Here is a 66,909-nt window from a genome sequence, read left to right on the forward strand (position 1 = left end):
TTTTATATTAGAGTACTGCCATTACTACAAGATTTTTTTTTTTTTTTTTTTTTTTTTTTAATTTACCTTATATCTATCATTTTTATTTAATTGTGTTTTCTTTTATCATTCTATGGTTTCTATGCTTTTGATCCAGTGTGGTGATGCACTTCTCAATGTCAAACTTAATCACATGTCATGTTACATTATCCTTAATATAGAATTGTAATCAATGTTATCATTTTGTAATAATTGTTCATGCCCCCTGTGGGCCCTTGATTGGTGAATAAACATAATATATAATGTCACACTAATTACCAATTAAAATCTCTCTCTCTTGAGAAAATTGTCTATCTGTAAGGATGTCATTTGTGATGATCTTTAACATGTTTAAAATTCACACAGCTATTTTGTTTTCATTTTATGTTTTTTTTTTTTGGGGGGGGGGGGGGGTCTAATTCTCTAAAGAAAATATAATTTTCTGACAATTAATTAACAGACCATTACATTTACAGATTCTCACAAATTCAAAAGATTTGCAAGAATCAAATGATATATTAACCTCTACTCCAGCTATAATAATTCTCTTTCCGCCATCTACATGTAGTTATGTTATAAGACTGCAAAATAACATCATCCAAGATTAACCCTAAAATTTGAAATACCAGCAAGGACATAAAAAAGTATATTAAAAAAAGGGGGTCTGGGTTCCTCTCCTAACAGGGAATTGAGGGGGAATACCAGAGTAATGCGGGAAATCAAATTACCAAGTCCCCTGCATATATATCATAACACAATAACTGAGTGATTTTGTCATTATTATTATAAGGTGGGGATAATCCCCAGCCCCCAGTCTTGAGGGACAATCCTGAATTCATCGTTCAGAATATATAAAAGTTTCAATAATTCTGAAAGAAAACTTGAAAATCTAAATATTTAAGGAATCACTGTCTCAAGTTAGTAAAGTGTGCCAGCTTGCATCAACAATAGTGGGAAACATGGGATAATTTGCATAACGGGCAAAGCCCGTTTTGAATAAATTATCCCATGTTTCCCACTATTGTTGATGCCCCTGGCATACTATATTAACTAGACAGTAATTCCTTATATTTCCATTTCATTGTGAAATAAAATTGTACATTTAGGCTTTAAAAATGTATAGACATAGATTTAAATTACACGAGGATTCCCATCTCAATTTCAATAGTCCTCGCCCACTGACGTCATGCAAACACAATGGCAGTCGCACAAAATTTTCATGCATATTTGGTCTCCTTAGCCTCATTGCAGACTCAGAACACAGAAGTGCACGAGATTTGCATGCATATTAGGTCTCCTTAGCTTCTGACCTATTGACCTGCCTAATTTACATTCCGGTAAAATTATCAAGAAATTAACTCCGCTAACTTTCAAAGAGTTATCACAGAGAGAAAAATTAGAAATGGAAAAATATACATATACATGATATATTTGCATGGATCTAGAAAACACATATATGGATTAGTGAATTTATTTATAACCCTGATCTTTATCTTCATATTAGAACTTATTTGCAGGTGTTAACTGATTCCAAAGTTTACAAGCTTTACTATCTCGATGTAGAGAAACATTTAAATAACAGTCTTTATAATAACACTGATCGCGTCATTCTCTGACATTTTAACACCAGACACAAATGGGGTTTCGCTAATTAGAGGAAAAAGTATCTGAAAATTCCCACCCATCATCATTATCTGTAAACATGATAAACTTTAAAAATACTCTTGTTAGTTGTTAGAAACGCAAAATTTACATCATAGAAAATTCAGGTTTATTACTGCAGTTAATGCTTCCCACTGTTGCCATCAGAATATCAATATTCCAATCGATATATTGTGATTTATTGACCAAAAATAGCGTATTGCCGTACATTTCCTCAGTGCTGATTTACCAGCAAAATGCTTGGGTTTGGGATTTCTAAAGTAAAATTTTAAGATGCCGAAATGTTTTCAATTGTGCCATTACTAAAAGACAGTTGCATTTTGTTACAATGTACAATACTGTACAGTGGTGAAATCAAAAAGATTTTTTTTTTCATTTCAACTTAAGTTAAATTAGTTTACAATAGTTAGACACTTAACTGCTTATAAATGGAGGCTTATTGAAAAATAAGAATCGCCGGATGTTAATGGAAATATCATATATTTAAATACAATTATAATATATCGCCGCAATACAGTTAAAGATATTGCAGTACATCACAATTTGAAATTCCTTTCTTAATATACCAAGTCCTAATTTAAATGTTTATTGAATTGTTTTTCTGGGCCATGTTTCTACTTATTTTTTTTTTAATGTGCATACTTCTGCTCCAAAATTAAAAGCATGTTTACTTGTTTATATAGAACATAATTACTTTAAATGTCATCAACGATAAAAACGTGTTCGCTCTTTTCAGTCAAAAATCAATGCCAATGTGATGTGATTAATTTAATGTGTAGAATTAAATACTGGTATAAATATCTTAAACCAGGCTGGCTCATGTTACAATTTTAAGAGTAAGTCAGTTAATATATGATAAAATAATTTTTAAAAAAAACTTAATTTTTTTCCCCATGATTATAGATAACCACATGAACTCTTTAATCGTGAATTAAGCTTTTTGGAGGGGATCAAATAAAAATTGCTCAATAAAAACAATTTTTATCAATCGATCGTTAATCATTATAAACATCAAGCTTTGAGAGACTGTGTGGGACTTATTATTTTTACTTATTACTGACAAAACAATGTTGTAAATCAAAGACTAACATAGACCTTGGCCTGGGGTGTGTTGGGTCTACCCTTAATGCACTCTTCTCAGTCTGTCTGTACCATTGTCTCGCCGTGAGAATTTTTTGGCAGTGTTTTTAGGGCACTCCCTATCAGTCTATGGTATTGATTGTCTAGTCTGGTAGATTTTTTTGTCAGTGTTTTGGGGGGGTCCTGATCCGGTTTTTTAACGTCCTGCCCGAGACTGGTACGAATTGTTCTAAATCACAGGCTATATCCTACTGATAACATGCATAGCATGAGAGGGATTATTTCTGTTTAAGGTATTGCTATAGTATCAATCCAGGGACAATTCGTAAGTTTACGACTAAACATTCTAAATGAAATACATCCTTGATTTCAAGGCCAGTGATCGAACAGAAGGCAAAAACAAGTCGACTACGACAAAATGAAGGTTGCATGCTGGGTCAAATAAACATCACAGATGCACTTGTTTGTGCATTAATAAACAACATTCTTGACCGTAATTCAGTCATGCAGAACCGTCTCATAAAATATTTGACAAATGGGAAAACAAGCTAAAAATAAAATCCTTAATAATTTGTTTATGCTTAATAAATGTAAATTTCCTCCACAGAAGCAAACAATGTGTTATTTATAAATGCACAAGGCTTTTACTTCTGTTTACACACATAATTATGATAATATAATAAATATTGTGTGTATATAGTTAGCAAAATAGGAAGTTTTTTTTTCTCTTAACCTTCCTCAAGCTAAAAGAACTTTTGTCTGTGTGTTACTATTAGTACAATAAGTTTTTAAGACTTAACACAATACTAGTACGTAATACTCTCTCATTGGTTAATTTTTTTTTTATTTCACCAAAATTTGTCCTTAAATAGTTACAAGAGGAGAAATTAGGTGCGTTGTTTTCTGAAAATCTAGACAACAAAGCCTATTTAATCTTTTCAATGAACATGTCGATGAATCACTTGTATCACCTAGACTTTAATAAGATTAGTTGAATGTTTCAACGTATCTTCTCAATCACTAATTAAGAATTTAAGCTGTATTGATATAGATCTAAAAACAGCTGATCTTAAAATATTTTGCCTCCAAGGAATAAGATGAGAATTTTCTTGACAAAAAATTTACATCTCTTTCTTTTTAATTCTATAAAGATAACTAGATCTTCCTCCAAAGTAGTTTCTAATTTTGTCCTAACTTAATAATCATAAAAGTGTTGACTCTTAGAGCTGGGTATCGCGGCTGAAAAATCGTATCGCGATATATTGCAATATTATATTTTGTATTGCAATATATCACAATATAAAATTTTTAATAAATTTTGCTTTTTATCAATGTTAAAAGAAAACAAAAACTCAAATTCCATGTATTCTCGAGTTGATATTACAACTGCCTGATCGCGTTGTGTGTACGCAAGTGGCAAGCTAAGTTTTTGTGGCACAACTTTAAGAATCAAAATGCAATATTCAGATTCTGCTTTAACATGAAGGGCTTTCATGTAACAGTTGTCGTCTTTTCATTTCTGATAGACATGTCTCTGGTTTCCGGTCAAACTTCTCACGTTGCTTGCCGCAATATTTTACCTTGAAAGGGGCAAATAACTCTTTTTGTAACAATTTATAGGATATCGAACCCGAACCGGTATTCACAAAATAATATCGCGATACGTATTGTGAAGAACAAAATCGGGATACACTGGTTAACCGGTAATATCGCACAGCACTATTGACTCTACTTAACTATACCCCATCTTTACTTTATCTGTGGAACTGTAGCTCTCTGGTCTGTCTATCCAAATTATTTCACCCATGCAGAGAGCTAAAGCTCTGCAGCAACCCATATCCTTCCTAGGTTGTGCATAATTTTCCTGATCGCATGAACAAGCACAAACAAACAGACAGGCAATGAAAAGAAAACACCTCTGTTAGGCTTGGGATGGAGGTACATGTAAATAATCAAACTTTCGCATGGCAATTCTAAATACCGATAAATAATATATTTACCGTACATGCTGAATGAAGAAAATTAATACGCTGTATTTTTTTTCTACATTAAATATGATGATCTAAGTGTGAAAAAGCAATAAAGGACAAAAGCTTTCATTTATTCTATATCGTATGCATATATTATGAAGCCTCTCAAGACGCATGTACATTTTTCCGTAATTCGAACGACTCAAATTTTTCTGTCTTTTTTGTTCTCCTTATTGTATGAAATACAAAAGAACTCCACACCTGTCACCGAATTTAAATTTTTAAAATGAAATCCCGACTACTGTTAATTATCTGCTACACACTTACTGGGTGTCCAAGTAATTTAAAACTTTTTCCCCCTTCTCCTTTGTATAATTTTCTACATATTAAGCCAAAACTCATGAATATCAAAGAATTGCAGTCTGGCTAACATTTTGAAATATCAGGGGCCCGTTTTACAAAGGAACTTATGCAACTAAAGACTAAAATATAATTTTGTTCATAACTTTCAAATTAACATTTTATAGAAAATAGATTAATTTTTTTTTTTAAATGAGTGTCGCAAGATATTTTCACTCTGACAAATTAACAGAATAATTGATTTTTTCAAAATTTTATAATCATATATAGTTTTTTGCTTGTAGTCGTACTATTTCTTTTGTAAAACAGGTCTTAGGACACAATATATTGCTGTATCTTTTCTGCAACGTATCTCGAACCAAAAACAAGACGGAAAATCGAGAGAATTCCTCCATAAACAAATCGACTTTCCTCGTGTTTGACGGCCATTAAGGATGTTAACCAACAGAAACCTATTGCTTTAAGATGAAGGGCCGGGAACCAATCATACAGATGACACGTCTATTACGAAAACGGACCACAGATAACACAGTGTGCAATGTACTGAGTCTGCAGCTTCGTTAAGGGCTTTCAAGTAATTAATAGATATTTTAATGTAACATTCACCTGAGAAATCAATCATGGACCTTCAGCGGGAGAGATGGATCTCGTTAGAAATTACGCTGATCAATTAAATAAATGGAGACTGTCACCTGCCTATCAGGGATACACAAAACAAACAACAACAGCACAGTTCCCCTGGGGTGGCGGGAACTGTTCCCCAGGATGGCAGTAACCTAACCCATACCGAAAAAAGTTATAACTTAGTTATAACTTTTGTAACTAAAAAAAGTTACAAAAAAGTTATAACTAAGTTATCGGAGTTTGGAATGGCATGTTTTAAGTGAGGTATAATTTAGTTATAACTTAGTTACAAAAAAGTTATAACTTTTCACCTTTTATTGAACATAAATACAGCAAGTACATAAAAGTTATAAAAAAGTTATAACTACAAAAAGTTATACTTATTAAAAGTTACACAAAAAGTTATAAAATAGTTACAAAGTTATACTTTAGTTATACCCAAATAAACAGTGGAAAAGTTACAAAAAAGTTATACCCAAAAAAAGTTATGAAAAAGTTACAAAAAAGTTATACCCAGGAAAAGTTATAACTAAAAAAAGTTATACCTATTATAAAGTTATGAAAAAGTTACAAAAAAGTTATACCCCAAGAAAGTTATGAAAAAGTTATAGAAAAGTTATACCTAAAAAAAGTTATAACTGCAAAAAGTTATAACTATAAAAAGTTATACCTATTAATAAAAACTTTCGTAAAAGTTCCAGTGAAATTATACACTGTTAACCTGTTGTGGATTTACTCAGTTATAAGCTTTTAAAAAGCTACTCATTAAAATTTAAAAAAATAAAAAGGTTTTTGAAATTTAAACAAAAAAGATTATTTAAAACATATTAAAGGCAATAACAATTTTACCTAACAAACACGATAAAGATAGCTTGGTTTATTGTCAAATACAACTAAATGAATGCACATGCAATTGTTTTAAAAATTCAAGTGTACCTTATTTTACATCATGTCATCTACAACAGATTGAAATTTCTCTGGTTGTTTTAAAGAATACATTTTTAGCATATAGCAATTAGGGTCTTTGTAAAATTACCTAGCAAACTGCATTCTACTCTTGCTAATTGTATAAACAGACATCACTAATTTTTAAATATTAACACCCTATTTATTTTTGATCTAGCTGTATTTCAAAAAAAAAAGAAAGTTTCTATAAACAGTGATTTCAGTCACAGTTTCTAGCTGCATACCACCCTCCTTGCACAGGTATCCTTGCAGGTGTACAGTTGTTTATCTTTATTATTTGAAGATAAGCTGCACTGAAAGTTGGCTGAGTTAGCTGACAGACTTAGCCATCGTTTGACAGGCCGCACTGGTAGTAGACCAAGTTAGTTGAAGGACTTGGCCATCGTTTGACAGGCCGCACTGGTAGTATACCAAGTTAGCTGACAGACTTAGCCATCGTTTGACAGGCCACACTGGTAGTAGGCCAAGTTAGTTGAAGGACTTGGCCATCGTTTGACAGGCCGCACTGGTAGTTGGTCAAGATAGTTGACGGACTTGGCCATCCCTTGACAGGTCGCATCTGTAGTTGGTCAAGTTAGTTGACGGACTTAAACGTCCCTTGACAAGCCGCACTGGTAGACGGCCAAGTTAGTCAATGGTCTTAACCGTCCCTATATTGACAGGCCGTACTGGTAGTAAGCCGAGACGAACTTGGCCATCTCTTGACATGCGGCACTGGTAGTAGGTTAAGTTAGTTGACGGACTTGACCATCCCTTGAAAAGCAGCTCTGATAGTAAGCCAATCTAGTTGATGGACTTAGTTGTTCAATGACAGGCCGCACTGGTAATAGGCCAAGTTAGTTGAAGGACTTGACAGGCTGCACTGGTAGTCAGCCGAGCTAGTTGATGGACTTGGTCATCCCTTGACAGGCCGCACTGGGTCAGCCGAGCTGGCCGAGGGACTTGGCTGGTGGACTGCATCCCTCATTTTAGCTGGTCAGACGTCTTGGCTGGTGGGCAGTGTGACTGGTAGTCGGCTAAGTTTTCGTTGAAATATGCTTGCAATTTTAACCTTTTCTTCAATTCTGCAAAAAATTGTAAAGGTTCAAAATTTAGATTAAAGATATTTAGATAGTATTTTTCCAGCACTCATTTGCACATCAAATTGAAAACACTCTTCCATATCAATTAATTCAAATTCATTAATTCATCCAAAACATGGAAAATACAAGACTAATTTAAGATTTATACTTACAGGAATCAGTTTTAGATTGAAAGATTTATTGAATTTTGAAATGAAAAAAAATTTACTTTACCTTAAACAAGTAATATTGTGAAGAATTTCATGTACTCCAGGGCAGGACAGATTCAGCTCATGGAAACATCATGTACCAATATTCTGCTTTATAAAAAAAAAAGAAAATTAATGTTAAATTACTCATTTCATTGCATTATTTAACATTGCAGCTATAGATCATGTTATGATCATGCTGATGCGTATAAGGCTTCACAATATTTTAACAGTTCAGGGAATCTATAAACAATTGTGGGAATAAATATGACAAAGAACATATTTGATTAATATACTAAATGCTGAAAAATATTATGCGTTTCAAATACTTTCAATTTGTTTACTTCAGTCTTTGTCATTCGACATACCAATCAAAACAAACAAGAAATCTAAGATTCACACGCCTAGAATTGTGTTCATTCCCAATATTTCTTCTTTTTGGAATGTTATTCCAGAGGTACTAAGTCTACTTTACCAAAATCAATAAAATGTTAGCATAAATATCGCCTTACCAACTGGTTTTATCTCCTTTTTTTCTATCAACACTTTCAACATCCAGACATTCAAATCGTCCATGGAAAAATCCGCGCTCTGTTATTGACCAATCATAGAACTCAAAAACGTCACGTGATCGAAAAAAATAAATAAATAATTCATTATTAATTTATTTTAAATGCAAATAAACCTAATTGTGTAATTTCAACCTTAAATTAAAAATATAAATACCAGTTGGTGTTAAAATTTTGAATTTATCTTAGTATCAACAAAACGGACATCGGAGGCCGGCGGCCGCCATATTTGCCGCCATTTTGAATTTAATATTTGTTTATTTGTGAAAATAACTATTATAACTGGGTTATTTAATTATGCAAACAATAAAATCTACATGTACTAGTCATCTGCTTAAATCTTAATATAAGTGGCAGTCTTTATTCACAACATCGTAATATCTGTTCAACATGAACATGCACATACTCTATGCTGCTGTTTATCTTTTTAGCCACCCATATTACGACTGATTTTCTGCAGATTTCAAACAACCTGTGTAGAATTTACCATTCAGAGATTGTGTAATACCCAAGCTGAAAAATTTACGATGTGTTGGCCACAAAGGTCACCTAGTACAAACACCTGTCTCACAGAAAACAATAGGGAAATTTACACTGTTTTGCACACGAAGACTTCATGAGATTACATTTCATACTGTTTATATCTCTTGCAGTACATTTATATTTCCCAAAATTATGAAATATATTCATTCCCAACTTCAGATGTAAGTGCATTATTATAATTTACAAGACAAATATTATGTCTCATCAGGGTCTCAATAAATACGTATTTTCTAAGAGAGAGAGAGAGAGAAGGAGAGAGAGAGAAATTAATTATTCTCAACTTTAGTTGAAACTTACATGACAAATATCAATTTAAATAGACAATAATATTTATTACACACACATGACATGTACTGTGTACACACCCTCAAACACCACAGAGAGAGAGAGAGAGAGAGAGAGAGAGAGAGTTTCTCATTTATAGATGTAATTCACAAGATTTTATTTCACATCCCTTCTGTTGAACTTGACATGGCTGTGGACAGCATATTTACCGGTATTATGAATGAGAAGTCGATCACTGGTAGTAAACAATATTATTGTTCAGGAATTGACAAAGTTTTCTGCTGCAGTGTTTGAAAAAAAAAAAAAAACACATTTTGAACACGATCAAAATTCATTCAAATTAACACTTAGTTTATATAGTATTTTTGAAAAAAAAAGTTGGTGTCAAGTAGTATCCATTAAATAACCCCCAAAACTTGTAAATTTATACTGGTAATGCTTGAAAATGGCTAAGTTCAGAAAAGTTATGTTTTAGTTATACATGAAAATGACAAAGTCCAGAAAAGTTATGTTTTAGTTATACATGAAAATGGCTAAGTCCAAAAAGTTACATTTTAGTTATACATGAAAATGACAAAGTCCAGAAAAGTTATATTTTAGTTACACATGAAAATGGCTAAGTCCAAAAAGTTACATTTTAGTTATACATGAAAATGACAAAGTCCAAAAAAGTTACATTTTAGTTATAACTTTTTTGTACCTCACAGGCTAGGTATAACTAAGTTATACTTTAGTTATAACTTAGTTATAACTTTTTTCGGTATGGGAAAACCCTTGGCTAGCAAAGATGAGGTCACCTGTGGTTATAAGTTAACATCATGCAGTATCTCAAATGTAACTCGCCAATAAAATTATTTATAATTTGTGAATTACTTTATCTTTCACATTGATAATTTTATTTTAACTACATGACAATGTTGATACTTGCAAAAGTTTTATTCTCACACATCAGCTAGTGTCATGACTTAATATTCAGTTAGTAAAACTTTATGAAAATTGTCTGGTCCTTAATATGTACATTGTACAATGATGTGGTATAGATCACAACATGAAACAAAACAGGAATGGGTCAACATGATCAATGTGGTAACCTCTGTGTGAAAAGGAACATTCAGCAGTCACAATTAAAGATGATAGAGAGATCTGGCTTACACACTCTGGCCTAAATTATGGACAATTTAGAACTCTGCCTTCAACTCTCTACATGTACATCATGTACATGCATCTTCTGAGTAGCCTCAATTACAGACATTGATTTAGAGTCATGGGCTGACAAATAGATTTTTAAGGCACTTGTCAACGGGCAAGTACATGGTCAAAATTCACTTGCCCTACTTGAATTTTTGCTTGCCCTACCATAAACTAAATAATACTGTATTTATAAATATTTTTAAAAAAAAGACTGAGTAGATCATGCAAGCCTCTATACCCAGCTTTAAATCTATGGCTAACATATTGATTTATTTTTTATGGCACTTGCCCACGGGCAAGTGGTTGATAAAATTTCACTTGCCCACTCCTAAAATTCACTAGCCCCGGGTGTCGGGCAATGGGATTTGTCATCCCCTGAGAGTTCTGCTTTTAAACTGTCTACATGAATCTTTAATGTCCTAAATCAAGGACAATTTAGCACTCTGCTTTAAACTCTAGATACATGTATCATATTTATCTCTTAAGGTCACAGTACTAAGATTAGAATATACACAAACAGAACTGAACTTGGAGCAAAGGTATATTGACCTGAAAGCCCAGTGAAAGAATTCAAATACTGATTGACGTATCTGTTAACATACAAACAGTTTAAGAGTTTAAGCCTGGGGGACATAAGACTTAGAAGAGTCTCACTTTCCCACTATTCCTTTGGAAAAAGTGAGACTGAGATCAAAAGTGAGCTCTTTTAAGTCTTATGTCCCCCAGACCTGCTCCCCCAACCCCAATCTAACCACCCTCCCTCAGATTGGTCAAATGAGCTGGTGTCTGTGGTCACAAAGTTTCGCCAATCTTTTTCATGGTCTTACAATACATGTACCGGTACACTTTTCCCTCATTTTTGTCAGCTTAATGTGACATGGTTGCATGTGGATATCAAAATTAATATAACCCACTCAGTTAGGAAAAACTGACAGAAAGTCACCAGAAATTTCATCTGGTCCAGTCACCTCCTGACAGGTGCTCTATACAACCACTGACCCTTTTGAACTCTGCAGTATACATAAACTCATCAACCCAGACTTGTCTGTGGCATATGAATTGGACTGACATAAATTAAAAGTTTAACATCTTTTAATTAGACTCTCTCTCTCTCTCTCTCTCGTCTTCTAGTTTAAAAGTCCCTTGCTTTATTTTTCAACAAACTGTTGTGGTTAATATTCTGTTTTTCTCCACTGACTTTTTATTTAGGTCAGACAAATGATGTACATAGAGTTGACCTCAATTCATATGCTAAACAGTTAAAGTGCTGAATGTTTGTAATACTTGAGATCTGTGCCTTTAAAAATCAAAAATGAAATTTTCTAATTAAAGGCAAAAATCTCTTCAGATTTGATGAGAATGAAAGCTTTAAATGCCAAACTTTCACCATGATTACCTCCTAAATACAAAAAAGTTTTGACTTCTAATTATAAATTTCTTAATAAATTCTTAACAAAGCTCTGGTATCTGTTTTGAAAGGGATTGGGTGGAGGGGGCATCCACGATGCAACATTTGTCACTATGAGTATGAATTACACAATAAACATGATAAATAACATTACTTTTGGTCATGCAGCTGTTGGTCTCTTCATTTTACAAATATCCATATATACCGTCTACGAATTTGGTCATTTTTGTGGTTGTGGCTTTATTGATAAATCAAAGAATTTAAATAGAATGGCTATAATAAATACAAACTCCCAGGCTAACAAATCACTGCTTATCAATGAAATAAATTTGACACAATCACACATGGTCGATCAGATGTGAATATCATTCGCCTCATCACGATTTTCTAAACATCCCAACTCGAATTACAATAATGTAAAACAAAGAAATGGCTCTTTTACCTTCTTTTTGATGACGAGCTCATCTGGAAAGATTAAATCCTCTTTGTTGTGTTGAAATATTCACAAAAATGTCTGAAAAATATTTACCAGTTTCTATTTTATGCACTTCCTGTGGATGAAACCGGATATAGCTCAAGCGCCACAACTCGTGTTTTCTCAATGGTTCGAGACATCGTGACCTTAACCTTGTTAGCCTTGTGTACGAGCAACGGATTTTAACAGAAGGCTGAGAACCTAATTAATTAATCATAATTCTGTAATTTTTTTTTTGATTATTGAATGATACCAACACATGCATGAAAAACGCGGTTGCACTTAGGTCTAAGGCATAACACTGAGAGAAAAGAAAAACGATTGGTTCACACAAAACTGTTCACCGTCCCATTTACTTAACCCTAGAGTTCACGTGAGGTCAAATTTCATTGATAGAGCGCAAGGTGATGAAAGGAAAATTTGATTTATGTTGTGATACCCCTGTTTTTGAAAATAAAATGAGTCGTAGCAAGATTTCTATTAGGCCTACCCTAAAATGAGGAATTCGAAATTTTTTATCAGTTGGTTTAAATTAATTAACAATAAAGAGGTTATACATTCTAATATAAAATGAAAAAAAATTATATTCAACACTTTAAATAGGCTATTCATCGGCTAATCATATGTACAAGTCATAATACTGAATGAAAAAAAGAAATCAGACAATTTTTAATTGTACAACTTCTCTTTCTTGTATATGCGACATTTATTATATTATTTTTTTAGCCTGGATAAACGAAACAAATAATTTTTAAAAAGAATAAATTTAAGTTTTTGGGTTAAGGTTACGTTCAAGTTTCAACACTAAATATCATAACAAAATATGCTGTTTTAATGCATATGACATTATGTATCTTTAAATTTATACGTAATTAATTATTTGGGGAATGTTAAAGATTGAAATGGTAAATTTGCCTATGACTTTTTGTATAATTTTCTGCTTAATATACATGTATTATTAATAAACATCTATGTTTTTAATGTACAGTATATATGGTATATAATATATCCACACTCATGGTATTGTTACGTCTTGCCCATTATGACGTCACAATTACAAAGAGGTGTTGTGTCACGGGCACCTGACGTTACTTATATTTCTTGTAAAAATATACCCCCTGCCGAATATTATTATAATATTATTATTAGGTGGGGGTATATTTTTTCATTACAAGAAAAATAAGTAACATCATGTACGTGTCTGCGGTTGGTGTGTCTGCTTTTAGACAGTCCACGTCTGTCCGAGTTTTTTCAAGTTTATACAAAGAAAGTCCAGGTCTTCCCACATTTATATACTTTGATCACAGGTACTTGTATTGAAGATAAATTTTTAAGTCATAGTATAATAATTATTATACTAATGGGTTGAAAATTTATTCCCGAAAGAAGTGCTTGTTACTTTGACACGTGATGCCACATGAACCAATGGCAAATCTCATTAAAATGTATGAAAATAATAGTAGGGTTTATCTATAGATGGGCGAGAAATCAAAAGAATATAACACATTTTTTTAAAAACGCATATTAGTGTACACAAGCACAACCAAAACCATCAGAGGTGAGATCAGATGCTAATGAGGATTGAAGATCCCATGTCGACCAATCTGCCCTGTACTCCTTGTCACGATTGCGAGAACAACAAAGAAATCCATAGACACTGAATTCATTGACCACAGAATGTACTGAATAATGACCTAACATGGTATAAAAAAATCACTCAGCATTTTACCCAATAATATAGGTTTATTTGATGACAAGGTCATTGTAATGACCATAAAGCTTGCCAAACGATATCTTTAAACGAGACTGTTTATATTCTTGTATCATCAACTTGTTTGTCAATAGCTGCCCCGTTTTAGACATTGCTCATAAGCTTAAAAAAGACGCTGCTCTTCACTCGAAAAATTTGTAATCGCGACTTAATGTGTACCGGACAAGATATAAAGTTGATGTTTGACGACAAACCAGAAAGTTATCATGGCTTGAAAAGATAGTTATCTTGACTTGACGCGATTTCTTATGTTGGTTAAAAATAATGTGGATGGCATAAATATGCCACCATAACACTCGAAAAATTTGAGTCTTTCTTTTTTTCGGTAGCATTTTTAAATGCAATAATTTGCATACTAGAGTTCTACCATGCTGCAACAAAATTTGCGAGGCTAAGCTGCCTATAAGTTAAAAAAAATGTATATATTTAAAATTATATTAAAACTACAGTAAAAAATAAAAAAACTATTCTATCGAAAAATGAGATGATGGTGTTTGAAAAGGCGATGTAGCTACAAAATAATTAAATAAATGGCTTTCCATCGCAAAGTGAAAAGGATTTTTAATCTATTTAAAATCACAAATTAATTTATTAATGGCGTAATTGAAGCCTTTTTAATTCATGCAATTTGTAAATTTGTACTTAATATACTCTCGCACATCTAACATGCACTGAATAATATTGTTGCATGAGATATTATTTAGAGCAACCAGCAAACACAGCATGATCAGGGCTTTTTTGATGTGCATATATTAAAAAATATATTTTCACAATGTCATATGAATTTTTTTCTCTTGGAAAAAAGTATAAGCAATGCAAACTCTTTGTTATGGACATGACAGTCCTTTAGATGACTTTCATCCGACTTTCAACAACACTAGGATGATATTTAAATAATTTTTATACACCCCACATTTGTATGGTTATTTTGATATTATTTCAGTAAAATAATTTTACAAGCATACTTGTGTAGCTCCCAAAAAGAAAATGCTAATTAAAAATGCTAATTAAAAAAGCGACATTGTAGGTGATTATAATTATCTGCTATAAATAAAAATGCCACTACATTATCATCGCGTAAAGGTTAAAAGAATTAGAGGACGACGACGAAAAATTACGATTTACCGGTACTTGAAGGTCATTGACAGCCTTCCCACCTGTAATTTTTGTTCTCATTACCATAAGCACTCCCCATCTTAATTGTTAAAAAAATATATATCTACTATACTACAGTATAGTAGATATATATATTTTTTAACAATTAAGATGGGGAGTGCCTATGCTCATTACACTAGTGTACTAAATGCGATCATTTACCTCCAGTGTTTTATTATAAAATCTGTTAATTTTAATATCTACAAATTACTAAGTTAATTTAACAGCTAATATCTTTTTTTGAACACACGCATTGAAATAAATGGGTACCTTATGATTGATAAAAAATTAATGAGAAAGATCGACCGAATTTCTTTTTTAAAAAAGTGCGGAATGATTTAACAACGCGGAAGTTAAAAACAAAGACTGCAGATCTATCGACTATCCTCTCCTGCCTGTTTACAACAAGTCACGTTCAAATGCGCACTTACCACGGGTCTCACGAAAAGTGCAAGAGTATAATTACAACATTAATCTGAAGCATTTCTTCACTTTTTAAAATTTGTATAATATATTTTTTTTTAATTTAGTGCAGCAACTGGGGACATCATTATTAGTGACACTTTGTAAAATATCTTGTTTCCTCTCTCTTTCTCTATCTTACTTATATAGAATATATACAATTTGAAACAAGTTTGAATTAAAACAAAGCAATTTGCAAATGATATGCACTCTTTTACAATGAGAATCGGCGGGGATCTAAATTTCGTATTTATAACAAGTAACAGCTTTTCAAAAAGCTTGCCTGACTAATGCCATCAATATCTATAGAACCTATTGGTCTCATCCGAATGACGATCTCCACGTTCCGCTGTGGATTCGAACCCGAGACTACGCGAGTCTAAAAATGGTTGAAGAGGATGAAGTCAATAAGGGAAATAAAGTAATTGTGTTAACTATAAGAAACTGGGAATCGTAACGGTTATGACTGACAGGCAGAATATCTTTACTAGTTTCTTGGGTAGGCAGGGTATCAACGATTGTTGGAACTGTACGATAAATAAAGCCCGTTATGCATAATGACTAAATAAACTTAACGGTAATATATGAATGGCGAAAGGCGTGGATTCAGGAAGTTTTTCCCAGAGATGGGGGTGGGGGGGTGGGGTGGGTCCAGGTCCACATAAGAAATAATTGTAAGGGCAAAAAATTAATAAACTCCCTCAATCCTAAAATGTGAGAGGGCACTTTCTTAAATCTATATTCTGTTTTTGTAGAAGGAACCCCTGTAGGAGGGGGAGGGGTATGATCAGATCTATATTTGGCCAGTTCATCCTCTTAAGAAGTTTTTGTTCGTTTCGTTTTTATTACTTTTAATGATGTAACTTCTAACTCACTTCACAATATCACCGAAATGTTTTTTTTTCCAAAGCTCGATTAATCCGACAAAAAAAAAACAAACTTCATATAATTCATGCGTTTTCATTTGCATTCAACAGAACAGTCCAGCTGGAAAAAGGCGCCAAAAGGACTTACACGTGACCTTTTGGCGCAAAATGACTGTGTCATCCCTTACCTCGAAGACAAATGGACTAATCCAGAAGTATAGAAACGCAGAAAAAAGGTCAAACGGACAACTCGCATGAAATAAATAGCTGCATGCAAAAAACTAACGGAAATAAAAGCATCAATATATTGTATCAGTAATATGTTTTTTTTCCTTCAAACTGTTGTAGTTGAAATGCAGGAAACAAAATCCGATGATATTCAGCATGCACAAAATTTTGCTGGCTAACTGTGACCTCTTAAATTAGCTTCGCACCTAGGAAATATTGATCCTTAGTACTGCCGGAGCCTTGACGTCAGGCAATAATATCTTCAGCGTCGAGTGTCTTGAATTTTCTTTATTGAAGTTTATGAAACAAGAATATCAGCAGTCTCGTTTGAACTCAAAATTTCGTAAGTTCTATGGTCGATACAATGACTTTGTCAGCAAATACAATTTATCATTTAGTCAAATGCTGACTGACGGTTTTTCATACTTAATGAATATATTGTAAGTCCATTATTTATACACTGAATTGTCCACGGATTTTCTAGTTATATACCGGTCATGAAAAGGAGCACACGGCGAGTGTGACCGGTCGGCAGTGGATGCTCACTCCTCCATGGCTCCTGATCCCAACTCTGATGATTTGAAGGTCCGTGTTTGCTCTGCTCTTGTTTGTTATTGTATCTGCAAAATTATTCCCCCACCTCGTTTCTTAATTACAGCATATTTCACATCATCGTCCTAAATCCGAGGTTGGTCTCGCTTTTGCTGTAAAGGAGGCAACTTGAAGACTGACTGTGGGGATTTCATATCTCTTTTTTTTTATTTTAAACTAGTTTGTTCCACAGGTACTTGTGGACAGGACCTTCCCCACTTTATTTAACTCTGGGGCTTGTTGGACTTTTTTTTTCACAAATTATATTTATTACTCTTATTCACCATATGTACAATATGAACAAATCGTCAAAACTCCAAAACAAAATATAGTTTCTTAAAGAAATGTCCAATAAGCCCCGGGGTTGAATATCGAGGGGGGTCCTGTCCACAAGTACCTGTGGTTTGTGCATTTGTACGTCCATGAAAGACTTAATTATTATGTCATATTAAATTATATTATACTTCAATACTATCTAATTGTAATATTGTAACAATTGTACCATATGTATATGCCCAATGAGAGTCCTTGATTGATGAATAAACAATATTATATACGCATATAGGACAGATCTCGAGTTCCTTGGCTTATTTTTGTAATCCCTGTATAAATCCTTGGATTCATCTGATAAGATACGAGTTTATGTTCTCAGTATAATGTATGCTGATCCCAGTCTTTGCGAATCATTTTACTTTTTTAACTATCTAAAAAATCAATTTATATTGTAAAATTTGTTTAAACTGTGTATTTATGTAAGTTGAAATGCCTTTCGGGACCCTTGATTGGTAATAAAATATCTGTTATCTTGTGCACGTACTTTTGATTCAATGGTAAATAAAATATCCTCAGATTTTGTACACGTATTTTTGATTGGCAAAAATATCATGCAATTTGTATATGCATTTTTGATTGGTAAATAAAATTGTATTAAATATATGGAGATAACGAATGGTGTTCAAGCTCAGAACTCTATTAAACATTAATAAAAAATAGAAGCAGATCAAACACTGACCTTCTAAACATCATAAGTGGGGTCAGGTGCCATGGAGGAGTGAGCATCCCCTGCTGACCGGTTACACCCGTTGTGTGCTCCTTGTCATGATCGGGAAATAAAGGGAAAATCCGTCGTCAATTCAGTGTATAAATAATGCACAAACAAATAGTATGAAAAACGTCAGTCAGCATGTGACTCCATGATAAATCGTAATTGCTGAAGTCATTGTTTCGACCATAGAACTTACGAAATGATGACTTTAAACGAGACTGCTGGTATTCTTGTTTCATCAGCTTCTTTGTCAATAATTTACCTCGTTTTAGAAATTGTTCATACGTAGAGCATGTTTTTGTGTTTTGAATCAACTTAGATATATACACTCTTGGAAATCCCTTGGTTACCAATTGCGCTCCGTTATTAGCAGACCTATTTTGTGTTTATATGAAGCAGAGTTTGTGCAAAATTGTATACATGAAAAGAAGAAAACACTTGCTGTGGTCTTCCACGCGACATTTAGATATATCGGCGACGTATGTCAATTAACAATGTTAATTTCAATTCTTATGTCGATACAATATATCCTGGTGAGCTTGAGATAAAAAGATACCATAGAGTCTGACACAGCTGTTTCATTTTTAAATATTTCACTTGAATAATACGTAAATATTAATCTAACAACCAAGCTCTATGATTAACGTGATGACTTTTCTATCGTCAACTTCCCTTACTTATGCAGCAATATATCTTCATCGCCTGCATACGGAGTTAATATAATTGCATATCAGTTGATTCGATACGCAAAAGCAAGACAAAATTCATATAATTTTCATACTACAACTAAAAACAAGACGGTTAATGGCAAATAATATTAAAGATTTGAATAAAAAACACAAAAGAGCACATTTTTAACGATATGATTGTGGTTGAACCTAAAAATTAACGTCATTACGACATCGGCAACATTCTTGCCGGGCAGCGGTAGACAAATTTTCTAACAGTACAGCACAAAGTCTACAGATATCTATATGTACTTATCTGTATCTATATGTACTTGGCTTCCAGATGAGGATAAATAATCATAACTTCATATATAGCTAACAAAGATATACCTGTAAATCACCAGATCACAGTATACATTCGGCTGCCATTACTGAAAACAAGGTAAATGGTTTGATTTTTAAAGAAATCTGATATAAAGTAGATTTTTTCATTTTTTTTAAACGTATTCACAATTTAAACTGCTATTATCATTGTTATATATCAATAGTCGGAATGCTCCATATTTTTGCACAGCTGTATCTGTATTTTTCATCTGTCGCTTTGTAAAGTCCAACAGGGTCATTTGAGGCTCCTGTGACGTTTCATATCGTCGATCTGACTGTCGGCGACAGTTTGAGAGGGAAGGGACAATCTCCTGAAAAACTCTAACAAGGAAAAATATAAAGAGTCTACAAAATTAAATTCCTTAATTCTTGGGGGCGTGTAGGGGGTATTAGGTGCAGTACTGTAGCTCCCCGAAATAAAAAATCTTGACAAATATATTTTTTTCGGAGAGCTACAGTTCAGCAGCTAAGGGGGAATTAATATGACCCTACTTTTGATAATCTTTAAATAAGCAATGGAACTTATATTGCCATAGCTAGCAACAACTAGAAGGACACAAGCTGCATCGACATGCAAATTTACAATGTTCAAGTTTTTAAAAATCTCTCTCTCTCTCTCTCTCTCTCTCTCTCTCGTACCCTTTGAGTTCTTTAACTTTTTAAATGAAATATCTTAGATATTTTCATTGACACATTTTAAACAAAATATATAGTAAATAACGTTTTATTTGTGAGAACTTCATTTTTGCCTAATTATGCGAGGCAATGTGCGCACGAAGATTTCATTCTCCTATTTAGTATTCCGTCGAGCAATACCCTCAATTCGAGAAAATCTATCTCTACAACAGAGTTTATGATTATCTCGCGAAAAGAAGATGTCGCTAAAATTCCGTAATCCACAGTAATTAAATATCTAAAATATAACTTAAATCAAACATTTTATTAAAAAAAAATCGCACTCATTGATAGTAGTGTCTCTGAGTAGACTTATCTGGAATGCAACATAGAAGTTGTATTTAAAAGAACACGTTTTTTTTTGTTCTAAAAAATACAAATTTTAATTCACTGTAAACTGGTGTATTAACTTTACTTCAGGGTAACATTTACAAGCGATGGACCCCCGTACCAGTGCCCAGGACGTTATGCGATGTGACCTGTGTGAGACCGCTATGGTACAGATGCACTGTGATACATGTCTTGTCAACCTTTGCACAGCTTGCGTAGGGAAACATATGATTTCTGATAAATTCAAGGATCACAAAGTCGTCGAATTTCAGGACAGGAAATCTACTCTCCTCTATCCTAGATGTAAAATTCACGAGGATAACAGTTGTGAGTTGCAATGTAAGGAATGCAATATTCCAGTTTGTTCCGCTTGTATTGCCTCCAGAAAACACAAAGAACATAAGGTCTACTTGCTAAAAGACATTATTGACAAAAAGAAGGCAGCGATCCAGACAGAAATTAATGAACTAGTGGGATCCATCTATCCAACTTACTTGAACATAGCTGCAGATTTACAAAACACATTGAGTCATTTTGATATGGAATACATGTATGAAGAACCTCCAATAACCATAACGATGCATGGAGGAAAAACATGCACAGAAATTGAAAAACCTGTCCAGAAACTTAAAACTGAAGATGATGAAATGAAAAACAAACATAAGGAAACTCTGAAAAAACATTTATTAGATATGAGTATTTGCATCTCTAACATAAATCATTATGTTGAATATTTGCACAATTTACTGGATTCTAATGATGTATTCAAAGTATTAAACTTCCAAATAGGCTCTGCGAAATATAGAATATTACCATCTAATCCTAATCTAAGCACAGCACAATTCTCACCACATGTTTTACAAGGACAGATCTCTAAGATGTTTGGAAAAATGAAACCAACATCAATAACAGGTGAAGAACATGGTTATAGTTTGGAAAATGGCCAGGAATCATTAGAAGCTGTATCCTCCCCCATAAAAGAGAACTTACCAGAAAATGGATCTTCTACCCCAGTCAGACGAGTGCTTGATGATCCAAAAATTCTCAAAAACTTTGGAACAGGGTACACAAGAGAGCAAATGGGCACGAAGTAAAAAGAACAAACCGGCACTGATTATAAACAAAAGGAATGTGACACTGATTATAAAAGAAAGGAGTGTGACACTGATAATGGAAGAAAGAAGTGTGACACTAAGTATATAGAAAAGGACTGGAAGTGGGGCACGTATTATGGAAGAAAGGAGTGTGACACTGATTATGAAAAGAAGGAGTGTGACAATGATTATGGAAGAAAGGAGTGTGACACTGATTATGGAAGAAAGGAGTGTGACACTAAGTATGAAGAAAAGGACTGGCAGTGGGGCACGGATTATGGAAGAAAAAAGTGTGACACTGATTATGGAAGAAAGGAGTGTGACACTGATTACGAAAAGAAGGAGTGTGACAATGATTATGGAAGAAAGGAGTGTGACACTAAGCATATGAAAAAGGACTGGCAATGGGGCAGTGATTATGGAAGAAAGGAGTGTGACACTGATTACGAAAAGAAGGAGTGTGACAATGATTATGGAAAGAAGGAGTGTAACACTGATTATGAAAAGAGGGACTGTGACACTGATTATGGAAGAAAGGAGTGTGACACTGATTATGGAAGAAAGGAGTGTGACACTGATTATGAAAAGAAAGAGTGTGACAATGATTATGAAAAGAAGGAGTGTGACACTAAGTTTATAGAAAAGGACTGGAAGTGGGGCACTGATTATGGAAGAAAGGAGAGTGACACGGGTTATGGAAGAAAGGAGTGTGACACTGATTATGGAAGAAAGGAGTGTGACACTAAGTATGTAGAAAAGGACTGGCAGTGGGGCAGTGATTATGGAAGAAAGGAGTGTGACACTAAGTATGTAGAAAAGGACTGGAAGTGGGGCACTGATTATGGAAGAAAGGAGAGTGACACGGGTTATGGAAGAAAAGAGTGTGACACTGATTATGGAAGAAAGGAATGTTACACTGATTACGAAAAGAAGGAGTGTGACACTGATTATGGAAGAAAGGAGTGTTACACTAAGTATATAGAAAAGGACTGGCAGTGGGGCACTGATTATGGAAGAAAGGAGTGTGACACTAATTATGGAAGAAAGGAGTGTGACACTGATTACGAAAAGAAGGAGTGTGACAATGATTATGGAAGAAAGGAGTGTGACAATGAAAATGGAAGAAAGGAGTGTGACACTAAGTATATAGAAAAGGACTGGCAGTGGGGCACTGATTATGGAGGAAAGGAGTGTGACACTGATTATGAAAAGGAGTGTCAAACGGATTATGAAAAGAAGGAGTGTAACACTGATTATGAAAAGAAGGAGTGTGACACTAAGTATATAGAAAAGGACTGGCATTGGGGCACTGATTATGGAAGAAAGGAATGTTACACTGATTATGAAAAGGAGTGTGATACGGATTATGAAAAGAAGGAGTGTAACACTGATTACGAAAAGAAGGAGTGTGACAATGATTATGGAAGAAAGGAGTGTGACACTGAGTATATAGAAAAGGACTGGAAGTGGGGCACTGATTATGGAAGAAAAGAATGTGACACTGATTATGAAAAGAAGGAGTGTGACACTGATTATGGAAGAAAGGAGTGTGACACTGATTATGAAAAGAAGGAGTGTGATACTGATTATGAAAAGAAGGAGTGTGACACTAAGTATATAGAAAAGGACTGGAAGTGGGGCACTGATTATAGAAGAAAGGAGAGTGACACGGGTTATGGAAGAAAGGAGTGTGACACTGATTATGGAAGAAAAGAGTGTGACACTAAGTATGTAGAAAAGGACTGGCAGTGGGGCAGTGATTATGGAAGAAAGGAGTGTGACACTAAGTATGTAGAAAAGGACTGGCAGTGGGGCAGTGATTATGGAAGAAAGGAGTGTGACACTGATTTTGGAAGAAAGGAGTGTGACACTAAGTATATAGAAAAGGACTGGCAGTGGGGCAGTGATTATAGAAGAAAGGAGTGTGACAATGATTATGGAAGAAAGGAGTGTGACACTAAGTATGTAGAAAAGGACTGGCAGTGGGGCAGTGATAATGGAAGAAAGGAGTGTGACACTGATTATGGAAGAAAGGAGTGTGACACTAAGTATATAGAAAAGGACTGGAAGTGGGGTAGTGATTATGGAAGAAAGGAGTGTGACACTAAGTATATAGAAAAGGACTGGAATTGGGGCACTGATTATGGAAGAAAGGAGTGTTGCACTAATTACGAAAAGAAGGAGTGTGACAATGATTATGGAAGAAAGGAGTGTGACACTAAGTATGTAGAAAAGGACTGGCAGTGGGGCAGTGATTATTTAAGAAAGGAGCGTGACACTGATTACGAAAAGAAGGAGTTTAACACTGATTATGGAAGAAAGGAGAGTGACACTGATTATGAAAGAAAGGAGTGTGACACTGATTATAAAAGGAAGGACTGTGACCCCGATTACGAAAAGAAGGACTGTGACACTGATTATGGAAGAAAGGAGTGTGACACTGATTATGGAAGAAAGGAGTGTGACACTGATTACGAAAAGAAGGAGTGTGACAATGATTATGGAAGAAAGGAGTGTGACACTGATTATGGAAGAAAGGAGTGTGACACTAAGTATATAGAAAAGGACTGGCAGTGGGGCACTAATTATGGAAGAAAGGAGTGTGACACTGATTATGAAAAGGAGTGTGACACTGATTATGGAAGAAAGGAGTGTGACACTGATTATGAAAAGAAGGAGTGTGGCACTAAGTATATAGAAAAGGACTGGCAGTGTTGCACTGATTATGGAAGAAAGGAGTTTAACACTGATTATGAAAGAAAGGAGTGTGACACTGATTATAAAAGGAAGGACTGTGACACCGATTACGAAAAGAAGGACTGTGACACTGATTACGAAAAGAAGGAGTGTGACAATGATTATGGAAGAAAGGAGTGTGGCACTGATTATGGAAGAAAGGAGTGTGACACTAAGTATATAGAAAAGGACTGGCAGTGGGGCACTAATTATGGAAGAAAGGAGTGTGACACTGATTATGAAAAGAAGGAGTGTGACACTGATTATGAAAAGAAGGAGTGTGACACTAAGTATATAGAAAAGGACTGGCAGTGTTGCACTGATTATGGAAGAAAGGAGTTTAACACTGATTATGAAAGAAAGTAGTATGACACCGATTATGAAAAGAAGGAATGTGACACTGATTATGAAAAGAAGGAGCATGACACTGATTACGAAAGAAAGGAATGTGACACTGATTATGGAAGAAAGGAGTGTGACACTGATTATTGAAAAAAGGAGTGCGACACTGATTATGAAAAGAAGGTGTGTGACACTGATTATGAAAAGAAGGAGTGTGACACTAAATATGTAGAAAAGGACTGGAAGTTGATCACTGATTCTAGACGAAAGAACTGTGACGCTGATGTCATTTGAAACAGACTACTAATATTAGTGAAGCATTTGAGTAAACAAATAATGAATTTAGAAATATTACAAAGATACTGACCAAATGTTTGCCGTGCGATATTTTTTGTTTACTGATTAATTTTTATACATTTATTGATTTGGTTCGAGAGGAACATGCGTTTTGTTGGACCCAAGAACCAAACTGTTGCCTGAGGTAGTTAGGCCGAAGGCAACAGTTTTGTTCGAGGGTCCAACAAAACGCATTTTGCAGGAGAAACCAGACAATAAATGTTTTTTTAATACCTTTCACTTTTTATTATAACATTTTATAAATGAAAACAATTTATTTGCGACAAAACTTTATTTGAAACAGGTGCATGAGAAAAAAGAATTATGGATATACTATAAAACTAAGTCAGTTTGTATGTTTGTTAAAGACAATGGTGCACTGGTTGAAGCTGCACGAATTAAAGTCTTGATTTTGAGCATTTTTTTTCTTTTGGAGAATATCGAGGTTTGTTGGCAGCATTGGTATTTGTAATAAATCTAGGTCAGTCAAATTCAATACAGATTCGGACGAAGTTGCCTGCTCGGTGGTTCTTATTTTCACAGAGATGCGAAGAATAATGCTTTAGACTCGTCTCTGATTTATGTTTTGATATTCCGATGATATGTCTACCCTCATAGCCGCCCTCGTCAAGTAAGGTAATACATGTGGCCCTGATGCAGTGATTAGCATAAACAAACGATACGTTTGCATCTATACTTATTGTAGCCATCATACCAAACTCCTGCTTGATCCGCCACATCTATTTTAGGTCTCTGCCAGAGAAACTCGAACGCTCGATACAGCTTTGATACAAGTATGTATTTCTCAAACTCTTGACGGGGCGTGCTGGATTACCTATATAATTAAAGGAGTACCAATAAACTTATTTTCTATTCAAAATAACCATACTGTATGAGTATATAAAGTCGCAGACACCTGTTTTTTATATTAGTAAAACCGTCTCTAATTAACATGCATGAAATTCTAGCCCAAGTAGAAATAAACTTATCGGGGTTTTCGTACATTCTACATTCTAGCGGCCCTCTTATCCTGGTCTCCTACAGCTTCACGATGATTTTTAGTAAGCCTTGAGACATTGGTTCCGACATATCGTCTCCCCTCTGTGTCCATACGAATTTGGTAATCCGTGGGTTTCATGTTTCGTAGATTTTCCCTTCCTCGGTTACAGAAAAACATCATTATTTCAAAAGAAACTTTTTGTTGTAATGTTCTTGGTGTAGACGTATCAAATACATTTGATTCGTACAGTTTTTTAATATCATCGTCAGAAATGGGAGTTTTTTGTTCTGTTTGCATACCTTCCTTTTTTATTTTCACCAAACAAACACCTGAACATGTCTTTAGCGCTTTTAAAATCATTGTCATTTATAATTATATTTATAATGTCCCACTTGTACAATTTAAGAAACACTCTCTGCAATCCAAATCTCATAGTAGATCTCACATAATTTGTGCCGCCTTTTTTCGAACTTCACAATAAAACTTTTTCAGAAATTCGGCAGCTTCATTCTTGCTGTTTCCATTAAAAAGTTATCAAAGTTGGATTCGAACTTGTGGACTAGGAATTCCGACAATATTCTTTCAGCAACTTTCACCATATTTTTCGTATTGCTGCTGTCCCGATTCTCCATTATGTTTTCAATTTCTTCGTCATTGTATGAAGCAAACCTAGCACTTCCTTCCATGATTGCGATGCAGATGGCAGATGATAACACTTGAATGTTAATTTCAATTTCCCGCAATGCAGATTTGCGATGCAGGTGACAATATTTGAATGTTAATTTCAATTTGTCGCAATGCGGATTTAACTCGGTCAATTTCGTTTCTGTCGAATGCTAACCGAGTACTGTCGTACAAATTCTCCGAAACTACGGATTAAAACGAATGCAAGTTAAGATACAGTTAACCCCGCCCATACTGTGACGTAAGCGGTCCAACATCTCACTCAGCGGTCCAACAAAACATTAGAAATGTTATACTTTTTTCGTATAGATTTGTATAGGAACAAATATTCAAAGGTATAACAAAAGTAAATATTTGTTGTAGTCTGGAATGTTTCCACTGTAATGCCAATATTCATGCATCTTTTTTTCTGCACAAATTTGATTATTAAACATACACGATTTTACATCTTGTCAATTGTTTCTATACTTTAAATTCTTTTTTCTTATTTTTTTCCTTTTCTTGTTCTGCAATGTCTGTGTTTTAGATTTAACAGAGTGAATAAGAGATGAAATGCTGTCTGAATCTGGCTTCCCTGATTTCCCAGAGTGTCCAATATTGTCACTCTCTGATTTCCGTTTTTGTCCGCTGACAATTTTCTGGGTCTCTCCTGACGTCCTTCTCTTAAGTTTCTGTCAAATACTTGTATACAAATTCTTTAATAATATCTCTTATTTTTTTTCCTCTTCTTGTTCTGAAATGTCTGTGTTTTAGATTTAAGAGAGTGAATAAGTGATGATATGCTGTCTGAATCTGGCTTCCAAGATTTCCCCGAGTGGCCAGTGTTAATATTGTCACTCGATCTCTGATTTCCGTTTTTGTACGCTGACAGTTTTCTGGGTTTTTCCTGACGTTCTTCTCTTCATTTTTAGCTCACCTGAGCCGAAGGCTCAAGTGAGCTTTTCTGATCAAAATTTGTCCGTTGTCTGTCGTCGTCGTCGTTGTTGTCGTTGTTGTCGTCGTTGTTGTCGTTAACTTTTCACATTTTCGACTTTTTCTTAAGAACCACTTGGCCAATTTCATTCAAACTTGGCACAAAGTATCCTTAAGATTCAAGTCTGTTCAAATGAAGGGCCATGCCCTTTTTCAAGGGGAGATAATTAAGAAATAGTGAAAATTTGATGGTATGTTTTAAAAATCTTCTTCTCAAGAACCACTGTGCCAGGAAAGATGAAACTTATATGGAAGCATCCTCAGGTAGTGTAAATTCAAGTTTGTTCAAATCATGACCCCCGGGGGTAGGGTGTGGCCACAACGGCCGATCAAAGTTTTACATAGAAATAAATAGGAAAATTCTTTAAAAATCTTCTTCTCAAGAACCACTGTGCCAAGAAAGATGAAACTTATAGGGAAGCATCCTCAGGTAGTGTAAATTCAAATTTGTTCAAATCATGACCCCCGGGGGTAGGGTGTGGCCACAATGGCCGATCAAAGTTTTACATAGGAGTATATAGGAAAAATCTTTAAAAATCTTCTTCTGAAGAACCACTGGAACAGGAAAGATGAAACTCATTTGGAATCATCCTCAGATAGTGTAGATTCAAATTTGTGCAATGATGACCCCGGGGGTAGGGTGAGGCCAAAATGGCCGATCAAATTAAAGTTTTACATAGGAATATATAGAAAAAAACTTCTTCTCACGATCCATAGGCACAGGAAAGATGGAACTCATGTGGAATCATCCTCAGGTTGTGTACATTCAAGTTTGTTCAAATCATGACCCCTGGGGCTAGGGTGGGGCCATAATGGCCGATCAATGTTTCATATAGGAATATATAGGAAAAATCTTTAAAAATCTTCTTCACAAGAACCCCTAGGCCAGGAAAGGTGAAACTCATGTGGAATCATCCTCAGGTAGTGTAGATTCAAGTTTGTTCAAATCATGACCCCGGGGCTAGGGTGGGGCCATAATGGCCGTTAAAAGTTTTACATAGGAATATATAGGGAAACCTTTTAAAATCTCCTTATCAAGTACTTCAAAGCCATGATTAGTAATATTTATATGGAATCATCCTCAGGTAGTGTAGATTCTAGTTCGTTCAAATCATGATACCATTGGGGTTAAAATTCAAGCCCCCCTCCCCCCCAATGCTACTAAACTTTCAGTTCTGATCTGATATGTGCTTTTTCTTAGCTGATGTGCTCAGGTGAGCGCTGTGGCCCCTGGGCCTCTTGTTTCTTCAGTGATGGAATCCATTGATTTAGTCTTTTTAAATTCTGGCGCCGATGGATCAATGTTGTAGAGGTGGGAATCAAAAATGGCGGTAAATCTATCGTTCTTCACATTTATCTGAAATTGATAAATTACCTCTGAAAATTATTTAGAATTGATTATTGATTTATAAAAAATTATTTGAAATTAATAACTTTCAAATCATTTTTCTGTTCGGGTTTTATTTTAATTGTTTCCATGATTTGAGGAAACCCATTAATCCATTGCCTCCATATTTGATTAATTTTTTAATCAAAACAACATAACACTTCTTTTACATTAAATTCAAATCTACTTAAAATTACACTTTTCCTTAAACCATAAAAAAATGACCCCACGAAACTAAAATAAGTGATTTTACTGTAATTACCCAAAATATTTCTCTCAAATATATTTATTATTCTTAACTTTATCTTTAAAAAAAATGTATGAAGTAAAGAATATCCATGCAGGATTTTACGCAAAACATATTTAGAAAACTGAAAAAATACTGGTATTAAAAATATATAGTAATATACATGGATATACCTGAAAATTTCCCTCTGGTTTTTGATTCCCAGATAATTTCTTCTTTTTGTTGGAGTCTTTCATGATTGACTTCAGATTGAAATGTTTTCTGTTGTCAGTTTCTTCATCCATCATTAGAAGTTCCGGATCACCCTATGGTAAAATTACATTACACATGTACACTGGTAAAAATTTAAGCCTATGTATACTTTTAATGTAAACTTTTGCAGAAAATTTGAGGCTGGTTATTGTTCAAAGCTAGCCGGTATTGATCTGCTCATTAGTTTTTGATTGTCTTCGAACATTTAAAAAAGTTTTGACAAGTCAGTTTAAAAATTAATTCTTTTTTTTTTGTCACATTGTAAATTCAAAATAACACTTTGTTCCTGTTACTAACCCCTTCCTTCTTTACAACAATATATAAAACCTGAAAAAACATTTAATGTAAACTAACTTTTATTTGCGTGCGAAAGATATTTCGCGAGGTTTGCAAGAGCCTCGTCATCGCGAATATTTCTCGCCGTTAACTAGTCCTTAAAAACTCACTGTCCTTACACACACCAGCTTGTAGATCATCATCACTGTCCTCCCCCACACCATCTACTAGATCATCATCACTCCAAACCAGCCTCCATCCTCCTCCAAACCAGCTGGTAGATCGTCATCACTGTCCTCCCCCACATCAGCTGGTAGATCATCATCACTGTCCTCCCTCACACCAGCTGGTAGATCATCATCACTGTCTTCCCCCACACAAGCTGGTAGATTGTCATCACTGTCCTCCAACACACCAGCTGGTAGATTGTCATCACTGTCCTCCCCCACACCAGCTGGTAGATCATCATCACTGTCCTCACCCACATCAGCTGGTAGATCATCATCACTGTCTTCCATCACACCAGCTGGTAGATCATCATCACTGTCCTTCCCCATATCAGCTGGTAGATTGTCAGCACTGTCCTCCCCCACATCAGCTGGTATATCATCATCACTGTCTTTTCCACACATCAGCTGGTATATCATCATCACTGTCTTCCCTCACACCAGCTGGTAGATTGTCATCACTGTCCTTCCCACATCAGCTGGTAGATCATCATCACTGTCCTCCCCTACACCAGCTGGTAGATCATCATCACTGTCCTTCTTCACATACCTGCTGTAAGATCATTATCACTGTCCTCCTCCACACCAGCTGGTAGATCATCATTACTCCAAACCAGCCTCCATCCTCCTCCAAACCAGCTGTTAGATCGTCATCACTGTCCTCCCACACATCAGCTGGTAGATCATCATCACTGTCCTCCATCACACATCAGCTGATAGATCGTCATTACTGTCCTCCCCCACACACCAGCTGGTAGATCATCATCACTGTCCTCCATCACACATCAGCTGATAGATCGTCATTACTGTCCTCCTCCACACCAACTGATAGATCGTCATCACTGTCCTCCTCCAGACCAGTTTGTAGGTCATCATCACTGTCTTCCCCCACACACCAGCTGGCAGATCATCATCACTGCCCTGCCTCACACCTGCTGTTAGATCATTATCGCTGTCCTCCTCCACACCAGCTGGTAGATCGTCATCACTGAAAGCTACCCTGTCCTCGGGTTCTTTACCATTCGTCATCTGGTCAACATCAATAATCCGAGTTATCATTGGTTGGTAGGGTATCTCAAGATAATAACTTGAAGATTTACACTGTTAATTTAAACAGGACAAACATCTTTAATACTTGCAATACAGAGTTCTTTTATATGGTATTTACTTTCATTAGAACCGAAATCGCCTATAGATTTCCTTTTCTGTCTCAGTAATCTACTGTTCTGTTCCTTTTTTCCCCGTTCTCCCCTACTTTTAAGCTCATTGAGCCATAAGCTCAAGTGAGCTTTTTCTGATCAATTTGTCCATTGCCTGTCGCCATCGTTGAAATAAGATACAAGTTCATGTTCACAATTGTTATACACATGTTTTGGTGATCCCAGCTGACAAAACAGGTAAAAAACACCGTCTTTGGAAATAATCTTACTTTTACTTTTAAAAAAACAATTTATATTAAAAATATGTTTAAATTGTACATTTATGTTTGTTGAAAAGCCTTTCGGTGACCTTGATTGGTAAATAAAGAATTTTGTACATGGATCATTGATTGGTAAATAAAATAACTTGTACATGTATCATTGATTGGTAATTAAAATATTTTTTATCTTGTACATGTATTTTTGATACATGTAGTTCCCTTTCAAAGAAAACCCCGAAATTGTTCAAAATCGTATGTTAAAGAGCATATATGACCAAATCCAATAGCAATATTGTTTGGTTCGTTCTAGAAAATCGTACGATAAATTTTAGTATGAAGTTACTGAACTGTTCGCAGGGTGTATGACAGTTATAAGAGCACAAAGTCTACTGATATCTAACTGCCCTTAGCTTTCAGTTGAGGATAAACCCAGGTAGATAACCAAGATATACCCGTGTTTCACCTGATCAAATTACATACAGCCACCATTACCAAAACAAGGTAAATCATTAAATTATATGTAGAAATCTTATATATTTTTTAAATACAATAACTGTTATTTGTTAAGCATTGAATTCATATTTTTGGATGTCTTCGGTCCTATAACACACTTGGCCGTGCCGACAAATTGAATAATGCGCTTTAGCGCGGTATGATAATTTGTTGGTAACCGCCAGGTGTGTTACAGGACCGACGACATCCAAAAATATGAATTCAATACTTATATTTACAGTCTTTAATTTTTCCTCTTCATAATTGTTTATTTCGGTAATCTTTGATGTGAATTTAGCCCCCTTCAAAACTGGTGTGCTTTATAGACGTAAGAGCCGTTCGTGACGTTTGTGACGTCGAAAAGTTAAATAACGCAAAAGAACATTGCGAGAAAAAAAGTGACAAATTAATTTTAAATGCACATTTGTTGTATTTTAACGTCATTTCAACAAGGCTATTTTTTTTAAATTAAATTGTTTCACACAATGTACATTTCGGTGTTCGTAAAGTATTGAAAATGCATATAATTCCTACTGTGTATTCTAACGCGCAGTGACAAGGTTTCACGTGTGTTATAGAGATTTAAACTCATGGATTTCTGATGGATTTCATAAAGAAAATTACACTGAATGTAAATATTTTATGTTAAACAGTCGGAATACTTGAAATTTTTTCATATAGCTGTAACTGCATGATTAATCTTTTTGTTTTGGAATGTCAAATACAATGTAGGATATTTTGAGGACTTGCCGGCGACGAATTGAGAAAGGGGGAGGGGCAACAAATCAGGCAAATAAAAATAAACCTAAATAGAAAGTTCTTGGAGAGTGGGGGGTTTGAACTTTCTCTTCCTTTTTGATAAACCGTTATCGTTTTTTAAAACCCTGTAACTTACAAATGTTCGACCTTCCACATGTTACAGCAACAAAACGTGAGTGACTAATTAACAACCTGTACCAACATGCAAGTTTACTATGAAGGATATGGAGATAACGATCAGTATTCAATATCAAAGCCCAATAAAGCAATACAAATCAGGAGCAGATCAAACACATACCTCCAAAACATCAGAGGTGGGATCAGGTGGAGTGCCATGGAGGAGTGAGCATCCCCTGCTGACCGGTCACACCCGTCTAGTGCTCATTGTCATGATCGGGAAATATAAAAATCCGTCGTCAGTTCAATGAATAAATGGACTAACAATACTCAGTAACGATGAAAAAAAGGTCACCCAGCATTTGATTAAATGATAAATTGTATTTGCTGATAAGAACATTGTATCGACCACATTTGACACTGAAAGTTCTGAAATTCTGTGAATAATAAACCTGAAATAAAACATTTCACTAAAATAAAACAAAAACTAAAAATTCTATAAAAAAATATTTATGATATCAATACCCCCATCTGGATATTTGACATCTACATTATAAGTGGTGCTGTATTGAAATCTAAAATAAACTGTGGATGTAATGAGCCACCTTAAATGAAACTGCTGATATTCTTGTTTCATCAAATTGTTTGTCAATAATTTAGCTAGTTTTGGAAATTGTTCATACGTAGAGCATGATCGTGCATACCGAATCAACTGAGATATACGTATCAACTCCGTATGCAGGTAATGAAGGTAATTGCTGCATAAGTAAGGGAAGTTGACGATAGAAAACTTAAAGTCATCCCGCTTATCATAGAGCGTGGTTGTTAGATTACCATTAACGTCTTTTACAAGTAATATATCCAAATATGAAACAGGTGTTGCAGGTTTCTTTAATCTCAAGTATACCAAAATTATGGCAAGATATATCTTATAAACATATATAGGAAAGGAAATTACAATTGTTAATTGACAATACGTCGTCGATATATCTAAATGTCGAGTTGAAGGCCACAGCAAGTGTTTTCTCCTTTTCATGCAAAAGAATTTGCACAAATTCTGCTTTATATGAATACAAAAATAGGTCAGCTAATGATAAAGCACAATTACTATATATAGCAATAGAAAATAACAAAAAAAAAACTTGAATGGTCGCAAGCCCGCTCCCCCCATCCCGTCCCATTTTGTGCGTGAGTGTATGTATATATGGTCGCCACCATTACTTAAAGAGGGTTTTTTTGTATACCGGTATCACAGACTTTGTGCGTGTGAACGTGTACTCATTATCTTCCGTAGACCATGAATTCTTCGACATTCTACATAAATAAGTTTTTTATGACACTTTTTTTTTTACAAACTAATTATTATAGTTAAAAATTTTCAAGTTGAACAAAAATGTAGACTGTTATAGAATTTACATTGACTGATAATAAATATATTTAATATGAAACATATACTGTAGATCACTAAATTTTTGCGACACCTGACCTTATTTTCGCGATATAGTCATTGACTCTTTATTAGCGAGACAAAATTTTCACGAATTGTTGTTTTTTCTCTATATAACGGTAAGGAATACTTTTAATTTAAATTTTCGCGAGCTCATTGTCTCGCGTAATTACGCGAAAATAAAGTTCTCGCGAATAAAACGTGATTTACAGTACGTGACGTTTATATCGTGAAAAAAATTTATTCTGAAAAATAAAATAATTTATCATCAATTTTACTGTAATTTAATTGGTCGATTTCAGGGCAGTAATTCCTAACAATGGACCCCCGTACCAGTGCCCAGGACGTGATGCGATGTGACCTGTGTGAGACCGCTGTGGTACAGATGCACTGTGATACGTGTCTTGTCAACCTGTGTACAGCTTGCGTAGGAAAACATATGATCTCTGATGAATCCAAAGACCACAAAGTTGTCAAATTTCAGGCCAGGAAATCAACTCTTTTTTATCCTAGATGTAAAATTCACGCGAATAACAGTTGTGAATTGCATTGTAGGGAATGCGATATTCCGATTTGCTCCGCTTGTATTGTCTCCAAAAAACATAAAGATCATGATGTCCACTTTCTAAAAGACATCGTTTCCAAGAAGAGGGCAGACATCCAGATTGAAATTCATGAATTGGAGGAATCCATCTATCCAACTTACCAGGACATAGCAGATGATATACAAAATACACTAAGTCAAATAGACATGAAATATGAAAAACTCTCAACAGCCATTACAAAACATGGAGAGGACTTGCACAGAGAAATTGACGAACTTGTCAAGAAACTTAAAGCTGAAGTGGATGAGATGAAAAAGAAAGACAATGAAACTCTAAAGACACATTTATCAAACATACAGACATGCACCACGAAGATAAATGATGATATTATTTCTCTATACATATTAATAGATTCTACAGATATTTTTGAAGTGTTAAACTTCCAATTAGACCAGAAGAAATACAGGAAACTTCCGTCTAAATTAAACGTAACAATGGCAACATTTTCATTCCCTTCTGTACAGAAACAGATCTCTAATGTGTGTGGAAAAATTATTCCGACAACAATAACAGCCGATGAGCATGGTTACAGCATAAGAACTGTTACAGCACATGGTTTGTTACATGTAGAAGCTGCATTGTCTCCTTTACCAGAGAAGAGAACAGAAGTTGGATCCTCTCCTCTAGTCAAACAGCTGCTTCATGAACCAGAGACTGTCACCATCATAGACACTGAGTATGGAGGGCTTTACAATGTGGCCTGTCTGAGTGATGAAGAAATCTGGACAAGTGGAGGTGACAACACCATGAAACTCTACAGCATCAATCACGGATCACTACTCAAGTCAATCACAACCAAGTCAAGACACGAGCCATACGACATAGCAGTTACAAAAAGTGAAGATCTTGTTTATACTGATTATTGGGATAGAAGTGTGAACATTGTGAAGAATGAGAAAATAGAGGAGATGTTCACACTACAGAACTGGAAACCTTGCGGTGTTTGTGGTACCTTCTCTGGTGATTTCCTGGTTATCTTGAACAATGATGATAACAAACAATCAACGGTTGTCCGTTTCTCTAGCTCCACAGAGAAACAAATCATTCAGTTTGATGATAAGGGTAAACCTCTCTATTCATTTGGTAGTTACATAACAGAGAACAGAAACCTGGATATCTGTGTGTCTGACTATGGAGCTAGAGCAGTAGTTGTGGTCAATCATGCAGGGAAACTAAGATTCAGGTACACTGGACGTATTCCTGCTCCAAAAAACAAACCATTCTATCCACTAGGAATCATATCAGACAGTCAGAGTCACATCCTCACAGCTGATTTAGAGAATTACTGTGTCCACATCATAGACCAGGATGGACAGTTCCTCCGTTACTTAGACTGCGGACTGAGTAAACCCCATGGATTGTGTACAGATACAAATGACGGTCTGTTTGTTGCTCAGATTAAAAACGGACAAATGAAGAAAATCATATATCTGAAGTGATTTCTAAATATTTCTAAAGTAGTCAACAAATTTTAAAGATAAATAGAATAAACATATGAATATAACTAAATTAATTACGTATTCTTATACTATAGATTTGTCTCAAGCTCAACCCTGACTTTTAATTTCAGATTACAGATTATAATGATATATTGCTTTGCTAAGTGTATGCATTTTTTTTTTTAATAAAAGATTTTATTTCAAATACATGCATAGTTTCATATTTGAGGCATCACCTCCGCAGAGGCCCTCATCATATACCTCTCCTGGGGTGCCAGGGGCTCCCTGGATCGGTAACAAATTTTATACATGTATAATAGGTAAATCAAGAAATAATTTTGTTAAATAAATATATCAGGCATAAACTTATGTAATATAGTGTATGATTTTAGTAGAAAGTAACTACCGTATATCTGGAAATTTTTGCTGTAGATAAATTTTTAGCAAATTTGCGAGTTCATTGCATTCGCAAAAATATTTTTCTTAAAAATAAAATACCAATAAGAAAATGTACACAAAGCAGAGGTCATTCGCAAAATTTTGAAACGTAAAAATTAATCAACAGCATTTTGACCCAAATTCGCAAAATAAAATCGACGTAAAAATTTCCAGATTTACGGTATTATAAATATAGTTGGTATCAATGACATCATGATTATACAATTCAATAGACGATAGTTAGCTGCTTCAAAAATATGCAGCAGTGACATCATGTTTATAAAACCAGTATAAGGTTATAGTAGAATATATATAATTTTTACAAACAGAATAGTTGACAGTAATATCATGCGGCAGGACTTGCTTTTACAGTTCACCTTCACAGTCCATATTGTCCTGCCACATGTATGTACATGCAGAGGGCCAGCTCACCCTCTAGTACATATATAATTGATACATTTAATATACATATTATTATAAGTTTTGTGACAACAGTTCAAAAATGTTAAAATCTGAATTTATACATTTTGTCTTTTTAATAGTAAAATACAACTGCATCAGCGCGTTTCTTAAAAAGCGACACACTCCTTCATATGTAACCTGGTCTTTAACAATTCTACATTTCATTTTATATTTGTAAATCTTACACGCCAAGAATGACAATGTATTATCTAAAATAAAAGTGCATTTGTTGTTGAAAATAATAAAGCCTATAACAATCATTTTCCATGTTATATCTATCTTTATTAGTTGAGAAATTTTACTCCAGATTGGCTTTATCAAGTAACATTCGAAAATCAAATGTTTGATATTTTCTTGTGTATCGCAGAAATCACAGTTGCCACTGTTGTTTTTATCCCACTTACTAACGGATAGATTTGTAGTCAACAGATTATGTAGTAGCTTATAACTAAATTCTGATACAGATTTATCAAATAATGAGCGAACTTTATTTTCATATATAGTATCGAAATGACTCTTATCTATTTGGAATTCTCTACACCAGATATTTTCCATGATTGGCTTGTGTGATTTCTTTTTTATTAAAATGTTGTAGAAAAAACAAGATTTTTTATTAGAAATATCTTCAAATTTTCCATCAAAATAGAATTGTTGATTAGCGTTTATGTTTACAAAGTTTATAGTTTGCATGTTTATGCGTGAATAGTGTTTCTTTAAGGCGGTCTTTACCATTAGATATTCGCAAAGGAAATTATTAGCGGATGCTAATTTTTCTTTAATTTCATGTACAGTTTTGAAACCATTGTCATTAAAAAGGTCTTTTACTAACAAAAGACCCCGTTTGGTCCAATTCGGAAAGAATAGTGGTTTACCTTTAAAACTAATGTTTTTATTAAGCCAAATATTCTGATTTGCAAGATTTGTAAGAGTATTATCCTTACATTCATTAAAAGCCAAGACAACCTCTTTATAAAACTCAGGAAGGGAGTTTAGTATGAGATCATTGTAATTTGTTACGCTTGAATTTGTTAAAAACGCAAAATCTATATTATTTTTGTACAAAACAGCATTTACGAGAGAGAGTAGACTGTTTTTATCTTTCGTAATCTTTGTAACCCATGAGGCTTTAATAGCTTTGACTTTAGACTCAAAGTCAGTGATACCGATTCCGCCTTCGTTTATGCTTCTTATTAAGGTTTTGCGTTTAATTCTTTCACGGTTACCCCAAATGAAGGAGAATATTATTTTGTTTAGACCTTTGATGAAAGATTGCTCTGGGTTCTCTAATATTGAAGCAGTGTATAATATTTTTGAGATTAATAGAGAATTTATAATCTGACATTTTCCAAAAATAGTTAATTTTCTGCTTCGCCAAGAGTCAAGTATTTTTTCAAATTCTCTTAATTTGCATAGACAGTTTTTCTCATTTCTTTCTGCTTTGTCATGCCCGATGTATATGCCGAGGCATTTTATTGTTTTAGAGTTAATTCTGACACCATGTAGAGATGTCTTCCCTTCCATGTCCTGTTTAAGTTCTCCCAATAGAATACATTCTGTTTTTGATAGATTCAACTTTGTACCTGATTTCGACCCGAAATCTTCAATGATTTTAATTACGTGTTTAAGAGATTCTTCATCTTTGACTGGAAAAGTACTATCATCCGCATGCTGTATGCATTTTATTTCCTTTTGCGTATTACACATTTTAAAACCTTGAACATTATCTGATTTATTTACCTTTGTAGATAAAATTTCCATTACGAATAGAAATAATAAAGCTGAGACAGGACACCCCTGTCGGATGCCTCTATTCATGTGACATTTTCTAGAAATCCAGCCATTATTTTTTATGTGAAAATAAGGGTTTGTATATAAGATTTTGATCCATCTGACAAAGTTGTCGCCGAAGTTGAACTTCTTCATTGATTGAATCAGAAATTCCCACTCAACTGAGTATGCATTTTTAAAAACGTATCATGTCTACTTTAAATAATCAGAATGTGGGGGAAAGGGGGGGGCAGGCATCGTAATCGTTTGCAATGATTACTATTTTCAAGTAATCAATGGTAATCTGTAATCGAAGAGATTTTTTCGATTACTTGTCATCGTAATACAATCGATTACAGCTAAAATTTGGCATGTAATTATAATTTACTCCATTTTTAACACTAATTGTGTCTATATAAGGCGATTACAGTTTAATTACTTTTTCAATTACTTTGAATTACTTGATACATAGTTACACATCTACTTTATACATTCATGTTATTTTGTACAATCATTCCTGTCAGTCACAAATAAATATCATATACAAACCACCCAGTGATATGTTGATTTCCTGATTTTATAATCATAACTGGAATAATGTTCACAATAAAATTTGCATTATTGATAGGCATAATGGTGTAGTCTTTTTCATATATTATTTTAGATGCTGATAAACTTTTTATCTTCTAACAGAAAATACTGTAAACGTGGTTATATTGACGAGTTGAAAAATTGACGATTTTTTGTTTACGAAAATTGACGAGTGTTAATTTTGACGAAATATTGAATCGAGAGTTATGTACCTTTGAATTCACGAAGTAAAAAAAAAGTGAATGCCAGAGTTTGAGTTAGACCATCTACAGTGTGTTAGATTGTACAAACCCTATAAGTGTGTACAATTTGATTACATAAATTAACCTTTCGTATTTTGTTTTCATTATAAGCGATCATTGCCTGAGGTGACAAACTTGGTCAAGCACAGCGTGATAATTACGCTAAGTTACGCATGCAAGTATTTGATTCACTAGCTTGGATTCAATGGTTTTTAAAAAGTGTGATTATAGATCACTGTGTTTTCATAACTTATTACAAAGGAAATTAACAGTAACTTTGATCTAGTCTAAATAAAGGAAAGCCGAGAAAATTAAACGGTAAAGTTGTATAATGGTCAATGTCTGTTGTAACGCTATATATATGATTTGAAGTTTGACGAGTGTAAATTTTGACGAGGAAAGAAGAATCGTCAATATATTCAAAATTAGCACATCGTCAAAATTTCCACGTTTACAGTAATATATAGGAATATATTGATTCAATTGCTTTTATAGAAATACAATTATCTGAAATATCTAACCTACGTTGTACTAGTTAGGACCTAAAAAATGAGAGGACAATACTTATCATATAGAATATATATTAGAATTTTTTCTCATAAGAACTGGAAAATGTAATAGATTTGGAAAATATTAGTAATACTTCAATGTAATTACAAATATAGACAAAAGACACTCAGTACAGGTTTACAGAAAAAATCAAATTTCAGAAAATGTTGGTGCTAAAAATGTAATATAAACTTTGGAAACATATACCAAGCCAGGTGAATTTTATTAGGAAAAGCAAAATGGTAAAAATCATGATCAGCCTACTTCTTGGAGCCATGTATAAGGAATTTTTTAAAGCTCTAGAATTTGCCAATGCTAGCAGCGAGAGTAAGAACACAAGCTGCATCAACATGCAAATTTGCTATTTAATACTATTCCTTTCTTTTAATCAGAAACTTGACACGTACAGAAATTTTGAAAAAGTATACGGAAAAACTTTTTTTAATCATTGGATATCTGTGACCTGTTTATAAAGGACAGCTTTTAAAACCCAAGTGTTGAATTATTTCTCTTGATTAATCATGGTTTTACATGATTTCTTGTAAATTGTGGGTCTATTTTCATTGATATTTTGGATTTAGAGAAATAACATAAACACTGACCTACTAAACACATATTTAAGAATTGATTGCAATGTAGATGCTGCAATGCCACGCCTTAACAAAGATGAACGCAACCGGGTTAACGATGATGATAACCTGAGCTACGTGAACAGGACGTTGCAACTGCATTTGGTGTACATAAATCGGCTTCGCAGCGGTTAAACGTACGTTTCCAACAAGTTAGAAACATGCTTGATAGACTAAAATCTGGCCGTACGCGTGTTACCAAACACTGACAGGACCGTCAGACCCCCCTTCAATACCTGCGCAATCGATTCAGAACTGCTGTACAAACTGCTGCTACAATTACTGGATAAAGAAATCAGTATAAATTTGCACAAATTGTATGAAAGAGTTTGAGAGGAGTTTGGCATGATGCCCATACATTGGAAATTTACTAGCGCTGAGACGTTGCAAAGAACATATTGTTTGGTTAAGAGGTATGCCCCTAGAATTATGAGGTGACGACAATGGCATCAACTTAACTTTTCAATTTACATCCTCGAACGTGTTTGATTTTTATCACGACACATCTAAAATCGCTTTTGAAATATAGACTTAAAGTGAAAAACTAGATTATCATGTTAAATCTGATTATGCGTTACTTAAATTTTGTTGTTGAGTATATTAAAGAATAAATTAATATTGTACAATATGTTCAAATTTTGCATCTATGTATGTTGAAATGCCTTTTGGGACCCTTGTTTGGTAAACAAAATATCTTGCATATTGTGCATGTATTTTTGATTGGTAAATGAAATATATTGTATGAAATATATGGAGATAACAAACAGTATTCAAGCTCAGAAGTCCAAAAAACAATGCAAAATTGGAGCAGATCAAACACAGACCTCCGAAACATCAGAGGTGTGATCAGTTGCCTTGATGAATTATTGATATTATACATTTATTGACTGAGTTCGAGGGCAACATGCGTTTTGTCGGACCAAACGCATCTTGCCCAAGAACTCTCTCAATAAATGTTTTGTTATATACCTTTCATTTTATTTTATACTTTTAGACATACATGTATTTTGTACTATATTCCGTAATGTAACATCAGGTCTGTCACTGTTTAACACCAACAAATGAGAATGAGATTAAGCTCCGTCCATTCTGTGATGTAAGCGGTCCAACATCTAACTCAGCAGTCCAACATCGATTTTTTTATATGTCCGCTCAGCAACTTTTTTTTCCGTATAGATTTGTATAGGAACACATTATTAAAGGTATAACAATGTTGTACATGATTTGTACTTGTATTTTTGATTAGTAAATAAAATATTTAATATCTTGTACATGTGTTTTCGGGAACTTCGATTTAATTCGGCAACTCACACTTATACATGTAGTTCCTTTAAAAGAAAATCCGAAATTCTTCAAAATCATGTGTCAAACACAGGCACATGTCGTTTCTTATTTTTTAAATAAAAAATATACCCCTACCTAAAGAAGATATCTAAATGTTCTTAGCTTCCAGATGAAGATAAATAAATATCATGTAGATAATTAAGATACCTGTGTATCATTTGATCATATTACATACGTCCGCCATTACTGAAACAAGGTAAAGGTTTACATGTAAATTATTTTAATAATATGATGTTATGTATTTTTTTTTGTCAGATTTATTCATAACCATCAACTCTTATTTGTTAATGTTAAACGGTTGGAGAAACACCCCATATTTTTGCATTAGAAGTTTCTGTATGATTATCTTTTCGGTTTGCAAAGTCAATCAGGGTACTTTTAGGACTTGATTTCGGGCGACAATTTGATGGAAACAACAGATTTGAAAAAGAAAAATAAATGTAGGGGGAATTAACCCTCCCAGATAGCAGGATGATATTGGACCTTTGTTGGGCCAGCAATGCTCCTTATGTTGGGCCACCGTATGCATTCAACATTGGGCCATCGGTAATTTGCTCATCGGCCCTTAATCGAACCAACTTGTTGGCGTATTGTTGGGCCAATGTTACAGTTAATATTGGGCCACTGTTGGGCCAGTGTATTCTTTCAATATTGGACAAACGTCATTTTTGTACAGTTCGGCCATTGTAAGCAATTAATGTTGGACCAACGGTAATTTGCTCATTGGCCCTTAATGAAACCAACTTGTTGGCTTATTGTTGGGCCAATGTAACAGTTAATTTTGGGCCACTGTTGGGCCAATGTATTCTTTCAATGTTGGACAAACATCATTTTTGTACAGTTGGGCCATTGCAAGCAATTAATGTTGGGCCAACGGTAATTTGCTCATCGGCCCTTAATCAGACCAACTTGTTGGCTTATTGTTGGACCAACGTACGGATATTATTGAGCCATTGTTGGGCCACTTATTCTTTCAATATTAGGCAAACATCAGTTTTAGGCCAACGTTGATTTATATCTTATTAGCTCTCCATCAGGACAACTCATTTGCTCTTCATTGGTTGGCCAATTGAATAGCAAACTACATGCATATATAATAAGGTTATACTAGTTTTGTAGTACAGTTTAATGGTAATATCAATTCCCTTTAATACTATATATATGCTAGATTAATAGATAAATACATATTCACAATATCTCATAGAATTACAATCAACAAGTATTGCATTGTAAGTAGCCCTACATTAATTAAAAAAAAACTTAGGAAAAAGAAATCAAAATATAAAATTAAATTATAACATACTAGAATTTTGTTGCTCAGTGCATGAAGAAAACATTAATAAAGAACAAAAAGTTGATGCTCACTTGAAGTGATGCATGTAGGGTTACATGACTGTATACTCCCTCGCTGATGTAAATTTATGCACAAGTTCAGTAAATTGCAGGTATCAATAAGCACGTCTAAAAAATAAACAAAGTCCCCTAATGATAAATAAATAATACTAAAATGAATCCCGCCATTTTGTTAACTTGCACAAAAATGTTTCTGGTATCTGCATCGTGTTTGTTACCGACAAACAGACACAGAAAAGGGTAGAACTACAGGTATGTCACAGTATATAACAGAAAAAAGTTAGGCACTGCCACTTTTCATCTGATCCCTCTCCTAAGTCTCCTCTTCTCTCTCCCGAGTCTCCTCCTCCCCCTTCTTTTCTTCTATGTCCGTTTCTTCCTTCCCCATCCCTGTCCTTGGCATACCTCAGCCATTCTTTGATTGTGTTCTCAATGTCTTTTTAGAATCTCCAGTAGCACTAAAATTGTAGTATTTTGGTACTTAATACATTTGTTACTTTCCTCAGTAAAGAATAAACATACGATTAAATTGCAAGTATATCACTATATGTTTAAGCTGTCAATTAAGGAATAACCGTCTTTTTTGTTTCATGGCGTGATTAAGCGATTAGCTTGCCTGATGAAGGCCTTTATACATATAATTTCTAGCTTGATCATCATCATCACAGCGATTTTGATTCAATGTTGCCCCATATAAATCATTGTTCAAAGTAAAATACATGTATAGAAAATTTTTAGGTACACTGAACAAATTCTAAATGAAAGAACCCAATTTATGTTTTAGTACTGAATAAATTTTGTTCTAATTTCAACATGTTCAACATTTTCAACATGTTTGATCATGTGCTCGACGTTAAGTGTATATAAGTAAAATGAGTGGTAGACTTCGGAAATTTATTCTACTAGACACAAATTTCAATCTAAATAGGGGGAAAATTATTTATTGTTTTAACTGTATCAAAACTGTATCAAAACACATTTGTTATTTTATACTTTCATTTATTTTTCTTGTATAGAAACAATAAATTCAATCACTGATAATTTATTTTGTTTTGACAAATTATAAGAATTTTAACAAGCTTTGTAAATTTATTTTAGCTAACTTGTATTTTCAAGTAGGAATGGTGGTATATTTATTTCTGATTGCAGAGACGATCGAATTTGTTAATATACGCATTTGTAACCATTAAATGTTTATACACATTGGCCCAAATTGTTGGTCCAATATATCGGGACAACATTGGGCCAATGAGCAAATTGACACTGGGCCAACGTCATTTGCCTACATTGGCCTAATGTTCTTGTTCACGTTGGGCCAACATTGCCCCAGTGTCGCATTCATTGAACCAATGTTGGCGCAACGTTGGGTCAATATCTGTAGAAATAACACTCGACATTGGACCAACGTTGGCCCAACATATCGGACCAACATTGGGCCGATGAGCACTTAGATTGGGCCAATGTCATTTGCCAACATTGTCCCAATGTAACCAATGACACTGGCCCAACGTTGGCCCAATGTTAGCATGCTATCTTGGACAGTGTTGACCCAACCAAACCTTGCCTCTGCACTTCCCCGTGTCTGATTTATACAGATTTGTACACGATATCCTTTAAACTATAAACATTAATTAAACTATGTTGAAGCAAACATATTATAAATACTTACAAAGTGGTGCAGATATGCAAGCAGCAAGGTATCAGTCTCATTACGCTCGTGTCAGATTAAAAATGGCGCGGATTTTACAAGTAGCCCGGATGTTGTCTACCCATGATGCTCAGCCAGATTCATGGTAAATTGGGCCAACTTGGGGCCGATGCCAATCCCCCAACAAATATTTTCTCTCATGATAATAGTTTTATGATATAACGCCAACAGGTAGCCCAACATTGGCCCCATTATACATAACCAACTATCGATATTCCATGTTAGACCATCGTTGGCCCAATAAAGGTAACCCAACAGCGATAATACAGCCATAATGTAAGATTAGACCAACGATGTCCTCCTATCTGGGAATTAAGTTCAAAGTTAAAATGTTAAAAATATCACATCTAAACAAAAGCAGTCCCTAAAGGTGTATTACAAACATCGGGCCAACGTTGGGCCCACACACGACTACCAACTTGATAAGACACTTTCTTTAGGGGTGTGTTACAAACATTGGGCCAGCGTTGGGCCAACATACGACTACCAACTTAATAAAACACTTTCTTTAAGGGTGTATTACAAACATTGGGCCAACATTGAGCCAATATACCACTACCAACTTGAGAAGGCCTTTTCCCTAGGGTTGTATTACAAACATTGGGCCAACTTTGGGCCAACATAGTACTACCAACTTTAAAAGACACTTTCTTTAAGGGTGTATTACAAACATTGGGCCAACGTTGACCCAACATTAGCATCCTTCCTTCCTTGGAAAGTAAAGTGAATGGAAGTTGCTTACGATTGACCAACGTTGGGCCAACAAAGGAATTTCGACATGATCGAGAAGGTTGACATGGTAACATTGGTCCAACGTTGGGCTAACGTTGTTCCCCCAACGCCAACCATACAACCTTTTATCAACGTTGGCCCAACATAGTCATGCTATCTGGGCTCACTCTTCCTTTTCGATAAACCTTTTTTTCAAACTGTCACTTACAAATGTTTGAGCAATAGACCATTAATAAAAATAGTATAAAGGGTCATGGACCCCTCCCCCCCCTGCATCTGTACCGGTATATATAACCGGGGCGGTTACTTAGGGAGTTTTTTCTTCATTTTTATATCACAGACTTGACACGAACAAAGGTGTTTGTCAACGTACTCCTTCTCTTCCGTAGACCATGAATTCTTTATGACACATTTTTATGACACATTGTTACTAGTATTATAGTAAAAAAATACAGTAAAAAAGTATATAATTTGACCGAAATATCAACTTTATAAAAATTCACACTGAACTGATACTTGCTATGGAACATACTGGAGTATATCTGATGTTCATAATGCAAATGTGCAATTTTTTGCCCTGAGAAAATCAACAGTTGTACTGTAATTAAACTGGTGTTTTTTTCTGCATTGCAAGGCACTACTAGTATTTTCTAAGCATGGACCCCCACACCAGTGCCCAGGATGTGATGCGATGTGACCTGTGTGAGACCGCTGTGGTACAGATGCATTGTGATACATGTCTTGTCAACCTGTGCACAGCTTGCGTAGGGAAACACATGATTTCTGATAAATTCATGGATCACAGAGTCGTCGAATTTCAGGACAGGAAATCCACTCACCTCTGCCCTAAATGTAAAGTTCACGTAGATAACAGTTGTGAATTGCATTGTAGGGAATGCGCTATTCCGATTTGCTCCGCTTGTATTGTCTCTAAAAAACACAAAGATCATGACGTCCACTTGCTTAAAGACATCGTTTTTAAAAAGAGGACAGACGTCCAGAGAGAAATTCATGAATTAGAGCAATCCATCTATCCAACTTACCAGAACATAGCAGATGATGTACAAAATACATTAAGTCAAATAGACATGAAATATGAAAAACTCTCAACAGCCATAACAAAACATGGAGAGGACTGTCACAGAGAAATTGACAAACTTGTCAAGAAACTTAAAGCTGAAGTTGATGAGATGAAAAACAAAGACAATGAAACTCTAAAAGGACAGTTATTAAAAGTACAAACGTACATCTCTTAGATAACTAATGATATTAATTCTCTGCACAAATTATTAGATTCTACAAATATTTGTAAAGTGTTAACTTCCAGTCTCTGTACAGAAAAGGATCTCAGAAGTGTTTGGAAAAATAACTCCAACAACGGTATCACCTGATAACTATGGTTACAGCATAAAAACAGAACAGGGATCGCTAGGAGCTGAAATGTCTCCTTCACAAGAGAGGAGTACAGAAGCTGGATCCTCTCCTCCAGTCAAACAGCTGCTTGATGAACCAGAGACTGTCACCACCATAGATACTGGGTATGACGACCTTTACAGAGTGATGAAGAAATCTGGACAAGTGGAGATGATAAAACCATGAAACTCTTCAGCATCAATCAGGGATTGATGTCAGTCAAGTCAATCACAACCAAGCGAGGGAAGTGGCCATCTGACATAACATGACAAAAGGTGGAGATCTTGTTTATACTGATTATGGTGATACTACTGTGAACATTGTGAAGAATGAGAAGATAGAGGAGGTGATCAGACTACAGAACTGGTTACCTCGCAGTGTCTGTAGTACCTCTTCTGGTGACCTCCTGGTTATCATGGACAGTTGTAATGTCACACAAACAAAAGTTGTCCATTGCTCTGGCTCCACAGAGAAACAAACCATTCAGTTTGATGATAAAGGCAACCCTCTCTATTCATCTGATGGTGGTGACAGATACATAACACAGAACAGGAACCTGGATATATGTTTGTCTGACTGTGGAGCAGTAGTGGTGGTCAACCAAGCCGGGAAACTGAGATTCAGGTACACAGGACATACTCCTGCTCCAGAGAGCGAACCATTCTATCCACGAGGAATCACCACAGACAGTCAGGGTCACATTCTTACAGCTGATCATTACAATCACTGTGTCCACATCATAGACCAGGATGGACAGTTCCTCCATTACATAGACTGTGGACTGAGTGATCCCTGGGGACTGTGTATAGATACAAATGACAATCTGTTCCTCAGATTGGAAATAGAGAAGTGAAGAAAATTAAATCTCTTAAGTGAACTCAATTAAAAAAGAATACAAATATTAATGATACATTTGAGTAAACAAATAAATATTTTTGTGTATTATTACGATTTAAAATAAAATGAAACCTAATTAAACAATCTTTTTCTTCAGGATTTGGCCCCGTGGGGATCCGGGTTAGAATAGGTCTTCAGTACCCCCTTGCTTGTCGTAAAAGGCGACTAAATGGGGCGGTCCTTCGGATGAGACCGTATAAACCGAGGCCCCGTGTCACAGCAGGTGTGGCACGATAAAGATCCCTCCCTGCTCAAAGGCCGTAAGTGCCGAGCATAGGCCTAAATTTGCAGCCCTTCACCGGCAATGGTGACGTCTCCATATCAGTGAAATATTCTGGAGAGGGACGTTAAACAATATACAAGCAAACAATCAATCTTCAGGATTTGAGATTAACAATTTGATAAAAAAAATCTTTTTGTGAAGATAAATTCAAAATATTTTTCGAAATATTAAAAAGATTCTGAACTCATATTAGCCAGAAGGCATTCATATTGTTTACTGACTGATGTAAATTTGTTGTGATCAGCAATTAGTTCAACTTTAATGATCTATAATATTAATTTTTTTCTGCACAAATGTTATACATGTAACTGTACATACATAAAGATTTTTTTCATTTTAGTAACTATTACATCTTGTCAATTGTTTTTATATAAAATTCTTTTCTCTTATTTTTTCCTTTTTTTGAAATATCCGTGTTTTAGATTTAACAAAGCGAATAAGAGATGATATGCTCTCTGAATCTGTCTTTCCGGATTTTCCAAAGTGTCCAGTGTTAATATTGTCACTCTGTGATTTCCGTTTTCTGTCCACTGACGGTTTTCTGGGTTTTTCCTGATGTCCTTCGCTTCAGTTTCTCTTCAATAATTGCCTCCTTTGATTGAGTCTCTTTTTAATTCTGACGCCGATGGATCAATGATGTACAGATGGGAATCAAAAATGGCGGTAAATCTGTCGTTTTTCAAATTTATCTGAAATTGATAAATTACCTATAAAATCTATCTGAAACTGAATTATTTTCTTCGTTATGAAATTTTGGCATTATTAGTGAGGGTGCCAAGATCGCTAAAATTATATATCGCTAAAAATTAATTGCGCTTTATTTGAAATAGCTTCTTTAGTGAGCTTTTTAAAATTGCTAAAATTACATCTCACTAAAAATAAAATACCATTTTCAAGGAAAAAATCGCTAAATATTCGTCTCGCTAAAATTTCCACTTATACGGCATGTAGTCGTGGAAAAACATTTAATTGTAACATGTTCCCTGTACATGCACAACAGAATTATCTTCATCTAGTATATATAGAAAAAATGTTGAAAAAGGTCAAGCCAGCCATTCATTTTGGGATTTTGAATCATGGTGTTAGTATGTATTACAATATGTCTTTACAGTAAAAAAAATGTATAAAGGCTAAGAATTACACACATGAAAATAGTAAATTCACTAAACATGAAGTTACATTTCTTAGTTGTGATGATTAGTAATTTTAGGCTCAAAAGTCAGAAGTAATGAAGTGATTTATGTTTAAATGTCCAGAGTTACAGGCATTTGGATGTATTGCCCAGACTATTCAAGCTGTGTTGGGAGTAATTAAGTGTAGAACAGTGTCTAGTGTGGTCAAGAATAATGAGTCTTTAATGAGTGGAGCAATGGGAGCTATTGTTCGTAGAATAGAATTAACGTCAAGATAGGTTATGACAGTCTGATAAGGATTTGATAAAGATATATGTAGCGTTGGACTTAGTTCATTAATAGGATGGAGGTAATGTCTTAGATAATCATCTTTTGGAGTTAAGATTCATATATAATAAATGTGACATTTTTAGAAGTAGGGAGTGCTTTACTACGATTTAGACAGTACATATGCTAGCATAAATGTAATATCTTTCGTTTGTATTGTGCCTCCTCATTGTATATATGTAAATAAATACGTTCACTGTTTACTGACTTTTTATTGGATTTAGCATTACAAGAGTTACAAGGATTTATTAATCAAGGATATCTTAACTACAATTGGATATATACACAGTGGAATTAAGAAGTAATAATTGCTCGGTCACCTCCGTGAGTGACATAAGGAAAGATGCAACAGTAATTTTCTTTACCTTTTCATTAGGCCTATGTATTTTTGGTATGTCTTGCTGATTTTTATTGCAGCCCGGAGGACCGGGCTGCTCTTTACATTATATGTTTAAGTGTTGTTGTATGGGGCTTTGGGTGGGAGTAGTTATTCAGAATTAAAGGTTTTCTAAAAGTTGAAAAGATTGTTAATCAGAATGTTTTTTCCCTTTATAAATTACGAGATATATAATATATTTACTTCGATAAAGTGAATCTTTAAAAATATATATGTTTTTCATTTTTAATATATAAAGTTGCTTATTATTTACTATCGAAAAAACGAGAGGTCCCTTTTTTTAGAACATCGAATTTTACTTCTCGCATATAAACTTACTCTGCACAGTTCGTGTTTTATATTCTAAAATTGAAAATTAAATACATATTTGAATAAAGGTGATGCATGTGTCTAACTTCAATTTATATTTATGCAGCCTACATTTACTCGAGGAATTGAAGTTTAAAATGGTATCGTTTTTGTTTGATATTTATCCGACTTTAAGTTTTCAAAATATTTGCGACTACCGTCTCCATTAATTAGACGCATGCTTTTTCACACATATCGAAGCGGTTTGATGATCAAGACTCAGTTCCATTGTTTACTTTATATATTTCCCGGGCGACATTTGATGGTTACATCAATGTTTTCTTGCCTATATTGGTGTAAAATTAGCTGAGCCGTACGTCTATTTTCCTCTTCCTCGGAGCTGGACGCCAGATAAGCCCGGAAATCTTCCTCATTGACGTCATCCATCTTCTTCCTTTGTGACAAGTTATTCATGGTCACTTTGATTCGGTCCTGGTCTGTTTCATCCCAGGTTAAATTCACCTATTTTTTATTTGATATTTATCACACCTGATCAAAGAAATCTAGGAAAATAAACTATTAAGATGATTTCATACTGTTTTAGTTATTGATCTGATGCATGTACATGTAAGTCTGACATTTGACCTGTCCCATTAATGTGTGACCTTTAACCTGGTACATTGACTGGGCCAGGGCAGTTAATTGACACAAACAATGAGGGATTGTAGGCAGCAGGCATCCATACTGCTCTAAGGTTATCCACATTCATTATGAAAATAGGTATAACGACCATTCATGGATTCATTCCTCCGTCCCCCCCCCCCACCTTATATCAACAAATATGTGATCCAGAAACTTAATTTCCCTTGATTCAACACTTATTATTAACATTCTTTTTCATAACATACACCATACAAGTAGCTATAGCATTAAACGGATCATTGAACCCTACCTCTCCATCTTTGGTAAATGACTTTGATGTTTTCTCTTTCCTTTTTTCTTCTTTGTCTTCTTTGACTCAGATAATCATTTGTTAAAAAAAAAAAAAAAAAAAAAAAAAATTTTTATTGCTTAATGCCAATCTAAATACTGTCGATTGGCAAATAATCACGATAGTTTTGATTTTGCTATGATCGCGATTTATCATTTTTCCGAGACATTAAACCCATCGTGAATTTAATTGTTTGGTTCTAAAATCGTTTTAGGAAATTTTACGAAATTTTAAATTAATTTCCTGCAGCGTAAAATTAAAACCATCGCAACTGGTACCATTTGAGATATCGTGAAATTTTTACATCGTGGTATTGGACATTTTCGGTTGGGTGAACTTCTACTGCACTATCGATAACAGATAAATAAAAAAGCATGGAAACCATAAAAAGCAATTTAAATTAAAAAATAATACAAGCTCCTTAGTTTTAAATGGAGTTTATTTTGAACATTTAGTTTACAACATCTTATGTTTTAAAGAAGTTCTAAATTGGAAATATAATGAGTTTTTAATCACTGTCCTCCCCGGAACTTACACCAAGTGCCTTCATTAGTTTTGGTACTTTTTTTCCTTATATAGGTGTTGAACGTGTGATTTTCCCTCACAAGGTCAAGAAGAGGCCTTTTCTTCTTCATTTGAGCAGGTGCATCGTTTTTAGCCTCCTTTTCGCCTCTTTGTTTGGAGGACTTCGGTGTTTCTTCGTCAGTTGATACGCTTTTCCGCTTTCCCTTATTTGGTTGTAAAGTATTACTGCAGACCTCATTTCCCCCTGTTTCCTCATCCGAAATAGCAGACATTATTTCTGTTCTAAAATTCCGTTGTCCTTTGTCCTTCACGTGATTTCCTTTCTCAATTTCTTTTATTTTCTGAACCTCGAGCCTAAAATTTTATGAAAACGGTATACTTTTACTGCGCCAATTGGTTTGAAAATTATCAGCATTTTATTAACTTCTTGGGATGAACAGAAGGAAAAGCAAGAAGAAGCAGTTTAAAATATCGATTTCGTCTTTATAGTACAAAAAATGATTCGAAAGATGACACTATCTATGAAATTAGAAAACTGAAGTGGCGTTCTGATAAATGTGAAAAAGTCCTCAAAGAACAGGACACCAAAAGTGCCACTCTCAAATCAAAGCACCGGTCACGGTAGCCTAGTGGTAGGGCGTTCAATTCGTGATCGGGAGGCCCGGGTTCGATTCTCGTTCGCGGCGCCGCGTCATACCTAAGACGTAAACAAAGGTAGTGACTGTTCCTTCGCCAAGCGCTCGGCACTAGAAGTGAAAGTCACGGGTCTTTCGGATATGACCTTAAAAACGTAGGTCCCGTGTCACGGTAGGCGCTGGCACGATAAAGAACCCTCACTGCTCAATGGCCCTGAGTGCCGAGTATATGTCTAAATTTGAAGCCCTTCACCGGCATACGGTGACGTCTCCATATGAGTGAAAAATTCTCAAGAGGGGCGTTAAACAATATACAATCAATCAATCAATCAATCAAATCAAAGCACTCTAAAAGGCAGAGCATAACAAGAACTAGGACAAATAAAGAATCTAAAAGAGTCAAACCTAATGATGTAGTAATTGAACAGAGATGGGCTATTAGAGATAAAATATCTGAGTTGCTACTGTTTTGCACACATGTGATGCTTTTTTACTTATCTTTAATTGACACATTCAATATACCCAGTGTTAGATTTTTGACTGTGAAAGTTTTTTTCTGATGCTTCATTACAGATTAAAACTGTTATATTTTTATTGTTTAAACATTTATTGGTTTATTGTGTAATATGTAATCACATACATTGTTCATTTTAATCTTGATTTATATATTACATATATGTACAAGTTTGACTTAAATAATAAGTGCATTGACATTTATTGTGGAAAAAAATAAGACAATCAAGGGTAGTCTGAAAGAGCTCTGCTGGCAGTAAGCTGCAGATCTTAATACCCAAGTAAGAGAAAGGTGGTGTCTCTGACCGATCCTTTTGCTGTTGCTTGTGAGCGAGTGAGGCTTCTCTGTCAGTGGCTAAGTGTCATAGATGTAAAAATTAGACTAAGCAGATGAGGTAGAGGCATTTCTGAGTAAAAATTAAAGGGATGAATTGTGATTTTAATAAATATTACAATGTATATTGCAAGAGTAAAATATTTTGTTTCCTTCCATTTGAAGTAAGAGAGTTTATGAAGAGAATCTTTTTCATTAAGATGGGATTGTAATTAAGGCTAAAAAACTTGTTAAATATACTTGTACATGTGTTTATACAGGAATTTTTATATGCACATGTTTCAGAGCTCATTCTTGAAATTTTAAGGCAAAGTCTAGAAGATTAATTAAAGTTGAAAAAATATCACTATCGAAATGCCTTGCATTCCAATGTAAAATTGATTTAATGAGAACATTTGTTAAAGTTACAATCATCAAGCAATAAACCTAGCAGTTGGAACAGAAATGGACTATTAGAGACAAATTTAAACTGCTACTATTTTGTGTAATTGTGATGTTTTTTTCCTTATTTGAATTGAAATACTGTAAATCACTTTTTATTCGCGAGAACTTCATTTTCGCGTAATTACGCGAGACAGTGTGCTCGCAAAAATTTAATTCTCGCGTATAATAGCATTCCTTAAGATTATATAGAGCAATAACCACAATTCGTGAAAATTCTGTCTCGCTAATCAAGAGTCAATGGCTATCTCGCGAAAAAAAGGTGTCGCGAAAATATAGTGATCTACAGTAACCAAATGATATAAGATTTTTTTTTGGTGTTGTATTTTTCACAGTCAACATTAAGTATTTACTGTACTCGGTTAAAGATTTAAAAGCTGTCATATTTTTTATTGATACCAGATCGACTGGTTTATTGTGTCGCACACATGTACATACACTTTTGATCTTTCGTTTATTGCCATGTTTTTACAAGTTGTAACTTGAATAATTAGTGCATGGACATCTATTGTTGAAATACTTGGGAAACAATATGAGTGTAGTCTGAAAGAGCTTTGCTGGCAGTAAGTTGCAGATCTTGATACCCAAGTAAGAGAAAGGTGGTGTCTCTGACCGATCCTTTTGCTCTTGCTTGCGGGCGAGTGAGGCTTCTCTGTCAGTGGCTTAGTGTGTCTTAACAGATGTACATGTAAAAAGAATGGACAACTTTTATTGGCAACTTTTATTCTTTTTATTGAAAGTATGATACATGTATAATTTTTTGTGGGAAATTGAGAAGCCATTTACATCCCATGCAGCAGTTTTAATGGGGGCAGTTTCAGTCACAGATTTTGCAGTTTTTTGGAGTCCAGAATGAATGCATTTTTGGCCTGTTGTGTTCTGATTTATTGCGGATTTGAATTTTACATACAATTCTATTCTTATGATTATTTATTATTATTGATTTGTTTGGACATGATGACCCATTGTTGTCAGGGTATCTTAAATTAATAAAATTTCGAATTCCATATTAAGTGTTTTGTAAAATTCAAAATTCTGTCATTTACTTCAGTATTATTTATTACTTACTACTAGTATGTAAAAATTTATTCCATTATAATTGAGTTACAATCATAATTGTACATTTTTAAGTCACCTGAGTATACTCAGGTGACATATTGCTATCTCTTTTCGTCCGTCGTCGTACGTCGTTCGTAAACTTTTGAACATTTTTAGCTTTTTCTCTGGAACCACTCAACCAATATCAACCAAATTTGGCATACAGCATCTACCGGTATGGGTAAAGGGGAACAAACATTGTGAATTTCATGGTCCCTGCCCCCCTGGGGCTTAGGGGTGGGGCAAAGACCACTAAAATTAGCTAGTGCAATCTTTAAAAATCGTCTTCTTTACTCCTGGACATCAAGCAGTCAAACTGTTGGTGCGATTGTAATCAGCATTGACTTGTCTACAAAAAATGTGAAATTCATGGCCCCAGGGTCAGGGGCTCTAGCGCTAGGGCGGGGCTAAACAGGTTATATAGTGAAAATGGATATTTCTTGGAAATTCTTCTTTTCTGCTCCTGGGCATTAAATAAACTAACCAAGTGCAAAGGTAAGTTAAAAATGACCGCCTCTTCCAAAATTGTGAATTTTTTAACCCCAGGGTCAGGGGTTCTGCTGTTAGGGTGGGGCCCTATAGATAATATGGTGAAAATGCAAAAATTCTTTGAAATTCTTCTTCTCTGTTCATGGGCATTAAATAAACTAACCAAGTGCATAGCTATGTTGAATAAGGCTGCCTCTTCTAAAATTGTGAATTTCATGGCCTCTGGGTTGGGGGTTCTGGTGTTAGGGCAGGGCTTTATTGATTATATAGTGAAAATGCATAAATTCTTTAAAACTCTTCTCTTCTGCACCTGGGTATTTAACCAAAGAACTATGTACATAGTTATGAGGAGGAAGGATGCCTCTTTGAGATTTTTGAATTTCGGGGTCCCTGGGTTAGAGCTTCTTGTGTTTGGGTGGGGCGTTAATGTTTATATAGTGAAAATGCATGAATTCTTTGAAACTATTTTCCTTTGTTGTTGGGTATAATGCCAATGAGCTTAGTATATATTTATGACAAAAAACTTGCTTCTTCCAAAAATGGTTAATTTCCTGGCCCCTGGGACAGATCGTGATACTTTGGAGGGGGGGGGGGGTATTTATAACATAGTCTGAAATAATTGAATGCTTTGAAATCTGTACTTTGGTATTAATCAACAGCATAATGAAATAAAATTTTAAAAAATGTCTAAAATTTTGAAAGATGTGTCCCCAGGGTCAGTGGTTCCTGTGGTATGAGGAGCTCAACTGTGGACCTGCCCTAACACAAGAAGCCCTGGCCAGGGGCCCTGAGATTCACTAAAAGTGGAAATGAATTTTCTCTTTGTTACTCCGATCTACCTCTGGGTATTAAGTAACCAAAATAGGCATGCTGAGTATATAATTATGATAAGCAATGGTGCCTCTTTCAAAATTGTGAATTTCATGGCCACTAGTTTAAGACTTGAATCAAATATAATTGTTGGAAAGTTGTCGCATGATACTCAGGTAACCTATAAGGCCCATGGGCCTCTTGTTAAATTCTGACATTTAGGCATAAATTTTGAAATATCTTATACTTTGTTAATAGAACTCATTGTTTGTACACTATTGAGATAACAGTCATGTAATAAAATTGAATGAGAAGTGGATTTGTGTATGATTGTAAAGTACATGCATGTACTTGCAAAAAAAAAAAAACCACACAATTATAAGCCATACAAATTAATGAAGGAATAAATATTAAATAAAAATATTATGCAATAATATAATAATATTAAAATTTCATCAAATACAACCATAAATCTTAATGATATGGGAAGGTTTAATCCGTATATTTTCATCACATATACAAGAGATTTAATATTAGTTTATGAAAGATTTACATTTGAACGTATTAGTAAGTTTAACAATTTTCCGTATATAACTTAATTTTTTCGAAGTATTGTAATGAAAAGTGTGAATTAAACAAAAAATTCTGAGGTAAAGATCTGCGTTAAATTTTATTAAACAATCGAATTTAATATGACCATGAAACTTTATTTTATGGGCATGTTTAATAATAATTATACGTTTTGTATACTAGAGGTATAATATTTGTTTACGGGAGACTTAAATCTGAACGTATTAGTAAGTGTACAATTTTTCCAACTTTATTAAATTTGTTCTTTTATTTTTTCATTAAACTCGTATTAAATGCTAATTATTTTCTAACATTTACGATCCCACAATATGTTATACTATGCAATTTAACATTAAATAAACGCAGCATTTAAATTGCATTTAAGGTAAAATTAAACCCGACTTTTCATGCAGTGGGAACGTGGAGCATTTTCTGAAAAAAAGACAATATCAAATTGTCAACCAAACTTAGTTTCCAAATACTTTTAGTTTGTAAACGTTTTAATCATGTAGCTTTAAATATAATAATGATGTTTTGAATACATAAAAACGTTTTCTGTTTGAATAGAAATGGCAGAAATGAGGGGAAAAGATGCTGTTATAGCTGCGGTCCTAGCGCTAACGTTGCCACCTCCTGATATTGCTAGACTTTTGCGTAAACTGATTCCTATTTTGCTTTCAATTCTGACCCCACTTCCTTATCCACTTTTGGATGTACGCCATCGACTGATTGCTCCAGAGCCTATGCTTTGGAGGGGAAGGGATGTTTTTAGATTATTTTCCTCACATATGTGCTCCTTTTATGAAATAACTGGTGAAAGCCCAGACTCGCTTCGAGAGATTGTACGTAATATGTTTGCATTTCAGAGAGGAACAAACCATTCACGTCACATACTTTCTGTAGAGAATCGAGCCCTGCTCTTCATGATCTGGCTGAGATGCTACCCTACTTACCATATGTTATCTGCATTATTTAACATAAGTATTACAACAGTAAATGAAGAGATAATTTCCCTTATTGATCCTTTTCATACTTACTGTTCTTCATTTGTATCCTGGCAATCTATACCTGAATGGAGACAAATTCTACGTGTCTGGCCAAAATTGCCATTTGCAGTTGGTGCTATTGGTGGGACTTCTTTTGAAATTTATAAACCCAGAACAGAGCCACTGGAAATGTACTATTTCGGCTAGAGACACTTTCATGCTATTCACGCGCAGGTTGAAGTTGATAATTCGGGTATCATACGGTACGTTAAATGTGGTTTCCCATGTCATCAGAATGATGCGCAGCAGTATGTCCTTTTACCTGATATTTTAGAAGAGAATTACCTTTTCCAGAAGACTGCATATTACTTGCAGATAAAGTTTACCCCAATCGCCATCCTATAATCACACCATTTACATCCCAACAGATAAGAAGAGAAGATCCGGTAGAAAGACGGAGATGCAGAAAATTTAATAACATAGTTTCTAGACATCGATCTATTGTAGAAAGATCTATCGCAAAGTTAAAAGTATACAAAACTTTGAACAGTGTTTGGCGTCATCCTAGATCTATTCTTCCAAGTGTTGTAGAAATAATTACGGGATTGTTTTGTAAAAGAGAAGTGTATGAATAAAATATACATTGAATTTTGAATGTTCCTTTTTTGTAATGATCCCCATACTAAAAAATAATAATGTTTGACATATTCAGTCAATAAATTGATATAGAATATACGTTTGCTTATATTCACACAGAACAGACCTTATAATATTACTCAAGTCATTATGATCTGAATTAATATATTGTTGAACACTGATGAAGGAAAAGCTAAGTTACTAATCCAATTCAGAACTGCTTTAAAACATAAAATGTTGTAAACTGAATGTTTAAAATACTAGTAAACGCCATTTAAATTTAAGGAGATTGTATTATTATTTATTTCATAATTGCTTTTTATGGTTTCCATACTTTTTTTATCCGTTGTCGATAGTGCAGTAGAAGTTTACCCAACCGAAAATGTCCAATACCAATTTTAAAGTTGGAATTACCAACTTTAAAGTTGGAAAAGCCAAGATTAAAGTTGGAATTACCAACTTTTAAAAAAAGATATTGCGTGGCACTAATAGGCTTCCGTAATATATACCTGTAATGTCACCTGATCACAATACATACGGCCACCATTACTGAAACAAGGTAAAGGGTTAAATTATCTTTAAAATCTGACATATTGTAGAATTTTCTTTCTTTCTTTTTTATTCGTTCATTATCACAATCAATAATTTTTATTTGTATGTAAAACAGTCTGAATGTTTTTAATATTTTTGTATATATACTTTGATATGTTTTGCAAAGTCAAACAGGTTCTTGTGAGTCTCTCAGTTCCTTATGGTGTTACTTATAGTTGGTCTTTTGAGGAGGCTCCAGTGACTTTACATATAGTCGATCTCCTGATTGTCGGTGACAATTTAAGGGGTGGGAGAAACTCCCGAAAAATCTTACAAAACTATAAAGAATGGGTGGACTAACTGGCGGCAGGCCAGAAAAAATCTGTAAATCTAAGTTTCACAAAATGTTTATTTTTTTCTATCATATGAAACCCCGATATCATAACGTTATATTCATGGTACAGATGGGAATTTAAAACGCTTTTTTCCGGGTAAACTTAAGAAATATCGAAGGCATATGGTGCCTGAAGATTTCTTGAATATCAATAGATAATCAGGGTCACGCGTTTTTTATCGTCTGAATACATAGACAACGCATGTTTGTCGGCTGTTCGTAAGAAAACTGTAGTTGTACATGTATATTGAACAAAAAAATGTCATATTGAAAGGAGAAGTGCCGACAAATGTACTTAATTTAACAAAAAACATGTTCAAAATAAAGTTAATTCTCGCTTCCATTGTTATGACTGCAAGTGACCTGTTAAATATTACAATTCATCACGTGATGTCCACCTGCGAGTGTACTCGTGAAAACAGATACATTGTATTCTTCCACCTGACCTCGTTCTAAATCACGTCTTTGAGCGTGCATGATTGCTGTTTTCAGAATTTAGCAAATTAAATTTTGTTTTAATTTTGCGTCATCAAACTTTCATGTAAATTTCATATTGACATGGCTGCAATATGCTAAACACATATTCAAATTTTGGGAGAGAGAGGGGGGGGGGATAGAGAGAAATGTCAACAATGACGCCGATCGATAGCCCTGCCTCCTATAAATATTGATTATGTGAACTAAAAACCACTCCGGGTACATGTCAAATTCCGGAAGACGACACATATGTATCGTTGCTTGAATTTTGATACATGGTAACAGGGCACTGATTTTATACAAATGTTCCACCTAATATAACCAAGTATACATAGCCCTTTCCATTGCTTGTAACATATTTTGGATTCACTTCATTAACGGCTCGGTAGAGCCGCAAAAAGATCCAAAATAGGCCGTTAAGTCCACCCATTCTTTTCTCCAAACTCAAAAACAAATCTATTTCTTGGGGGCGTGTAGGAGGAATTGAACCTTAAATTTGGTAATTTTTATAAAGTTCTGGAACTTGCCAATGCTAGCAACAAGAGGAAGGACCCAAGCTGCATCAGCATGCAGATTTGTAATTATACTGTTCGTTTTTTTTTTTTCAAATCAAAATCTTGACACGTACCGAGTTGTTAGGAGACATTGACCCCCCCCCCCCCCCCTCTTTCTCTTCCGTACCCTACGAGTTTTTCTATTTTTTAAATAAAATATTTTTAATATTTTCATTTTTCTACAAAATACAAACTGTAAATTAAGTTTGATTTGCAAGAACTTCATTTTCGCATAATTATGCGAGGCATTGTGCGCACGTATTCTCGTACAAATTAGTATTCCATCAGATTATTATATAGAGCAATAACTTTTAATTCAAGGAAATTTTATCTCACCAACAGACTTTATGATTATCTCGCGAAAAAAGAAGCCGCTAAAATTCAGTAACCTCCAGTAACAAAATATGTAAAATATAACTTAAATCAAACGTTTTATTTATAACTATTCACACTTATTACTTCAGGATAACATTTACCAGCTATGGACCCCCGTACCAGTGCCCAGGACGTGATGCGTTGTGAACTGTGTGAGACTGCTGTGGTACAGATGCACTGTGATACATGTCTTGTCAACCTGTGTAAGGCCTGTGTGGGAGAACACATGATCTCTGATCAATCCAAAAAACACGAAGTTGTCACATTTCAGTCTAGGAAATCTACCCTCCTTTACCCTCGATGTGAAGTCCACACAGATAACAGTTGTGAGTTTCACTGTAAGGAATGCAACATTCTGATTTGCTCCGCTTGTATTGTCTCCAAAAACCACAAAGTTCATGACATCCACTTCCTGAAGGACATCCTTGCCAAGAAAAAAGCAGAAATCGAAAAAGAAATTCATGAATTGGAGGAATCCATCCACCCAACCTACCAGGACATTGCTTCTGATGTACAAAACAGAATGAGTCAGTTAGAAAATGAATATGGAGATCTCTCAACAGCCATAACAAAACATGGAGAGGACTGGCACAGAGAAATTGACAAACTTGTCCAGAAACTTAAAACTGAAGTTGATGAGAAGAAAAATAAAGACAATGAAGCTCTACAGACACATTTATCAAACATACAGACATGCACCACTAAGATAAATGATGATATTATTTCTTTACACAAAATAATAGATTCTACGGATATTTTTGAAGTGTTTAACTTCCAATTAGACTCTAAGAAATACAGAATTCTTCCACCTAAATTAAACATAACAATGGCACAGTTTTCACCATTTTCTGTACAGGAACGGATCTCTGAAGTGTTTGGAAAAATAATTCCAACAACGGTATCATCCGATAACCATGGTTACAGCTTAAAAGCGGCCCAAGGATTGTTAGGAGCTGAAATGTCTCCTTTACAAGAAAATTTAACCGAAGCTGGATCCTCCCCTCCAGTCAAAAGGCTTCTTGATGAACCAGAGACTGTCACCACCATATATATTGGGTATGGAGACATTTACAATGTGGCCTGTCTGAGTGATGAAGAAATCTGGACACATGGAACTGACAACACAATGAAACTCTACAGCATCAATCAGGGATCAGTACTCAAGTCAATCACAACCAAGTCAGGGAAACAGCCATTTGACATAGCAGTGACAAAAAGTGGAAATCTAGTTTATATTGATTACAATGATAGAACTGTGAACATTGTGAAGAATGAGAAGATAGAGGAGGTGATCAGACTACAGAACTGGAGACCTCGCGGTGTCTGTTGTACCCCCTCTGGTGACCTCCTGGTTATCATGGAAAGTGATGATTACAAACAAACAAAAGTTGTCCGTTACTCTTGCTGCAGAGAGGAAAATACCATTCAGTTTGATGATAAACGTAAACCTCTTTACTCATCTGGTCCTTTTGACAGATACATAACTGAGAACAGGAACCTGGATATCTGTGTGTCTGACAATGGAGCTGAAGCATTAGTGGTGGTCAATCAGGGCGGTAAACTGAAATTCATGTACACTGGACATACTCCTGCTCCAAAGAACAAACCATTCAATCCACGAGGAATCACCACAGACAGTCAGAGTCACATCCTTACAGCTGATCATAACAATGACTGTGTCCACATCATAGACCAGGATGGACAGTTCCTCCGATTCGTACACTGTGGACTGAGTTTTCCCTATGGACTGTGTACAGATACAAATGACAATCTGTATATTGCTCATCAATTTGAATACAGTCATGTGAAGAAAATTAAATATCAAAAGTGAACTCATTTGAAACAGTCTACAAAATTGACGATTAATTTTAGTAAACAAACTGATATTTTTGAGCATGCTTGCACTTTAAATTTCGCAGTACAGTAAAGGTGCACAGTGGAAATATTGACAAAATTTGCTATTAAAAATGAAGGTATTCGTAATCGGGATGGCGATTATATGAGTTTATACATTGTATAAATAAATATGGCAAAATATTATTGATATAATATAATAAATATGTTCTCCATGCACGGTCAATATGCTTTTATAATGACCCAGACTGACAGTTGACCTCAGATATATGAAGTATATCGCCCTCGATCGTCACCCTGGGTCATAATAAATGCATATTGACCTACATTTAGTCCATATTTGTCACGTATTGCGGCGGTCAAATTATTTACATGTAGCAAATGTACTTGCAGTATAGATGTGACCTATAAATTTCACTAGTAGTGGAGTGACAAGACCATCAAAAATTTGAACTTAATGACCACCCTACCCTACGGCTGATTTGTACTTTTTTGGTCAGACTTATTATCAAGCAATAATTTTTGCCCGGTCGTAGAAAATTCTATGATCAAAATTTAAAATAAAAGAGATCAAAGATCAATGGATGAAATCTGACCATTATATTGTACATATAAAGAAAAGTTCAAGGAATTCGTACATTTGTATAGGAATTTTATTTATTCGGTGAATATATTGATTTCATGGAAAAGAAACAAAACATTGAATGAGAATGCCTGTTTGTCTGTCTGTAAAATGAAAGGTTTGTCTTATAGTACAGTGTATTTTATTAAAACTTAAAAGGTTCAATGCTATAAATGAACGTTATTTTTTACGTACAATCGCGTAATATTTAGTACACAAAGTAAAGAAAAATAAAAACAAGAACAACAACACCCCTGACCCCTACCCCCACCTCACCCCCCTAAAACACCTGATTATGACCATAAATTTCACACTTTTTTAAAAGAAATTGTTTGACGCTTTTTTAAAAGCTTTATTAGTAAAACTTCTTCTAGAGGTCATCCTTGCTCTCACACTGAATTTCGGTATTCCGGTCTCATCCAATGGACAGACCACAGAATATGTAAAGTCTTAATATTATTTATTTCCATGTCTAAATAGGCCAATTCTTTATCAAGGAATGTCGTCTATGATTTGAAAATTTACGTTTAATTTGGTGAACTTTTGAATAAGCGTTTACTCATAAATTAAGCAGGTTACATTGTAGAGATTTGGGGTTTTGAAAGATTTTACACACGTATTGGTGTAAAAGTTGCAATTCTTTAAAAGGGGGTGAAAAGTTAAATTAATGACCTAATACATTTGCTAGAGCTGTATTTCTATTTATTTGTTTTCGTGTACATGTATATCTTTATTGTTAACTTTTCAAGAATATGTTTCATTTTGAAAACTATAAAAGTAGAAACTTTGTAAAAGAGCTGCACTGTAAAAGTAATGATAGCCGATCCTTAATAAGATACTTCAGGTGGATAGATAATAATTAGAACAGTTCAAAATGTTGATCACGTGGCAATATTCACATTAAATGCATGTCGTGCGTGGCTTTTTTTCATCTGCTGACTGAAAACTTTATATCTTTGAATTTTGAAAAAAGGCTGATTGCCTAAATACTCAGTAGTCTTTGTCATTTCATCAAAACTCCTAAAAGAATGTTAGAAACTCACTATTTCTTCTGTCTCTATTGCAATTTGTAAAATTGATATTAGACAAAAAATTAATTCTTGAAGCAAAACTGACAATTCTTTCTCAAAAGGAAAAATATCAAAAAATATTTCTTATGACAGAACAAACCATGAGTTTTCCAAGCAAAAACTTTAGTGGATTGCTTTAACGGTTCCGTTTGATTCATATCTACCTTTCTGGTACGTCTTTTCAAAAGAAAACTTTAAGTAATGTAAGCACTGAGGTAACAAACTATGATACCCCCGCTCATACCCCGCGATTATAGTAACAGAGTTCAATGTTTTTGGTCCATGTTTTTGCTGTAGAAAACACTAAATATATTTCCGAAGAAAACATGAAATTCTGTAAAGTGATGGACAGTCTTTTAGATGAAATACTAAAATCGTTTTTAGCTCTACTGGTCAGAGACCAGAAGAGCTTATGCGATAGTAAGGTGTCCGTCGTCCGTCCGTCCGTCTGTCTGTCTGTCTGTCCGTCTGTCTGTAAACAATTTTTCAAAACGCTACTTTTCCTACAGTATTGGTCTGATTTTAATATAACTTGGCACACAAGTAGACTACACTAAGATACATAACATAGTGCATAGGTTTTTGATTTCGATGAACGGTGTTGCCGTGGTTACTAAAAATAGAATTCTCTGTGAAATTCCTTTAAAATGCTACTCCTCCTACACTTTTGGTCTGATTTCAATATAACTTGGCACATAAGCAGACTACACTAAAATACATAAAATAGTGGATCGGTTTTTGATTTTGATGAAAGGTGTTGCCATAGTTACTAAAAATAGAATTTTCTGTGAAATTCCTTTAAAATGCTACTCCTCCTACAGTTTTCATTTGATTTCAATATAACTTGGCACACAAGTAGACTACACTAAGATACATAAAATAGTGCATCGGTTTTTGATTTCGATGAAAGGTGTTGCCATAGTTACTAAAAATAGAATTTTCTGTGAAATTCCTTGAAAACGCTACTCCTCCTACACTTTTGGTCTGATTTCAATATAACTTGGCACATAAGCAGACTACACTAAAATACATAAAATAGTGCATCGGTTTTTGATTTTGATGAAAGGTGTTGCCATGGTTACTAAAAATAGAATTTTCTGTGAAATTCCTTTAAAACGCTACTCCTCCTACAGTTTTAGTCTGATATTAATATTACTTTGCACACAAGTAGACTACACTGAGATACATAAAATATTGCATCGGTTTTTGATTTCGATGAACGGTGTTGCCATGGTTACTAAAAACAGAATTTTCTGTGAAATTCCTTTAAAACGCTACTCCTTCTACAGTTATGGTCTGATTTCAGTATTACTTGGCACACAAGAAGACTACACTAAGATACATAAAATTGCGCATAAGTTTTTGATTTCGATGAACAGTTTTGCTATTGTTACTAAAAATAGAAATGTCTGTGAAATTCCTGACGGCAATGGCTTCTTTTCTCATCCTTTGTCATAAGTACAAACCAGTAGAGCTACAGTCTCGACAGAGACTTCTGGTTCTCTTTCTGTTTCATACTTGCGTTAATCAATATTGCTAATGAAGCAGAAAGGCAATACCTAGACTTGCTCAAGTCTCTATGTTTTTATTGTTTATTTTTTATAAATAGTTTTACAAATTCTTTGTTCTTATTTGTATTGCTGTCCTCTGCTCTCTGTCATAGTAAAATGTTATCAAACATAGAGACTTGTAAACCCTGCACAGGGCTAACCAGCCTCACTATTAAATCTGTCATCATGTATCGCTCTACGAGACATTTTTATGACCTTTAACAAAATTAAATTGTTTTTGCTCAGCTGGCAATTACACTCCCGTTATCAGTTTCTGAAACTTGCGACTCGTATGGCCGCTTCTACACCTAGAAAGTTTTTTAGTTTTATTAAATATACACCAAGAACAAAGAAATTTATTTGTTTATTGTGTGGAAACAAAACTGAGGATAGCAATTTAAGAAGAAAGTTATTCCAAGGATCATCTAAAACAGAATACTGTGTATTAATTGAAAAATACTTGCACATTGACA

General features: G+C 34.5%; 5 protein-coding genes and 1 long non-coding RNA gene across 6 annotated transcripts; 4 read left to right on the forward strand and 2 right to left on the reverse strand.

Annotated features, from left to right (window-relative positions):
• Nucleotides 1-6,036: 6,036 nt before the first annotated feature.
• LOC134242899 (uncharacterized) lies at nucleotides 6,037-8,508 on the reverse strand. Its single transcript, XR_009986938.1, has 3 exons — nucleotides 8,463-8,508; nucleotides 7,976-8,061; nucleotides 6,037-7,744 (listed from the first exon to the last, which is right to left on the reverse strand). It is a non-coding gene; the product is annotated as an uncharacterized LOC134242899 (long non-coding RNA).
• A 12,666-nt stretch (nucleotides 8,509-21,174) lies between these two features.
• Nucleotides 21,175-24,792, forward strand: LOC134242904 (uncharacterized). Its single transcript, XM_062725108.1, has 2 exons — nucleotides 21,175-21,659; nucleotides 21,747-24,792. The coding sequence occupies exons 1-2, from the start codon at nucleotides 21,175-21,177 to the stop codon at nucleotides 24,790-24,792; spliced, it is 3,531 nt and encodes a 1,176-aa protein (XP_062581092.1).
• A 5,357-nt stretch (nucleotides 24,793-30,149) lies between these two features.
• Nucleotides 30,150-30,852, reverse strand: LOC134242900 (serine-aspartate repeat-containing protein C-like). The gene is made up of 2 exons (XM_062725103.1): nucleotides 30,700-30,852; nucleotides 30,150-30,557 (listed from the first exon to the last, which is right to left on the reverse strand). The coding sequence occupies exons 1-2, from the start codon at nucleotides 30,850-30,852 to the stop codon at nucleotides 30,150-30,152; spliced, it is 561 nt and encodes a 186-aa protein (XP_062581087.1).
• A 4,571-nt stretch (nucleotides 30,853-35,423) lies between these two features.
• On the forward strand, nucleotides 35,424-36,428 carry LOC134242901 (uncharacterized). Its single transcript, XM_062725104.1, has one exon. The coding sequence runs from the start codon at nucleotides 35,424-35,426 to the stop codon at nucleotides 36,426-36,428; it is 1,005 nt and encodes a 334-aa protein (XP_062581088.1).
• Nucleotides 36,429-48,071: 11,643 nt separating this feature from the next.
• LOC134242902 (uncharacterized) lies at nucleotides 48,072-48,509 on the forward strand. The gene has a single exon (XM_062725105.1). The coding sequence runs from the start codon at nucleotides 48,072-48,074 to the stop codon at nucleotides 48,507-48,509; it is 438 nt and encodes a 145-aa protein (XP_062581089.1).
• A 9,447-nt stretch (nucleotides 48,510-57,956) lies between these two features.
• On the forward strand, nucleotides 57,957-63,171 carry LOC134242903 (uncharacterized). The gene is made up of 4 exons (XM_062725107.1): nucleotides 57,957-58,229; nucleotides 61,549-61,867; nucleotides 62,084-62,519; nucleotides 62,817-63,171. The coding sequence occupies exons 1-4, from the start codon at nucleotides 57,957-57,959 to the stop codon at nucleotides 63,169-63,171; spliced, it is 1,383 nt and encodes a 460-aa protein (XP_062581091.1).
• The last annotated feature ends 3,738 nt before the right edge of the window (nucleotides 63,172-66,909 follow it).

The sequence above is a fragment of the Saccostrea cucullata genome, unplaced genomic scaffold (genome assembly GCF_032062105.1).
Source record: "Saccostrea cucullata isolate Sc308-1 unplaced genomic scaffold, CSIRO_AGI_Scuc_v1 ctg4195, whole genome shotgun sequence".
Taxonomy (NCBI): domain Eukaryota; kingdom Metazoa; phylum Mollusca; class Bivalvia; order Ostreida; family Ostreidae; genus Saccostrea; species Saccostrea cuccullata.

Excerpts from the sequence above, each read along its gene's own strand:
- LOC134242904 (XM_062725108.1), top strand. The coding sequence starts at position 21,175 with ATGCATGGAGGAAAAACATGCACAGAAATTGAAAAACCTGTCCAGAAA. Across the intron at positions 21,660-21,746 it reads CTCAAAAACTTTGGAACAGG|AAAGGAGTGTGACACTGATA; the intron begins GTACACAAGAGA and ends TGATTATAAAAG.
- LOC134242900 (XM_062725103.1), bottom strand. The coding sequence starts at position 30,852 with ATGGAGGACAGTGATGATGATCTACCAGCTGATGTGTGGGAGGACAGT. Across the intron at positions 30,558-30,699 it reads TGATAATGATCTTACAGCAG|CTGATGTGTGGAAAAGACAG; the intron begins GTATGTGAAGAA and ends ATGATATACCAG.
- LOC134242901 (XM_062725104.1), top strand. The coding sequence starts at position 35,424 with ATGGCAACATTTTCATTCCCTTCTGTACAGAAACAGATCTCTAATGTG.
- LOC134242902 (XM_062725105.1), top strand. The coding sequence starts at position 48,072 with ATGGACAGTTGTAATGTCACACAAACAAAAGTTGTCCATTGCTCTGGC.
- LOC134242903 (XM_062725107.1), top strand. The coding sequence starts at position 57,957 with ATGGCAGAAATGAGGGGAAAAGATGCTGTTATAGCTGCGGTCCTAGCG. Across the intron at positions 58,230-61,548 it reads CAGACTCGCTTCGAGAGATT|GCCTGTGTGGGAGAACACAT; the intron begins GTACGTAATATG and ends AACCTGTGTAAG. Across the intron at positions 61,868-62,083 it reads TGATGTACAAAACAGAATGA|ATTCTACGGATATTTTTGAA; the intron begins GTCAGTTAGAAA and ends ACAAAATAATAG.